Source organism: Mixophyes fleayi, chromosome 5 (assembly GCF_038048845.1).
Source record: "Mixophyes fleayi isolate aMixFle1 chromosome 5, aMixFle1.hap1, whole genome shotgun sequence".
Classification (NCBI taxonomy): domain Eukaryota; kingdom Metazoa; phylum Chordata; class Amphibia; order Anura; family Limnodynastidae; genus Mixophyes; species Mixophyes fleayi.
The window spans coordinates 156,790,952-156,863,040 of record NC_134406.1 but is presented as its reverse complement, the minus strand read 5'-3'; positions in this window follow the sequence as shown (position 1 = coordinate 156,863,040).

Here is a 72,089-nt window from a genome sequence, read left to right as displayed (position 1 = left end):
ATGGCGCTGAATTGCTGTTTGGAGAATTCTGGGGTACCTCTTTGGTAAGTTCGCTCTCAATTTAAAAACACATATGTATGGCACAAATATATGGGACTCTCACTGTTTAGAGTTAGGACCACCCTATTAGCAAAAGCGCCTTGGAGTGGCGGGTGGCTTTAACATACATTTGCAAATGTGTGCAACTAAGAATTTTGCATTTTTATCTTCAGTAAAAATGGCAGGTCTTTTGTTGGCTATAGCAGTGTGCTGGGGGATAAAATTGGTGCATTTATTCCTTTTAGGATAACCCCACCCTTTCAAGCACCTGCTATAGCCTATAATTTGATTGAGGAGCTTCCACTTCTGTATTTCTCTGCATATTGTCACCTAAATGCCTCCCTTTGTTACATATGCCTCCCCCTAACGTCTCAAAGTAGGGGGACGCGGACTTCGTGAGGAGCGCATATTTTCATGACTATGCATCTGCATTTTTGTGCAGAATCCCAGGTCTATTTTTGACTGAGAACTTGAAAGATTGCAGTGCCAAGAACTAGCAGGTTACCTTGGCATTTACCTCCCAGCTGTTCTGCTTCCATCGCAATGGTGCATGATCTGTTATTAAGATGAACTCTCTGCCTAGGAGATAATAGCGCAGAGCTTCTGTAGCCCACTTTATGGCGAGACATTCTTTATCCACGGTGGCATATTTTTGCTCCCTCGGAAGTAACTTACAACTTAGGTACAGGACCAGGTTTTCTACTCTATCCTTCTATTGTGACAAGACTGCACCTAAGCCAACACCAGAGGCATCAATTTGAAGGAAGAACCTCCAGTAAAGTCTGGTGCATGTAGAACTGGAGAGGAGCAAAGAGCTAACCAAAGATCAGACCAGGCGGCTTCTGCAGTGTCAGACCAGGTTAATCTATCCGGACAACTTTTTTTTTAAGATGTCCGTAAGTGGAGCAGCTCTAGTGGCAAAGTGGCTTACAAACCGCCTGTAGTAACCTACTAAGCCTAGAAAGGATTTTAACTGCAATTTTTTTTCTGGTCTTGCCCAATTTTTGACTGCCTCCAATTTGTCTACCTGGGGTTTTTGCATGCCCTCGCCCAACAACGTACCCCAAATATTTGGCTTCTCTCATGGCTATGGCACATTTCTCTGGACTAGCTGTTGGTTTTGTAAACCTTAATGAAGCTAAGACTGCCTCGACTTTGGCTAGATGTGATCCCCAGTCTGGGGTATAAATCACAATATCGTCCAAATAAGCGGCTGCATAAGTTGTGTGAGGTTGTAGCAATTTATTCATGGTCCATTGGAAGGTGGCAGGGGCCCCATGCAACTGAAAGGGTATTACTTTATATTAAAAATGACCATCAGGGGTGGAAAATGCAATCTTTGGATTGGCCGTGGAAGTCAGGTGAACTTGCCAATAACCCTTTGTTAGATCAAGAGTTGTCAAATAGTTACTACCAGCAGGATTTTCTACCAGTTTATCCACACGTGGCTTTGGATAGGTATCTAACTGCCACACATTGTTTAGGCGCCTAAAGTCATTGCAGAATCTAATTGTCCCATTGGGTTTCGGGATAAGCACAATGGGACTCTTAAACTTACTAGTGGACTCTTCAATCACATCTAACTGGAGCATTTTCTTGATCTCCTTTCTCACGTCCACCTGTCTGGCATTGGTTATGCGATACAGCTTCTGTTTTACAATGACTCTTGGCGGAGTGACAATGTCGTGTTCGAAATAAGGTAGTGCGCCCAGGAATGGAAGAGAAGACATCCCTGTTCCGGCGAATCATTTCTTCAGTCTGTTGTCTCTGTTTAATAGACAAAGCTGGCTCTATAGGCACTTCAGACTTTCCTATGACAGTACTCACTACCGGAGGAGAGGTTTCCTCAACATGCCAAGATTTAAGGAGGTTTACATGGTATATCTGCTCCTCTCTTCTCCTACCTAACTGACAGACCCTGTTATTGACAGGACCAACAGCCTCTAGAACTTCATATGGACCCTGCCAAAGGGCAAAAAGTTTGTTTTCCTGGGTAGGAACCCAGACTAGAACCTTGTCCCCATGTTTGAAAGATCAAACAACCGCACTTTTGTCATAACTTTTCTTCTGTCGTTCCTTAGCTTCTTTTACATGTTGTTTGTACAATGGGCCCTATCTTTCCTAGCCTCTCATACATTTGAGACACAAATTGTACCAGATTTGGCTCCCTGGGACCTTGCTGCTCCCACCTTTCCTCTGACATATCCAAGATACCCCTGGGCTGTCTCCCAAACAAGGACTAGGGACTAAACCCTGTTGAAGCTTCAGGTACCTCACGGATGGCAAACATCAAATAGGGAATAAGAGTGTCCCAATCTTTATTCTCTTGAGCCACTGCTTTCCTGAGCATGTGCTTTAATGTGCAGTTAAAGCGTTCTACCAAGTCATCTGTTTGTGGATGGCACATGGAGGTGTGAATCGCCATCACCCCTAACAACCGGCACATGTCCTTCGTCAGTTTGGACATGAACGGGGTGCCCTGGTCTGTGAGAATTTCCTTGGGTATTTCCAAGCGTGTAAATATCAATAAAAGCTCTCTAGCTATGGTGCTGGACTTTATGTTCCCTAGAGGAATTCCCTCTGGATATCTGGTTGCATAGTCAAGCACCACTAGTATATATTGGTGCCCACGTGTGGATTTTTCCAGTGGCCCCACAAGGTCAATGGCTATCCATTCAATGGGAATTTGTACTATTGGAATTGGGATGAGAGGTGCCCTGTACATGGGTTTGGTACAGGTTCTCTGACAAATAAGACAGGACCGGCAATACTTTTTCACTGCCATGTGTACACTGGGCCAGTAAAACCTAAGCAGAACTCCTCTCCCAGGTGTACCCCACAGACATGTGTGTGCTGCTTTTAACACTAGGGGTAGATGGACCTGAGGAACCATAAATTGTTCTACTTTTTCACCCTGAACAATAGCAGCTCTATACAGAAAATTATTTTTGTCAATAAAATGGTATACCTGCTGCAGGTTGGGTGGCTTTCGCTACCCTATTCACCTCAGTCACACTTTTAAAGGCATGTTCCAAAGTGGCATCATTAAGTTGGTACCAAGCAAAGACCTGCAGAGGAAACACAATTGGTATTGCGGACCATTCCATATCCTCAATGACAGGTGAGGTGGGCTCATCACCATCCAATGCTAGTTTGGACTGTCCATGCTTCCCTGCAAGTGGATACTTTTGTGGAACTCCTGCTGTGACTCCCAGGAAGGCATTCTGGTTTGGTGTTTCCCCAAGATCGAGGTCCAGATGTTTAGGTTTCTTAGGCGGTGTCACGGGCACTAGGAGTCTTTACCCAGGTATCACCAGATGATAGACTTACCAGAGCAGTATAGGTGGTAATATGGTACTCTGGTAGCGGGGTGATCACGGAACAGGAGACAGCAGATGATAAGAGAATGCTCGAGGAAAGTCTATGACTAGCAGCACTGGTAATAGGTAGATAACTGTATTTAGAAACCACAAACGAACAACAGGAATCAGCAGGAGCTGAATACACGAGGAAACACAGGAACACCTTCAGAGGCTCATAGGGAATGAGACTCCAAGATCAGGCAACGAGGTATTGACCACAGGTGCTTTAAATAGGGAGTGTTGCCTGATCAGCCAATTAACTAAAAGGAACATGTACTGAAGGGTTGAAAAGGGCTGCACATGCGCAGACCCTCAGGATGGTGGACGGCCACGGTTCCTAAACACACGAGAAGTAGCACTCACAGTCCGGTGAGTGACAGTACTCACCCTTTTAAAGGTGGGCACAGAACACCTGGAACCGGGTTTGTCCGGAAACTTTAAATAAAACTTCTTAAGAAGAGCTGGAGCGTTGAGATCTTCAGCCTTGATCCATGAACGCTCCTCAGGACCAAAGCCCTTCCAATGAACGAGGAAACGGAGACCTCCTCGCGAAATGTTTGCGTCCAATATATGAGTAATCTCAAAGTCTTCCTCTTGATGAATTTGAACTGGCCGAGGTGCTGAAGGAGGGACCGAGAAACGGTTGATGATGAGAGGTTTGAGTAAGGACACATGGAAGGTGTTGGAAATACGAAGATTCTTAGGCAGTAGAAGTTTGTAAGAAACTGGATTTATCACTTGAATGATCCTATATGGACCAATAAAACGAGGAGCGAATTTCATAGATGGGACCTTCAAACGAATATTTTTGGTAGATAACCAGACACGATCTCCAATTTTCAGTGGTGGAATAGCCCGTCTCTGTTTATCTGCAAAAGACTTATATCTGGCAGATGTCTTCTTTAAACAGGTTTTGACCTGAGACCAAATATTTTTGAAAGTTTGACAAACAGTCTCTACAGCAGGAACTTAGATGGGAGGGAGGGCAGGAAATTCCGGAAAAGACGGATGGTGACCGTAAACCACAAAGAATGGAGTTTTGTAAGATGACTCATGGTACATGTTGTTATGAGTGAATTCAGCCCAAGGAAGCAATTCTACCCAGTTGTCTTGATTGGCTGATGAGAACATCCTTATAAATGTCTCAAGATCTTGATTAACCCTTTCAGTTTGTCCGTTTGATTGAGGATGGTAGGAAGATGAGAGTGATAATCGTATGCCCAAGGTCTTACAAAGGGCCCGCCAGAATCTGGAAACAAATTGTACTCCTCTATCTGACACGATCTCGGACGGACATCCATGGATACGAAAGATTTCTTTGATGAAATATTCAGCCAGAGTAGAAGAAGAAGGCAAACCAGCCAAGGGAACGAAATGAGCCATCTTCGAAAATCTGTCCACCACTACCCAAATAGTATTGCAGTTTTTACTAGGCGGAAGATCAGTAACAAAGTCCATACTAATATGGGTCCATGGCTTGGACGGAATGGGTAATGGTTGAAGCAAACCCACTGGAGTTCTGTGGGGGGTCTTGAACTGAGAACACAATTCACATGCAGCTACAAACTCTTTGACATCTCTCCTCATAGAAGGCCACCAGTAACTTCGAGAGAGGATCTCAAAGGTCTTGCGTTCACCAGAGTGTCCAGAAAAACGAGAAGAGTGAAACCACGAAAGGATTTTTTTCCTAAGAGCAGGAGGCACGAGGGTTTTCCCAAATATTAGCACCTTAGTGGAGGAAGCAGCCAGAGAAACACATTTGGGATCTAATATAGAGTGGTTGGGGACCTCTTCAACGTCTGAGGACGTTACAAAGGCTCGAGATAGAGAGTCTGCTTTTTTATTCTTTGCAGCTGGTTTGAAGGTTATGATTAACTCAAAACGAGAAAAGAAAAGAGACCATCTTGCTTGACGAGGATTCAAACATTGAGCAGACTGTAGATATGACAAATTCTTATGATCCGTGAAAATTATCACAGGATGACGAGCTCCCTCCAACAAGTATCTCCACTCCTCTAATGCTACTTTAATAGCCAGCAACTCCTTGTCCCCGATGGTGTAATTCTTCTCCGCAGGCAGAAGACCCCGAGAGTAAAAGGCACAAGGATGGAATTTTTGTTGCTCCGATCTTTGGGAGAGAATGGCTCCTAAACCAACATTAGAGGCATCTACCTCTAGGAAGAAGGGAACGCTTAACATCAGGCTGTCGAAGAATGGGAGCAGAGGAGAAGGACTCTTTAAGAAACTGAAAGGCTTGAAGAGCCTCAGATGACCATTGCTTAGTATTGGCCCTTTTACGAGTCAGGGCCACAATAGGGGATGCAATCGAAGAGAAATCTTGAATGAAGCGTCTATAGTTATTGGCAAAACCTAAAAAACGCTGAATGGCACGAAGAGTAGTTGGCTGAGGCCAATGTAACACAGCATTCACCTTTTCTGGATCCATTTGCAGACCAACTCCGGAGACAATATAACCCAAAAATGGAATCTGGGGCAACTCGAATGAACATTTTTCTAGTTTGCAGAATAATGAATTCCTCCGGAGTCTGGAAAGAACTTCTGCCACATGTTGGTGATGAGAAGGCAGGTCCTGTGAAAAGATCAATATGTCATCCAGATAAACGACGTCACATACATATAACAGGTCCCGGAAGATCTCATTAATGAAGCCCTGGAAAACAGCGGGGGCATTACATAACCCGAAAGGCATTACTAAGTATTCATAATGCCCATCCCTGGTGTTGAAAGCTGTCTTCCATTCGTCACCGGACCTGATTCTAATTAAATTGTAGGCACCACGAAGATCCAACTTGGTAAAGATCCGAGCTCCCTTAATCCGATCAAATAACTCAGTAATCAGAGGAATGGGATACCGATTTTTGATAGCAATGGCGTTAAGACCACGAAAGTCTATGCAGGGGCGTAGTGATCCATCCTTCTTTTTTACAAAAAAGAACCCGGCTCCAGCGGGAGAAGTAGAAGGTCGAATAAATCCTCGCTGGAGAAGCAGTCAGACAGGAGTGCAGAGATACCTGAAGGGCAGGAGGCCGGCTGGATCCAAAGTCCCTGGATGGGTGAAGCGGTGGTCTAGCAGGTGCAGAGCACAGGTAGGTAGACCAGCAGGGAACACAGGAAGGCGTGGAGAGCGGATCAGCAGTAGATGGATGAGTAGCGCTGAGATGTAACAGCAGCGGGTCTCTGCGGGAACACGGAGGTAGCCAATAGCAACCAGCAGGTGCAGTAACGATGGGACACCGGAGCAGAGTTGAACTGGAACAGTTGGTCACGGAGAGTAGCGGGTAGCAATAGTGGCAGCAGACTCAAGGAAACACGGGAGAGTTGACAAGGGCTGAAGACTGAAGCGCACAGGGGCAGCGGATAGGAATCAGCCAAACAGTCACGATGAAACACAGACGGGTTGCAGGTTGAAGACTGTAGTGCACGGAGGCCGCGGATAGGAATCAGCTAGCAGTCACGATGATGAAACACAGACGAGTTGCAGGTTGAAGACTGGAGTGCACGGAGGCAGCGGATAGGAATCAGCCAAACAGTCACGATGATGAAACACAGACGAGTTGCAGGTTGAAGCCTGTAGTGCACGGAGGCAGCGGATAGGAATCAGCTGGCAGTCACAATCATGAACAGGTGAGTGGATGTGAATGAAAGACAGTAGTGCATGGAGGCAGCGGATAGGCATCAGCTAACAGTCCCAATGATGCATGGTAGAGTTGAAGTGATTAGAAGACTGTAGTGCACGGAGGCAGCGGATAGGGATCAGCTCACAGTCACGATGAAACAGTAGATGGTAGAAGTGGTATGGGAACCACAGTAGTAGAAGTGGTTTGGAAACCACAGAGGTAGAAGTGGTTTGGAAACCACAGGAATCAGCTGGGCTGAATAAACGAGGAAACACAGGAACACCTTCAGAGACTCATGGGGAATGAGACTCCAAGATCAGGCAACGTGGTGTTGACCACAGGTGCTTAATATAGGGAGGTTGCCTGATCTGCCAATTTAGTTAAAGGAACATACACTGGAGGTATGGAAAGGGCTGCGCATGCGCAGTCCCTCAGGATGGAGGACGGCCACGGTTCCTAAATGTCCGGGAAGAAGCACTCACAGTCCGGTGAGTGACAGTACCCCCCCTTTTAAAGGTGGGCACAGAACGCCTGGAACCGGGCTTGTCCGGATTTTTGGCATAAAACTTCTTCAGAAGGGCAGGAGCATTAAGATCTTCAGCTTTGATCCATGAACGCTCTTCAGGACCAAAGCCCTTCCAATGAACGAGGAAACGGAGGACTCCTCGCGAAATTTTTGCATCCAATACCTCAGTAATCTCGAAATCCTCCTCCTGATGAACTTGAACTGGCTGCGGTGCTGAGGGAGGAGTCGAAAAACGGTTGATGATGAGAGGTTTAAGCAAGGACACATGGAAGGCATTGGAGATCCGAAGATTCTTAGGAAGAAGAAGTTTAACACATACTGGATTGACAACTTGAATGATCCTATATGGACCAATAAAACGAGGGGCAAATTTCATAGATGGAACCTTCAAACGAATATTTTTGGTAGATAACCAGACACGATCTCCAATTTTTAGTGGTGGAATAGCCCGCCTCTTCTTATCTGCGAAAGACTTATATTTGTTAGATGTCTTCTTTAAACAGGTTTTGACCTGAGACCAGATATTTTTGAAGGTCTGACAAGCAGTCTCCACAGCAGGAACTTGGGTGGGCGGGAGGGCAGGAAATTACGGAAAAGACGGATGGTGACCGTAGACCACAAAGAATGGAGTTTTGGATGATGACTCATGGTACATGTTGTTATGGGCGAATTCAGCCCAAGGGAGCAATTCTACCCAGTTGTCTTGGTTGGCTGAAGAGAACATCCTAATAAAGGTCTCAAGATCTTGATTGACTCGTTCCGTTTGTCCGTTAGATTGCGGATGGTAAGAAGATGAGAGTGCTAATCGTATGCCCAAGGTTTTACAAAGGGCCCGCCAGAATCTGGAAACGAATTGTACTCCTCTATCCGACACAATCTCAGACGGACATCCATGGATGCGGAAGATTTCTTTAATGAAATGTTCAGCCAGAGTAGACGAGGAAGGTAAACCGGACAGAGGGACGAAATGGGCCATCTTCGAAAATCTGTCTACCACTACCCAAATAGTATTGTGATTCTTACTTGGTGGCAAATCAGTAACGAAATCCATACTAATATGGGTCCAAGGCTTGGACGGAATGGGTAGTGGTCGCAGCAACCCTGCTGGAGTTCTGCGGGAGGATTTGAACTGAGAACATAAATCACAGGAAGCAATAAACTCTTTGACGTCTCTCCTCATTGAAGGCCACCAGTAACTTCGAGAGAGAATCTCAAAGGTCTTGTGTTCACCGGCGTGTCCAGAAAAACGAGAGGCATGGAACCACGAAAGGATTTTCCTCCTCAGAGTAGGAGGCACAAGGGTCTTCCCAAATGGTAGCATTTTGGTGGATGAAGCAGCCAGAGAAATACATTTGGGGTCTAGAATAGCATGGTTGGGAACCTCTTCTACATCAGAGGACGTCACAAAAGCTCGAGATAGAGCGTCAGCTTTCTTGTTCTTAGCGGCTGGTTTGAAGGTTATAATTAATTCAAAACGGGAAAAGAAAAGAGACCATCTTGCTTGACGAGGGTTCAAGCATTGAGCAGATTGCAAATATGACAAGTTCTTATGATCCGTGAAGATCGTCACCGGATGGCGAGCTCCTTCCAACAAGTATCTCCATTCCTCTAATGCAGCTTTGATGGCCAGCAACTCCTTGTCCCCGATAGTATAATTTTTCTCTGCGGGCAGAAGACCCCGAGAGTAGAAGGCACAAGGATGTAATTTTTGTTGCTCCGAGCGTTGGGAGAGAATAGCTCCTAAGCCCACATTAGAGGCATCTACTTCTAGGAAGAAGGGGAGTGTCACATCAGGCTGTCGCAGAATGGGAGCAGACGAGAAGGACTCTTTGAGGATTTGAAAGGCTTGGAGAGCCTCAGATGACCATTGCTTAGTATTAGCCCCTTTCCGAGTTAGGGCCACAATGGGAGATGCAATGGATGAAAAGTCTTGAATGAAGCGTCTATAGTAATTGGCAAAACCTAAAAAACGCTGGATGGCACGAAGAGTAGTTGGCTGAGGCCAATGTAGTACAGCATTTACTTTGTCTGGATCCATCTTCAGGCCAACTCCGGAAACTATATACCCCAAGAATGGAATCTGGGGTAACTCGAATGAACATTTCTCCAATTTACAGAACAACGAGTTTTTCCGTAGTCTGGAGAGGACCTCTGCCACATGTTGGTGATGAGAAGGCAGGTCCTGTGAGAAGATCAATATGTCGTCCAAGTAGACAACGACACATACATATAATAAGTCCCGAAAGATCTCATTGATGAAACCCTGGAAAACCGCGGGGGCATTACACAGCCCGAAGGGCATTACTAAATATTCGTAATGCCCATCTCTGGTGTTAAACGCGGTCTTCCATTCGTCACCGGAACGGATTCTAATTAAATTGTAGGCACCACGAAGATCCAACTTAGTAAATATCCGAGCTCCCTTGATGCGATCAAATAGCTCAGTGATCAGCGGAATGGGATACCGATTCTTGATAGTAATGGCATTGAGTCCACGAAAATCTATACAAGGGCGTAATGATCCATCCTTCTTTTTGACGAAGAAGAACCCAGCTCCAGCGGGAGAGGTGGAAGGTCGAATGAACCCACGCTGGAGATTCTCCTGTATGTACTCAGATGTGGCTTGAGTTTCAGGTAACGAGAGAGGATAGACCCGACCCCTGGGAGGAGTCTTGCCAGGTAGAAGGTCGATCGGACAATCCCAAGAACGATGAGGAGGGAGACGTTCAGACTGAGCTTTATCAAACACATCGGCATATGAAGCATACTGAGGAGGGAGTCCCGGGGAGGAAGATGAGATGGAAGATTGCTGTACTTTAAGAGGAATAACTTGAGAGAGGCAACGATGGTGACATTCAGACCCCCAAGACGTAACTTGAGGGGTGCGCCAGTCAATCTGGGGAGAGTGACACTGAAGCCATGGAAGGCCTAAGACAATCGGACTTGTCGTAACTGGAAGAATTAAAAACGAAATTTCTTCATGGTGTAGTACACCAATCTGAAGGGTTACTGGAGACGTACTCTGGGTGATGAGACCATTGATGAGGCGTGATCCATCTATAGCCGTCACAGTAATGGGTGTTTTTAAAGTGATCACTGGTAGGGACCATTGATTCACTAGTGATTTAGAAATGAAATTTCCTGCTGCTCCGGAATCAATCAATGCCTGTGACTCAAAGGATTTGGTAGCAAAGGAAATCGTAACATCGAAAGCGCAGACTTTAGATTTCATAGACAATGGAGAGGACTCCAGGGACCCTAACTTCACCTCTCCAGAACTAGTTAGGGCCTGGCATTTCCCGATCTCTTAGGGCAAGAGCTGAGCATATGCGTGGAATCAGCACAATAGATACAGAGTCTATTCTTTACTCTTCGTTTCCTCTCCTCTGAAGATAATTTGGAACGTCCTATCTCCATGGGAATCGCAGAGGATGGAGCTGGACGAAATTGAGGGTTAGAACGAAGAGGTGCTTTGACAGCCGTTGTTTTCTCAGACTCTCTTTCACGAAATCTCATATCTACACGATGGCAAAGAGAGATCAAATCTTCTAGTGACGAAGGAAGTTCTTGGGTAGTCAGTACATCCTTAATTTTATCGGAAAGCCCCTGCCAGAAGGCGGCAACTAATGCTTCAGAGTTCCACTGAAGTTCAGAGGCTAAGATCCTAAATTGAATGACATACTGTCCTACTGTATGGGAGCCTTGTCGCAAACGAAGAATGCTGGAAGCAGCGGAGGTCACACGACCTGGTTCATCGAACACACTTCGGAACGTGGAAATGAATTTGGCACTATCTTGTAGAATTGGATCGTTTCTCTCCCACAGAGGGGAGGCCCAAGCCAGGGCTTGTCCAGAAAACAATGAGATAAGATAGGCCACTCTGGAACGATGGGTAGAAAAATTTTGAGGTTGAAGTTCAAAATGGACTGAACATTGGTTAAGGAAACCTCTACAAGTTTTGGGGTCCCCGTCATATTTTGACGGAGTAGGCAGGTGTAGCGTAGGAACTGTAGACACCTGGGATGGCACTGGGGAAACGGAGGAAAGCACAGGAGCTTCAACATTAGCTGTAACAGTCTGTCCAGATGTTCCTTGGGAGGTTAAAGATTGGTAACATTGAAGTAACAGCTGTTGGCGAGCATCCTGTTGCTCCACACGGTTGACCAGATGCTGCAGCATCTCCTTGGCTGTAGGTTCCGTATCTGGGTCTGTCATGGCCTGATCTTACTGTCACGGGCACTAGGAGTCTTTACCCAGGGATCACCAGGTGATAGGCTTACCAGAGCAGTATAGGTGGTAATATGGTACTCTGGTAGCAGGGTGATCACGGAACAGGAAATAGCAGATGATGAGATGCTCAGGAAAGTCTATGACTAGCAGCACTGGCAATATGGAAGTAGTAATACACGAGGAACTGTATGGACAAAGGACACGTGAAGGTAGTCAGTGGTCTGCGGTAGCAAATTGTACCACTGCTATAGTGAGGAGGAATGTCCAACAGAAACGAGGGGGTGATGAGAGTCAGCGGTCTGCGGATAGCAAGTTGTACCGCTGTCTGAGTGAAGGAATGGAATCCAAGTGGAGGTATCCGGGGAGTCAGTGGTCTGCGTTAGCAAGTTGTACCACTGCTATGTGAGAGGATACTGGAACGGGTGAAACTGTAAACGGGAGTCAGTGGTCTGCCACTAGCAAGTTGTACCACTGAATATATATGTGAGGAGGTGCACGGGGAGAGACTGTAACACAATATATACACGGGCACCTTGACTTTGATCCACAGTAATATGCACAATATAAATGTATAAATGACTGAACAACTCTGCCAATATAGAAAGTCTCTTGCAGTAATCCAGCATGAGATAACACAGTCAATGATGGCAATAGGGTCAGCAGATAGTACACTCCAGAGGAGAACCAACACAGTCAATGATGGCAATAGACTCAGCGGATAGTACACTCCAGAGGAGAACCAACACAGTCCAGCAAGGTATGCAATACACAGCACAGTCAATGGGAAGTATGCATACCGTGGTTCAGGAGAAGCAGTCAGACAGGAGTGCAGAGATACCTGAAGGGCAGGAGGCCGGCTGGATCCAAAGTCCCTGGATGGGTGAAGCGGTGGTCTAGCAGGTGCAGAGCACAGGTAGGTAGACCAGCAGGGAACACAGGAAGGCGTGGAGAGCGGATCAGCAGTAGATGGATGAGTAGCGCTGAGATGTAACAGCAGCGGGTCTCTGCGGGAACACGGAGGTAGCCAATAGCAACCAGCAGGTGCAGTAACGATGGGACACCGGAGCAGAGTTGAACTGGAACAGTTGGTCACGGAGAGTAGCGGGTAGCAATAGTGGCAGCAGACTCAAGGAAACACGGGAGAGTTGACAAGGGCTGAAGACTGAAGCGCACAGGGGCAGCGGATAGGAATCAGCCAAACAGTCACGATGAAACACAGACGGGTTGCAGGTTGAAGACTGTAGTGCACGGAGGCCGCGGATAGGAATCAGCTAGCAGTCACGATGATGAAACACAGACGAGTTGCAGGTTGAAGACTGGAGTGCACGGAGGCAGCGGATAGGAATCAGCCAAACAGTCACGATGATGAAACACAGACGAGTTGCAGGTTGAAGCCTGTAGTGCACGGAGGCAGCGGATAGGAATCAGCTGGCAGTCACAATCATGAACAGGTGAGTGGATGTGAATGAAAGACTGTAGTGCACGGAGGCAGCGGATAGGCATCAGCTAACAGTCCCAATGATGCATGGTAGAGTTGAAGTGATTAGAAGACTGTAGTGCACGGAGGCAGCGGATAGGGATCAGCTCACAGTCACGATGAAACAGTAGATGGTAGAAGTGGTATGGGAACCACAGTAGTAGAAGTGGTTTGGAAACCACAGAGGTAGAAGTGGTTTGGAAACCACAGGAATCAGCTGGGCTGAATAAACGAGGAAACACAGGAACACCTTCAGAGACTCATGGGGAATGAGACTCCAAGATCAGGCAACGTGGTGTTGACCACAGGTGCTTAATATAGGGAGGTTGCCTGATCTGCCAATTTAGTTAAAGGAACATACACTGGAGGTATGGAAAGGGCTGCGCATGCGCAGTCCCTCAGGATGGAGGACGGCCACGGTTCCTAAATGTCCGGGAAGAAGCACTCACAGTCCGGTGAGTGACACGGAGGATGCTGGATGCAGCGGAGATGACACGACCTGGTTCATCGAATACACTTCGGAACATGGAAATAAATTTGGCACTATCCTGTAATAATGGATCGTTTCTTTCCCACAGAGGGGAAGCCCATGCGAGAGCTTGTCCAGAAAACAATGAAATAAGATAGGCCACTCTGGAACGATGAGTAGAGAAATTTTGAGGTTGGAGCTCAAAATGAACTGAGCATTGATTGAGAAAACCCCTACATGTTTTGGGGTCTCCATCATACTTTGACGGAGTAGGCAGGTGAAGCGTAGAAGCCGTAGATACCTGGGATGGCACTGGGGAAACGGAGGAAAGCACAGGAGCATCAACATTAGCTGTGATATTTGGCCCAGATGTTCCTTGGGAGGCTAACGCCTGGTAACATTGTAGTAACAGCTGTTGGCGGGCATCCTGTTGCTCCATACGGGTAACCAGATGCTGCAGCATCTCTTTAGCTGTAGGTTCCGAATCTGGGTCTGTCATGGCCTGATCTTACTGTCACGGGCACTAGGAGTCTTTACCCAGGTATCACCAGATGATAGACTTACCAGAGCAGTATAGGTGGTAATATGGTACTCTGGTAGCAGGGTGATCACGGAACAGGAGACAGCAGATGATAAGAGAATGCTCGAGGAAAGTCTATGACTAGCAGCACTGGTAATAGGTAGATAACTGTACACGAGGAACTGGATGGACAAGGAAACGTTAGGGTAGTCAGTGGTCTGCGTATAGCAAGTTGTACCACTGCTATAGTGAGGAGGAATGTCCAGAAGTAACGAGGAGGTGATGAGAGTCAGCGGTCTGCGTATAGCAAGTTGTACCGCTGTCTGGGTGAAGGAATGGAATCCAGGTGAAGGTATCCGGGGAGTCAGTGGTCTGCGTTAGCAAGTTGTACCACTGCTATGTGAAAGGATACTGGAAACTGGTGACTCAGAAAACAGGGAACAGTGGTCTGCCTCTAGCAAGTTGTACCACTGAAATATATAAGTGAGGAGGAGCACGGGGAGATAAATGCAATGAAGAGTATACACGGGCACACTGAACTTGATCCCACGATGATATGCACACAATAATAATAACTGAGCAGCACTGCACCAATATACAAAGTCACGAGAACTATCCAGGCTAAACGGTAACACAGTCAAATGATAGCAATAGTCTCAGAGGATAGGAAACTCCGGAGGAGAACAACTCAGTCCAGCTAGATATGCAATACACCAGCACAGTCAATGAGAAGTATGCATACCGTGGTTCAGGAGGGCAGGCTGTCAGAGAGAGGTGCAGGGATACCTGAACGGCTGGAGGCCGGCAGGATGCGAAGTCCCAGGAGGGTGGAAGCGGTAACCAAGTAGGTGCAGCGCACGGTAGGTAGACCAGCAAGGATGTAAACAATACTCAGGAAGCAGTAGTATATAGAACTGGACACCTGGAGAACACGGGAGAGTTGAGGCGGTCTAGCTGAGATGAAAGCAGCGGAGCGTTGATCCGATGCAGACAGGCGAGTTGACACAAGCAGGAACGCTGTAGAAGCACGGAGACAGCGGATCGGCTGGCTGCAGACACGATGAGTACTGGAGGGTTGCGATGAGCAGAACACTGCAGATACACGGAGGCAGCGGATAGGAATCAGCTGGTGCAGTCACGATGAAACACGGGAGAGTTGAGGTGAGCAGGATACTGTAGAAGCATGGATGCAGCGGATAGGAATCAGCTGGTGCAGTCACGATGAAACACGGGAGAGTTGAAGTGGTTTGGAGACTGTAGAAGCACGGAGGCAGCGGATAGGAATTAGCTGGTGCAGTCACGATGAAACACGGGAGAGTTGAAGTGGTTTGGAGACTGTAGAAGCACGGAGGCAGCGGATAGGAATCAGCTGGTGCAGTCACGATGAAACACAGGAGAGTGGAAGTGGTTTGGAAACTGTAGAAGCACGGAGGCAGCGGATAGGAATCAGCTGGTGCAGTCACAATGAAACACGAGAGTTGAAGTGGTTTGGAAACCACAAACGAACAACAGGAATCAGCAGGAGCTGAATACACGAGGAAACACAGGAACACCTTCAGAGGCTCATAGGGAATGAGACTCCAAGATCAGGCAACGAGGTATTGACCACAGGTGCTTTAAATAGGGAGTGTTGCCTGATCAGCCAATTAACTAAAAGGAACATGTACTGAAGGGTTGAAAAGGGCTGCACATGCGCAGACCCTCAGGATGGTGGACGGCCACGGTTCCTAAACACACGAGAAGTAGCACTCACAGTCTGGTGAGTGACAGGCGGTTCCTTTACGACCGGGCTTCCGACCGTTGCATCAGTTGCCGGCATGTCCGGCCGGACCCGCTCACCAAGGACCTCAATATAAAGTAGGAAGTCTCACCACAAAATGACTGGATATGGGAGTTTAGGTGCTATGGCAGCTACCTCCATAACTGTTTGGTCTTTGAGTGTGACTGGTAGAAGTGTTCTTTCATACTCCTCCGTCGTACCATGTACGCAAAGAACCTTCACCAAGGGCAACCAATTAGTTATGGTCTCGGGTAAGGCAGAGCTGGAAACCAATGAAAGTTCACTCCCCGAGTCAACCAAGGCCAGAACAAGGTTTTGGTTGATTAGCACCGTCATCTGGAACAAACAAGGACATCCTGACGTGGGACTCATGGCAAAACAGCTTGGAAAAGCAGGCCCAATATGTGCTACGGAACAGTCCATGTGCTCTGGTAGTTTAGGACAATCTGCCTTGAAGTGGCCTGGCTCACCACATTTGAAGCACGTCTTTGTTACTGGCCCTCTGTCCATAGCAGTTTTGCCATTGGGCCCTGTAGCAAGGATTGTCAAACCTGGCTTTTGGCGAGGCATTGGCTTTGGCATGAATGAATGTTCTTTAGTCATTTGCTGTAGTGCACAAAACCTCTCTACCACTGTGGAAAACTCTTCATAAGTTTGTGGGTCTGATTGCAACACACACCTTAGCAAATCGCGGTTCAGCCCCCAGATGCAATTATCTATCGCCAGAACTTCAATAATCCGAGAAGGTGAATTCTCCTCAGGCTGCAGCCATATCTTTAAAATAGTAATAAATGACCACTAATATGGCGCTCTATAATCCTAAATGCAGCCAAAATCCCAATCACAGGGTATACAATCTGAAAATAATAATAGTCACAAAAAATTAAGACATTCAGCGCATAAAGGTTCCCATAGGTAACAATTAATATAGAAACAGTCCGTAATCAAAGTTCCATTCTTATAACAAATATAGAGTGATTATTTCCGTGACATGGATATTGTCTTTTCAAAGTGATAAACCCTTCCTGTCACCTTCCGTGGAAAATAGTACAAATGGATTCCTACCAGAGATCCTGATAATGTCAGCATATAGGATATCAAACAAGCTCCTCTCGATGTCAAAGCTCTCAGAGATGTTTGCACAGAAATTCTGATAATATGGACATATAGGATATCAAACAGACTCCTCTCAATATCACGGCTCTCTGAGTTATTTCCACCTTATTGTTTTCCTCTCCAACAACGATGTTAATAAAGAAGAGAAGCAGACAAACTATGGTGTAATAACGTTTAAAAAACTTATAAATTTTATTTCAAATTTCACATATAGAAAAACTTTCTCTTTTACATAAAAAGAATAGAGTGTGATTACTCATACCGGAAATCAAGTATTCAAAGCATTCTGTACAAAGACCAGATGTTATAATCCCGGGAAAATCTTTCTGTTCATATGCCTTCAGACAGATGACAAGTATAACGCTCACCACACTCCCAAACACCAGTCTTATCACTCCAACGCGTTTCGACCATCTGAAGGTCTTTGTCAAGGAGATAAGACTGGCTCCAAATCCCCAGCTATTTATACCGGATATAGCCAATCCGCAACGATATTGTAAAAAATCTTTTATAAATTAAATCTGATTATATTTCATATATTTAATTTAATATTACTGCAGGCAGGCTCAAAAAACAGGCGATGGTTCCCCAGTTTCATCTAACCTTAGTCACAACAAAGGACTTTTCACTGAGTGGTAGATGGATGAATTGCTTGAGCTACAACAAGAACGCCTGCAGACTAGCCTTCAGCACACGACTAAAGGACTTCTGGGACATTCCTGCCCATACCCTCACTGTCATCTGGTCATCCAGTCATGCAAAAATGCAATACCACCAACCACAGTGGTATTGCTGTCAAGATGTTGTACATTGGCTCTAGGTCACTCTGCACAATGCGCAGGGTGCCCATGATGACATGACATGCTATATGTGAGAGAGAAAGATGAAAGGGGACAGAATTTGCATTATTTCATTGCTTGTTAACTTATGTTCAGCTGTTTGGACAAGAAACTTTGCAAACATACTTACACCTGCAAGTAGGCTTGTTAGACACATTATGTAACTGTAAAACAAAATCAAAACATTCAAAAATAAAGTAACACAATGATATAAGTGCTTTGGGAACACTTGGAGGAACTGTAAGAGGTAAAATCAACAACAAAAAACAAAACACGAAACAAATTTGGAGCTACTATTAAACAGACACATAACAGGTGCATAACTTTGACATAAAACAAATGAAAAAAAACCAATGTGGCACATTAACATGGTAAAAATATGAGTAAACATTTAAACAAAAAAAATGAACATACAAAACAAAAACATAGTGGTGGAAGAAAATAAATGCCTAGCTAATTCAATGTAGCTTCCTTAATTTCTGACAAATACATTTTGATGAAATGGCCCCATATTAAGCATCCTCCAATGGCTCTTAATATAGTGGTGTTTAAAGGGAGGGGTGTATGCAGGTATAGGGAGCAAAGTTAATGATTCCATTAGATAAAGAAATTAAACCAGCAAACAATACAAATGTTATTAGTCAAAGCTAGATATGAGTGGGCACAAGTGGTACATAATATAAAATATGCACTTGCATGACAAATTTACCAACTGGGTAAGTCCTTCCAGATAAGCATATAAAGATAGATATAAATATAGATAAACAGGTAGGCTGGGCTCCTGGTTTGAGTACCTAGTCAAGATCATCTGACAGCAATTGTACAGCATATCTACATTTGATTCACCTGGAACATATCTTATTGTAATTATTTGTGGCATTCCTAGACTTATAAGTGTATCTTTCATGCCCTATGTCACGATCAGCACTCACCTGAGCCTGTGCCACAGCAAGGTTTTTTTTTATGAAAAGCTGGCACTCTTATTTAGGATGCCGTAGGTTCTCCCATATAAATAATCTATTACACTTTACTTTAATCAGAGATAAAATAAACCTCCTGTTTTGAACTATGTAGTGTGTTGACCATGAATTCATAAGAACACAGAGATTTGAATTTATTAAGTGGAATTTAATATGGAAAATACATCCACAATGCTTAAGATAAAATAATTAAATTAAATGCAATTAGATAATGCAATATTTTCTTGTAAAATAAAAAGGATAGGCACAGAATTGATAACTCAGGAATGATCAAATTTTCAGTTGCTGGGAGAAGGAAAAAATGGGACACTTTTCAATATCAGACTGACTCCCCAAAAAGTGAACAACACCTGACAGTTACACTACTTTTTTTAAACCATGCAGGCAGAGCCTACAGGCCCCCCTTCCTGTGATATCAGAACTAAAAGCCTGTGTTGATGTAAATTAGGGTTTTACGACTCTTGTTGCAAAGACCTCTTTTAGTCAGGATTTATTTATCCTAACTTTTCATCAGAATGGCTTACAAATATGATTTTACCTCCACACAACAGGTCATAAGTTTTCCTTTGTCTGCATACCACACATGCCTCTGGTAAGTATGATATTGGAGAATATATGATAGGACATTTTCCTGTGACCCTATTAAACTTGAATTTGTCATTAACATATAACCCTGTCTCCACAGTCAACATGTCTGAGTTTGAGGCATATCACTGTCTTTCCCCAGTGTTCTCTCCAGCACCTATTTCCCGGGTACTCCACCGGGCTATTTTTATCTTCACCTGGCTCTTGGAGCCTAACAGAGTCCGATTATAATAGAATAAACCATTATTTCTCCTGTTTTAGCAGGCACTATGTGAGAACTACAGCCAGAAGTGTGTGTTAGACCACCGACCACCAGTCTGATCAGTCCTGGCAGGTGTGGGCAAAAACATTTTTCATTATTATTGCAAAGTATTATGCTGCCTTCAACCGGGTGCTTCTTAATGCCACCCGGGATGGAAAGAATGTATGTGGAGAACACTGCTTCCCTTTTGTAACCTGCCATAAATAGATACAAGGTGCTAGTCCATAACCATTGATCTGGGGTTCACTTATCCTTAAGCACCATCTGAGTAAAACAGGGGAGTTTAACATAATCAAGTACATTGATTAAAACAGCTCCTCGGAGCCATGTCACGTTATTAGTAGGAACTAATTCACAAACACATATTTGCAGTTTTATACCTAGAAAATAACTTGCACATGACACCCTACAACATCATTTACCAGGGCAAATCAAGTGTTAAAGCTTAGGTATTCAGTAGAGATACAGATTCTTGGAATTACGACCAAACCAATAAGTTAATTGCATATTGCACTGAGGTTTTATTTAATAGTAAGTCTAGTTCAATTCCAAATATATATGTTTTAGGAAACAAAAGAGGAACATCTGTACCTGTTATTTGATTACTCTCTACCAACACAACCCAAAAGAGTTGTACCCCAACACATGCTCATCTCCATCAGGAACTAGAATCTAAACTCTCTTCACTGGAGGTCCACAATAAGTCCTGCCCCTCCCCTGGCCTGTAAAGTGAGTTGACTCAATATAGAAAGCAACTTCAGAAACTTTTTCTGCCCTTCACTCAGGCTGCTTTGTCCTGACTCCATTACAAATGCTACACTACTGCCAGCAAGACAGGGCGGATGCTGGCTAGGAAACTCAGTGGACAACAGGGCAGGAATCAGATTCGTCACATGTCATCATCATCATCATCATGTCCAATGCAGATGGTTTAAAAACTTTGAACCATTGAGATATTGCAAACCTGTTTTCTAAGTACTATATGGGCCTTTACAATCTCAAATATGATATAGATACCCCGCAACCTTGACATTCTACATTCATGACTTTTTCTATCTACTCCATCTTCCTTCCCTAAATAATTAAGCTTTGCAAAGCCCTGAACACCTCTTGGACAGCTTTAGAAATTATATTATTATTATTATTATTATTATTATTATTATTATTATTATTAATGTAATATTGATTGTGTCACATTTCTGTGCTAATAGCTGGAATTAGTAATGACAGCTATAGAGCCTGGAGAATGATAAAAACCAAAAGTTTTATTGAGCAAACACAATACAAAAAAATACAGGAAAGGTACAGACCAGGTATAGCTGAGTATGAACAATGGATATCCGGGTGTGGCTGGAAACAGGTAAGAAGGAGAAAATACAGCAGGTTCCGGTGAACTAGCTGAGTGAGATGAATAGTCAGGAACAGTGGTGACAGCTAGCAGCTTGCATTAAGTTCAAGGGGAACAAGAATAGTAATAACAATGACTAACAAGGTGAACTGTGGGAGGCAGGCATAAATAGGCAGAGACACAGTTGCAGCAATTAACAAATGCAGAGCTCCTGCTAGTGAGAGAAAAAGTCAAAAGTGCAATAGCAACACCTCTGGTGAGCTAAAGGTGCTGCAAGGCTGATACAATAATAACAGAGTCCAATAAAGTCCAGCAGAAAGGAGCTGCAGTGGCAAAGCAGTATCTGGGGTGATACTATGGTGCAGACGGAGGCAGATCCGGACAGATTGTCAAACAGGTATTGTGCATAACATTTATTTAAGGATTACTGAGCAAAATAATGTGACACGTGTTGAAAACCACAATTTAACTGAAAATTACTTTCACTATAAGAATAGAACACATGGAAATTATATTTTATTAAGATTTTAAAAATGTTTTATAACATTTCCATTACATGTATATTATAAAATTATATCTTTCTTATTAATGTTATGCTTGTGAAGCATGTAATGTGCTTTTCAGTATTTTCCTCTCTGTTGCACTAAATAACGTTGTGAACCTTCAAAATGAACCTATCCAAATACAATCCAATACATTTGTTTACACCCTAAATATTATAACAGCACATATTTAAATGATACTTTTTTCGGGCTATAAATCGGTTCAAAATAACCATTCTTAAATCAATTACATATAATTTATAAATAAATATTTATTGAATACAATAAGAGTACTTAAAAATGAACTAAATTTTTAAACATTTCATACAAGTCACATTATAAATATATGGTATTTCGTTTCACCATATGTTAACTGGACAAAGAGAGGCCAATGAACGAAAAACAATTAAAAAATTCTTAATTTTTTTTTTAAATACATGTTATTAATAACATCTTATCTTGAACAGTGTTACAAAAATTCTTGAAAGGTACATTAGTGACACAGTATACACACACATAAATAAAAGGAAGTATAACACTCTCTCACAGTGCTTTTTCAATAGGAATTTAACTGTGTACTAATCTAGCACCATAAAGATTTTGTTTATAACAATTCAAACAGAGGGGGAGTATAAAACAGTGGAGAAAAAGGGGAATGGTACAGGGTTAAAGGGGGAGATAAGAAAGAGTTGGGCGGGACTGAGGTAAGGGGTAGGGAGTTCACACGTTAAATAGGAAGAAGTAGTCTAATCTGGTAGTTCCAACAAAGGTCCGGTTCCTGTTAACATTGGAGCAGAGGTTGGTTGTGGTATGAGACCCATGGAGACCAAACTTTATAGTATTACACAGAGGAACCCCTCAGTACACTGGTGATGTGCTCTATCTGGCAAGTGTGCCAACCCAACCACAGGCCATTTGAAGTTTTGGGGGTGTAAGATTTTTCCAGGAGCCAGCTATTTGACAGGTTAGCATGCTAATTATATGTTGGAGAAACTTGTGGGTATGCGTGGGGAGATCTATGAGAGGTAGGGGCAGTAGTATGTGCTTATGGTCGAAAGTAGCGCTTGTTTGTGTATATAATGTGTAGTCTATAGGGGACGTAGTTCCATCTATGGAGTAAATTGTTAGCATTTTCCTGAATGCATTCATTTATAGAACAATGTGCTGTCCACTCGTAAATGTCCGACCACTCTTCATGATCTAGTGATGTTCCCAAGTCCGTCTCCCACTATGTCTGGAATCGGTCCTTTACATCTGTGATGATGGGGAGTAAGACATTGTATAGCGTGGAGATGAGACCTTTTGAGGATGGTCCGGAAATACATAAATTCTCAAACACAGTGGGTGACCTAGATGATAGCTGGGCTTTGACCTATTGGTGGCAATGTCTAATCTGTAAATATTGATGGAACTGTCCCATCGTAAACCCACACCAGTCCACCAAGTCCGAAAACTGAGGAAATGTTGGAATCCTGGTAATATGGTTTAGCAGTAATAATTTGCCCTCACCTGCTGACTTTGTGTACATGGAGCGTGAGAGTCCGGGAGTGAAGGCTGGGTTGGACCAGAGGGGTATCAGGATCAAGGGTGTGGGAGAGAGAGATACCATTCTATTACACCGGGACCAAGTTGAGAGGGAGAGGGCTATTACTGGTTGAGTTTGAACAGGTGGGCATTGTGCATTTAGAAGCCAAAGAACAGAGCAGATCAGCGAGCCACCTAGAAGATTTGTTTCTTTATCAATCCAGACGCTGGTTTCTGGTGGGAAATGCCATTGCACACATTGGGCTAGACGTGCCGCATAATAATAAATGCGGAGGTTGGGGATGTCGAGGCCACCTCCCATAAGGGAGCGTTGCAACATGCGATCAGAGATCTTGGGTCTCTTGTTTGACCAGATGAATTGCATTATAGAGTTTTCTAACATTTTTAAGGTTGAGGGGAGAACTCTTAATAGGAAGAGTGTGAAAAAGTTATAGCAGCCTAGGAAGCAAATTCATTTTCGCTGATGTAATTCGCCCCACCCAGGATATCATGAGCTTGTCCCAGGATATCATGTCTTTTTTAATACAAGCTATGAGTGGGGGATAGTTAGCTCGATTGAGATTTTCCACTTTTCTGGTGAGTGCTATACCCAGGTATCTGATGTGGTCGGAATTCCAGAGAAAAGGAAAGTTCAACTCTAGGAGCTGTTTTAGCTTAGGTGGGATATTGAGATCCAGGATATCTGTCTTAGCTGTGTTGATTTTAAAATTTGATACTATTGAGAAGGTGTAGAGTTCTTGAAATAAGTTGGGTAGCGAAGTTAGAGGGTTGGCGTTGGTAAGAAGTATATCGTCCGCATAAAGTGCAATCTTATGGGTGCTAGAGGGCACTGGTGATATTAGGGTTCAGGTGTATTTTCATGGCTAGGGGTTCTATAACTAATGCAAATAAGATGGGGGTATGGGGACAGCCCTGTTGGGTCCAGTTTCAGGTAGGAAAGAAAGAAGAGGAACACCCATTCACCTATACATAAGCAGTAGGGTTAATGTATAATGGTGAAACCCCCTTGAGAAAGCAGACTTTGAAACTGTAGACTGTAAGAGTTTTCATCATGAAAGGCCAGCCAACACTGTCAAACAACAATGCTTACATTTTAATTCTAGCAATGTTAAAGTTGTGCATAAATTATTTTGCTTTCTTAATTCCTATTGGACAATGTTTTCCATAAATGTCCTAGCACAACATAGCTCAATGGTTATTATTTTTTGGTGAAATCTAGGAGAAATGCAAAAAGTAATTGTAACTGTTTTGAGCCATTGAATGAACACACGTTCATGTCTGTTTGGTCCAAAGTTTTAATTAAATCTAAAATTGGTCATTTATGAATATAGAATTTGGGTAAATCCATTTTCTTTTAATTTTATAAAAAACAACTTTAATTTGAAAATTATGGCTCAATCATCTTTTTTTAATATAGCAGAATAAAACAGCATGGAGAAAGATGTTATTGGAATTACACCAGAGAGAAATGTTTGGGAATGTAGATGCTATGCCATTGCGGAAGGATTGGCCCATGGCTGAGAGCTGCTATCCCACGGTAAGCATAATTATCCAGCGAGAGCAGAAGAAACGAAGGTGGCTTTTGCAAGTGCACGGATCAGAGAACTTGCTAGTAATACCACGGAGACACCAGCACAAATCATTCAGCAGGTTACGAGTGAGATGCCTTCTACTAGTACAAATTATATGCCTAATGGTGATGCTCTTAGACAATCCATGAAAAGGGTGAGCCTAGCAGATTTGCCACCACAGCCCACATCCCTAAACAAAATCCATGTGCCAGAAAATTTAAGAGAAATTTTTAGAAATAAATTTCTGAACAGAGGTTGCACATTTGGCAGTGACAGACTTTTTTTTATTTGCAACTATTGAAGATTTAACAAAACTGCAGGACGCACCATATTGGGTTATGGATTGCACTTAGAAAACCTGTCCAACATTTTTCAGTTAAATATACATCATCCATGCTGTGATTGGAACCAATGAGAATACCAGACATTTTTTTCCATTGGTGTATGACTTACTTGCAAGCAAAAGCCAGGAGAGTTATGCAAGTTTTTTGCAAGACTTACAGGAGTATGCATTGGGATATGGTCTGGAGCTTGCTCCACATTACACCCTGACTAATTTTGAAATTGCTACCATTAATGCCATCCAAATAGAATTTGCAGGCAGCTTTCATAAATGCAGTTTGATTCACTTTGGACTGAACCTTTATAAAAATGAGAGATGAACATTTGCAAGCACTTGCATTTCTTCCTGCATGTTAAATTCCAGCCACTTTTCAAGAACTGAAAAACCATTTACCGTCAAATGCAGAACAAGTAGCAACATTTTTTGAAGAAAAGTATTTGCTTGGAAGACATTGTGAAAGAACACATAGCCACTCTGTGAGAATAGCCCCATTGTTTTCACCCACCATTTGGACTGTTAATGAGAACAATACTTTCAGAATACCAGGAACACAAAATAAATAGGAAGGGTGGCACAGGAGGTGGAACAGTATTCTTGGTGAAAAGAAATTAGGAGTATACAACTTAATTGTGTATTTCATTAAAGAGCAGACTTACCTGAAGCCACAACTTCAAGGGATAAAGAGCACATGTTAAAAATCATGAAGGAAGCAAGAAAAGACGGGGAGGTGGATGTCATTGTCCACCTAGGGATAAGTGTTCTGGCTAATGCTGAACCGATGGCCGTAAAAGATTAACTTAGAAAATTAGGGACTGCTCTAAAGCAAGTAGCATGCACTGTAACTTTTTCAGCAGTTAAAGGCCCAACCAATTGCATCAGAAATTTCAATGTGTGACTAAGGAAATGGGGTAATGAGATTTGGATTAATAGATCATAATAATGTCATCTGGCAAGACAGGGGCTTATACAAAAGTGACGGCCTGCACATATCTTAAAGGAAAACCTGAATACTAAGTGAGTAGTTTGGAAGCTTCATAAGGAATTATTTAAACTAGCAGAGGGGAGCAGGAAAATAGGAATAAAGCAATCTGTTCCCCCAACAAAAAAGTATTGTTTCTGCAGGCTAATAGAACAGGAAACATATCCATAGAAGCAGAGGACAATGCAGATCAAAACAAGATAAACATTGACAGAGTTATGGACATTGCTAGCAATAGGAGAGGCACAAACAAAATTCTTAGAGCTAAGTGTGCAAATGCTAGGAGCTTAGGAAATAAAACCACAGAACTAAGTGCAATAATGACAAGGGATGATCTGGATATTGTGGCTATTACGGAGTCATGGTGCAATACAAATCAAGACTGGGAAATCGCTATACCAGGATATACTTTATTTAGGAAGGACAGAGTGGAAAGAATCTGAGGAGTAGTAGTAATGTATGTGAAAAAAACATATACACTATTTAATACAAAGTATTGAAGAAAAAACTGAGGCTCTTTGGGTGACCATAGAAATGGGGGACCAAGGATATTCTTCATGCTGGGGTGATCTAAAGACCACCAGGTTAGGGAGAAGAGTAGGGACATTCTAAATTCCTTGCAGGGAGCACCCCTCTAGCAAATGGTGAGGGAGCCCACTCACAAAGACACAATATTAGACTTAATTCTTACAAATGGTGATAGAATATTTGATCAAAATTGGGAAAGAACCTAAGATTCAGTGATCATCAAACAGTATGGTTTAGTATAAAGACCGAGACCGACTCATACTAGTAAAAAACAAAGGTTAGATTTTAGGAACTTGAAAGGAGTGCAGGAGAGGTAGGAAAAATAAAGGTGTGCAATATTAAAAGCAGCAGACATTTGTATCAAAATGGGTTAAGTAAAGCACAAGGAAAAGGAAGGTAGTGTGGTTTGCAAAAGAAGTCGCAAGTACTGTGAAAGCAAAAAAGTTGGCCTTTAGGAAATATAATCAGACTCAGAATAATGAAGACAAAGAGGTATAAACAGAGTGAGAGTTTGCTCAGTATTCACTGCGGAAAGAGAGGTGAAAGGACCAAAGTTATGTTGCAAGTGTATTCATAAACATGAGGTAGATACAAGTACATTTACAGAGGAGAAGGTCCTAACAGAGTTCTCAAAGCTAACTGGATAGATCAATGGGGCCAGATGGGATACATCCAAGGATACTAAAAGATCTTACAGGGGTGCTGGTAAAACCATTAACAAAATTATTTCAGTAGGACTGAAATAGAGCAAATATAATCCCACTGCACAAAAGTGAAAGCAAGGAAGAGGCAAGCAACCGATCAGTGAGCCTTAAATCAGTAGTAACAAAATTTATGTAAACATTCTTTAAATAAAGAGTTGTAGAATATCTAAAAATCCAATAAGTTACAAGATCCTAAATGGCATGGATTTGCTGGGGGGGGGGTCATATCTTATTGACTGTTTTGAACGGGTGACTAAAGTCATGGATCAATGGGGACCATAGAAGTAGCTTATCTAGATTTAAGTAAGGCTTTTGAAACTGTCCCACATAGCAGACTATTAAATAAATTCAAAAACTTGGGATTGGATTTTAAGATGGTTGGCTGGATAAGATCTTGGTAGCAGGAGAGAAAATGGAGAGTTGCAGTTAATGGAGTGCATTCACATGAGGGAAAGGTTACCAGTGGAGTACTCCAACTCCAAAACATACTAGTAGGTTAATTGGCTGCTATTAAATTGTCCATAGTCTCTCTCAGTCTGTGTGTGTATGTTGAGGTATTTAGATTATAAGCTCCAATGGAGCAAGGACTGATGTGAATGAGTTCTCTGTGCAGCGCTGCAGAATTAGTGGCGCTATATAAATAAATAGATGATGATGATCTGTACTTGGACCAGTGCTTTTTAATATCTTTTTTGGTGACATTTCAAATGGTATTGAAGGGAAAGTTTGCCTTTTTGCAAATGACACAAAGATATGCAACAGGGTAGACACAACAGAAGGGGTAAAACAAATGACTGATGATCTACGTAGACTAAAAGAAAGGTCTAGAGTGTGGCAACTATAGTTTAATGCTAAAAAATGCTAAATAATGCATTTTGGTCTCAAAAACCCAAAGGCTAAATATAGTATTAACAGCACTATAATGCTATAACTACTGAGGAAAGGGTTTTAGCAGTTACTATTTCAGGTGTCTTAAAGGCAGGAAAGCAATATAACAAAGCAATTAAAAAGGCAAATCAGATGCTTGGTTACATATGGAGAAGAATCAATGGCAGAATGAAAAGAAAAATAATGCTACTGTATAGGTCGTTGGTATGGCCTCATCTAGAATACTGTGTCCAGTTCTTGAGGCCATATTTCCAGAAGGATGAAAATACATTAGAGACTCTACAAAGAAAACCAACTAAAATGGTGCATGGTCTGCAGCACAAAACTTACCTGGAAAGACTAATTGATCTTTATATGTATAGTTTGGAGAGAAACTTTCTTCAAAGGAAGAAAAGTATGAGAACGAAGACACAGGGCCTGTTTAACCAATAGGCTGATCAGGCTGCAGCCTAGGGAGCTGAAGTCCGGGGGCGCAGCGTCGCCGAGATGTCTTTTTTTTCTTCTTACTTATTAAGTGACTAAAGGAGCAGTCCTGACTGTCACTATTACATGTCAGGCAGCCTGGCATCAAATCCGACTGCTGCTAGCTGCCTGTCAGTGTGCCTGTGGGGGCTTCTTACTCTGGTCACATGAGATCAGGCCTTGGGATTGACATATAGCTAGCATTACAAATAACTAAGGATCAAATGCGGTTTGAGGTTACCATAGGTTAAAATATGGGCAGACTAGATTGGTCAAGTGGTTCCTATTTGCCGTCAAATTCTATATATGTTTTTACAAGAGCCCAAATCAAAAAAGTGACAAGAAACATTTCAAAGACATTGCCACACACAGATCAAAAAGCAAGAGAACGTGCCTTTCAGACTTGTCTAAGTCAGAGAGAAACTATTGATCTCATGACTTTTTCGTGAGGAATATAATATAATTTGAATGTTTCTAGTTAAATATTGGGAGATTAACTAAGTATTCTAATCAAGATCAATTCAAGTTTATGGATAGTTAATCGTTCCTCATATATCAGAAATTTGAAAGTAATTTTGGTGATGAAACTTCCCTCCCTTAAAGTGAAGGTAAATGTGTACTTTTAAAAATGGCTGCAGTTGGGCAATGCTGACGACTGTACTACAATGTAAAATCCCAATGTAATTTCGTAATTGTGCTATTTTTCCTGTAGTAAACCATGTCAGTGTGTAGCATGGTGAAAAGGGATGGAAGGCATGCTGTGCTGCATCATGGCTGCTTGAAAAAGCAGGAGTTCTCTACCTGGAAGTACGGTGATGAAGCTTCCATCCCTTGAAGTCAAGGTAAGTGTGTACTTTTAAAAATATCTGTTTTCAAAATAGGAAACCATGACAAAATGTATTGTGGGATGAAGAGGAGTTCATACATACTGCGGATGGTAAATATTTACATACATATTTATTTAGGGTATTATTCTAATCAACTTTTATTTATTTTATTCTTACAGATCACAATAAGAGATGTCACGAAAGCCAGATAATGGGAATGGTCTTAATCTCTGCTGGAGTGACAACTTGCCCCCAGAGAGGTACGGAGTCTAATGAAGAAGAGGTATTTACCAGGGACTCCCGCAAGGGAATATGGTCTTAGCTGCTCTCAACCGCAGGTCGCAGTCCTCTAGGGGGTGCAGAGCAGATAATGTGCTGAACCACCAAGTAGCTGTAAGGCAGAGTAGTTGTAGCAGCGATGAGATGAATCGCAGAGAGAAGGAGCACTGAAAGCCGCCACACAGGTGTTTATAACTCTGGAACAGAACTGATTATGAGTGATACTCTGCAGTGAAGCCTTAAGTCTTGACTATGAGATAAGCTGAACAGGTAATGCTAAGAAGCGATGAGCTGCACAGGAAATGCTGAGAAGCGATGAGCTGATCAAGTAATGCTGAGAAGCGATGAGCTGTACAGCTAATGCTGAGAAGCGATGAGCTGCACAGGTAATGCTGAGAAGCAGTTAGCTGCACAGCAGGGGAGGGCTGGCAGACTTTAGCCCGGGTAACAAGCACACAGCACTGGCCCATAAGTAGCGGCCCATCCTTAAAGGGTGGATTTTGGTACAATATATATTTATCTATATACAAAGAGGTTATTTGTGTTGCTTAATCCATATATAGATTTTTATGCCCAGGCTCAGAGCTGGATTAAGGCTCTGGGGGGCCTGGGCATGGAACGGAAGTGTATGAACAGGAATCAAAGGAGATGCTTCCTATCAGGTAGAAAGACCTGATGATCTGACACCCATTAAATGGAGGAGGGCACTTATAAAGGGAACTGGCTGAAAATGATCCAATCAGAGGTTTTAAAGGGTCATGGGGTAGCACATGCGCAGACCACTTGGCTAGATGGCGTTCGTTGATAGAGGAACTCCAGGCGGAACAGCAGATAGCGGAAACTAAGGGAAAGCAATAAACACAAAGAACAGCACGGAACTAAACTGGTGAGATGCGTGATAGTACCCTCCCTTTAAAAAGGTGGGCACTGGACACCTAAGGTGTTGGCTTCCTGGGATTTTTCTTATGAAACTTTTTTTATCAGAGCAGAAGCATGAACATCGGAGGTGTCGATCCAAGAACGCTCCTAAAGATTGTATCGCTTCCATTTCACTAGATATTTAACTTTGCCTTGTGAGATCCTAGATTTCAATATCTGAGAAATCTCGAATTCGTCTGAGTGCTGTAAAACCGGAGTATCAGAAGTCGTAGAACTAGAGGAAAACCGATTACTAATAAGAGATTTGATGAGAGAGAGGTGAAACGTATTAGCAATTTGAAGTGAATCTAGTAATTTTAGTCTGACTGACACAGGGTTAATCACTCGGAGGATTTTTTATGGACCAATATAACAGGGTGCATATTTCATGTATAAGACTCGAAGACGAATGTTCTTGGCTGATAGCCAAAATTTGTCTCCCACTTTTAGTGGGGGCACTGCTCGACGTCTTTTATCTGCAAACCATTTATATCAATGAGATGCTGTCACTCACCGGACCGTGAGTGCCTCTGCGCTGATGTGTGGTTCTCTAGCCTTCCTGCCGGCGCCTGTCCTGAGCCGCGGCCGTCCGGCTTGATGGACTGCGCATTGCGCAGCACCCAGGAACTCTTATGACCTTTGTTTTTAATCTAATTGGAGGATCAGGCACCTCTCCCTATTTAAGGCACCTGTGCTCATTACATTGTTGCCTGATCTTGAGTCTCATTCCCTGTGAGTCTCTGAAGGTGTCTCCTGTGTCCTGCTCGTGTTTTCAGTTTCCTGCTGATTACCTGCTCTACTCATCGGTGGTTCCCATACCCGCTACTGACTACTGTGTCCTGCTCGTGTCTTCAGCTTCCTGCTGATTATCTGCTCTACTCATCGGTGGATCTCATACCCGCTACTGACTCTTGAATCCTGCTCGTGTCCTCAGCTGTCTGTTGGATTACCTGCTCTGCTCACCTGCGGTTCCCATACCCGCTTCAGCCGTTCAGCGCTCCTGCTGTGCCTGCATATCCTCGTGGACAAGCTTCTCTACTCATCAACGGTATGCTTACTTGCTATTGACTTTCAACTGTTACCTTGCATATCCGCTTAGGACAAGCTTCTCTACTCAGCAGCGGTATCCATACCCGCTATAGACTATTAGCTGATCCGCTGTATGTCCACTTTGTACAAGCCTCTCTACTCAGCAGCGGTACATACCGCCATAGACTATTAGCGATAACGCTGCATATATGTTTGGAGCAAGTTCCTCTGTGCTCTCATTGTATTCATACAATTATTGACTCTATTCATACCTCCACTAGTCCTCACCTCCTCGCAGTGGTACAACTTGCTGTACGCAGACCACTGACGCCTCCTCTACCTACCTGCACCTGGACAAGTCTTCTCATCACAGCAGTGGTACAACTTGCTGAACGCAGCCACTGACTTCCCGCTACCCTACCTGCACCTGGACAAGTCTTCTCATCACAGCAGTGGTACAACTTGCTGAACGCAGACCACTGACTTCCCGCTACCTACCTGCACCTGGACAAGTCTTCCCTTCACAGCAGTGGTACAACTTGTTGAACGCAGACCACTGACTCTCCCATTACCTTCCTTCACCTGCTCACGTCCACCCGGCTCTCTGTGGTTGAAACCTGCTTTCCACTATAGCTGCAAGTCGCTGACTTATCTATCAGTATAGCTGCAAGTCGCTGACTCATCTACCAGTATAGCTGCAAGTCACTGACTGCCATTAATTCCATTGGCATCCTCTCTCCATCTGCTGTTATATACGTTCCACTATTCACCGTGCTGCCAGAGGACCGCTGTGCAAACTCCGCCCCTCTGGTAAGCATAGTCACCTGGTGAATCCTGGGCAGAACTCCTAGTGCTCGTGACAGTAAGATCAGGCCATGACAGACCCAGGATCGGAACCAACAGCTAAAGAGATGCTGCAGTACCTGGTTACTCGGATTGAACAACAAGATGTTCGACAGCAACAGTTGTTTCAATGTTGTCAGGCTCTAGCTTCCCGAGGAATCCCTGAGCAAAATGTAGCAGCTACTGTTGACCCTCCAGTACCTCCTTCCTCTCCCCCAATGCCATCCCAGGTGTCTACTGCTTCCACGCTACACCTCCCTACTCCTTCTAAGTATGATGGAGACCCCAAAACCTGTAGGGGTTTTCTTAACCAATGTTCCATTCATTTTGAACTCCAACCACATAACTTTTCTACTCATCGTTCCAAAGTGGCCTATCTCATCTCTTTGTTTTCCGGACAGGCTCTCGCATGGGCCTCCCCTCTGTGGGAAAGAAATGACCCCTTATTGGAGAATAGTGCCATGTTTATTTCTACGTTTCGAAGAATTTTTGACGAACCCGGTCGTGTTATCTCTGCGGCTTCTAGTATTCTCCAGCTACGCCAAGCATCTTGGTCTCTACCTCAGTACGTCATCCAATTTCGGATTCTTGCCTCCGAGCTCCAATGGAACACTGAGGCGCTGATAGCTGCCTTCTGGCAGGGGCTTGCCGACAAGATTAAAGACACACTGACCTCACAAGAGTTACCTTCCTCCCCAGACGATTTGATTTCTCTATGCCATCGTGTAGACATGAGGTTTCGTGTGAGAGATTCTGAAAGAGTAGTTTCCTCCAAAGCGCCTGTTCGCTCAGTATCCTAAGTTCGCCATCTTCCACCTCCAGTAGAACCCATGGAGGTAGGACGCTCTAAACTAACATCTGAACAGAGGGAGCGACGAGTGAAGAATAGACTCTGTATCTATTGCGCTGACTCTACTCACATGCTGAACTCATGCCCTAGAAGGTCGGGAAATGCCAGGCCCTAACCATTTCTGGAGAGGTAAGGTTAGGGTCCCTGGAGTCCTCTCCACATTCTATGGATGCTAAAATCTGTGCTTTTGATGTTACCGTTTCCTTTGCCACCAAATCGTTTTTGTCTCAAGCACTTCTGGATTCTGGAGCTGCCGGAAACTTTATATCTAGTTCTCTAGTGAATCAATGGTCCCTACCAGTGATTCCTTTAAAAGCACCTGTAGCGGTCACCGCTATCGATGGTTAATGCATAATTAATGGACTCATCACTCAATGTACGGCTCCATTGACCTTTCAAATTGGAGTCTTACACCAAGAGAAAATTTCCTTGTTGGTCCTTCCTGTTACCACCAGCCTCATCATACTTGGCCTTCCATGGCTTCAACTTCATTCACCTCAGATTGACTGGAACACTCCTCAAGTCACTTCCTGGGGTCCGGATTGTCATCATAGATGTTTGTCTCAAGTCGTTCCATTAAAAATAAATCAGCCTTCCATTACACCCTGCCCACCGGGTCTTCCTCCACAGTATGCTTCCTTCGCGGATGTGTTTGATAAGATCCAGTCTGAACGCCTTCCTCCTCATCGGGCGTGGGATTGTCCGATTGACTTACAACCTGGCAAGAACCCTCCTAGGGGTCGTGTGTATCCACTCTCGCTACCAGAAACCCAAGCAACTTCTGGGTATATCAAGGAGAACCTCCAGCGAGGATTTATCCGACCTTCCACTTCTCCCGCTGGAGCGGGGTTCTTTTTTGTGAAGAAGAAGGATGGATCATTACGACCCTGTATAGATTATCGTGGTCTCAATGCCATTACTATCAAAAATCGGTACCCTATTCCACTAATTACCGAGCTCTTTGATCGCATTGAGGGAGCCCGGATTTTCACCAAACTTGATCTCCGAGGCGCCTATAATTTAATCCGGATCAAGCCTGGAGACGAATGGAAGACAGTATTTAACACCAGGGATGGCCACTATGAATATCTAGTTATGCCCTTCGGGTTGTGTAACGCCCCCGCTGTCTTCCAAGGTTTCGTGAATGAGATCTTCTGGGACTTGTTGTATGTCTGTGTCATCATCTACCTGGACGACATATTAATCTTTTCTCAGGATCTGCCCACTCATCATCAACATGTGGCAGAGGTCCTCTCCAGACGCCGGAGAAACTCTTTATTTTGCAAGTTAGAAAAATGTTCCCTTGAGCTATCCCAGATTCCATTCTTAGGATATATTGTGTCCGGAGTTGGTCTAAAGATGCATCCTGAAAAGGTGAACGCTGTACTACGTTGGCCCCAGCCAACTACTCTCAGAGCAATCCAACGCTTTTTAGGTTTTGCAAACTACTACAGACGTTTCATTCAAGGTTTTTCCTCCATCGCTTCTCCCATAGTGGCTCTGACCCGGAAGGGAGCTAACACTAAACAATGGTCCTCCGAGGCCCTTCAAGCTTTCCAGTTCCTCAAGAAGTCCTTATCCTCCGCTCCTGTTCTTCGACAGCCTGACGTGACCCTTCCTTTCTTTTTGGAAGTAGACACCTCTAATGTTGGCCTAGGGGCCATATTATCTCAAAAATTGGAGCAACAAAAATTCCATCCTTGTGCCTTCTACTCTCGAGGTCTTTTACCTGCGGAGAGAAATTACACTATCGGGGACAAGGAGTTGTTGGCCATAAAAGCAGCATTAGAGGAGTGGAGATATCTGCTGGAGGGAGCTCGTCATCCTGTTACTTTTTTTACGGATCACAAAAATCTGTTATATTTTCAGTCAGCCCAATGTTTGAATCCTCGTCAGGCAAGATGGTCACTTTTCTTTTCCCGGTTTGAGCTTATCATAACCTTCAAACCAGCTTCCAAGAATTGAAAAGCAGACGCCTTATCTCAGGCGTTTATGGCGTCCTCTGACGCTGAAGATTGTCCTAATCATCCCATATTGGATTCCAAATGTGTGATTCTGGCCACTTCCTCCACCAAGGTGCTACCATTTGGGAGAACCCTTGTGCCTCCATCTCTACGTAAAAAAATATTATCGTGGTATCATTCTTCATGCTTTTCTGGACATTCGGGTGAACGCAACACATTAGAAGTCCTTTCTCGAAGCTACTGGTGGCCCTCTATGAGGAGAGATGTCAAAGAATTTGTGGCCGCGTGTGAGGTGTGTTCCCAGTTTAAAAACCCCCGCAGAATACCGGCGGGATTACTTCAACCACTACCCATTACTTCCAAACCTTGGACCCATATTAGTATGGACTTTATCACCGATCTTCCTCCTAGTAGAAAGTGCAATACCATCTGGGTAGTGGTGGATAGATTTTCGAAAATGGCACATTTTGTTCCTTTGACTGGTTTACCTTCCTCGTCTACTCTGGCTAACCATTTTATCAAGGAGATCTTCCGAATTCATGGATGTCCATCTGAGATTGTTTCGGATAGAGGAGTACTGTTCGTCTCCAGATTCTGGCGAGCCCTTTGCAAGACCTTGGGTATCCGATTGTCATTATCATCCTCCTACCATCCTCAATCAAATGGACAGACTGAGTGAGTCAACCAAGATCTTGAGACTTTCATAAGGATGTTCTCCTCAGCCAACCAAGACAACTGGGTAGATTTACTTCCATGGGCTCAATTCGCCCATAACAATATGTATCACGAGTCATCTTCAAAAAGTCCATTCTTTGTGGTATACGGTCACCATCCGTCTTTCCCAGAATTTCCTGCCCTCCCTCCCAACCAAGTTCCTGCAGTGGAGAGTGTATGTCAGAATTTCAAAAATATCTGGTCTCAAGTTAATTCCTGCCTGAAGAAGACACCTGCCAGATACAAATGTTTTGCTGATAATAGAGGCGAGCTATTCCTCCACTGAAAATCGGAGACCGCGTATGGCTTTCTACCAAAAATATTCGCCTGAAGGTTCCGTCCATGAAGTTCGCTCCCCGTTTCATTGGTCCATACAAGATCACTCAGGTGATAAATCCGGTGTGCTTCAAACTACTATTACCTAAGAACCTTCGTATCTCCAACGCCTTCCATGTGTCATTACTCAAGCCTCTTATAATCAACCGTTTCTCTGTTCCTCCTTCAGCTCCCCGGCCAGTAGAAGTTCATCAAGAGGAAGAGTTTGAAATTACTCATATTTTAGATGCTAAAATTTCGCGAGGAGTTCTTCGCTTTCTTGTGCATTGGAAGGGCTTTGGTCCAGAGGAGCGTTCTTGGATCAGCGCAGATGATCTCAACGCTCCAGCTCTTCTAAAAAGATTTTATTCCAAGTATCCGGGCAAACCCGGCTCCAAGTGCTCTGTGCCCACCTTTAAAAGGGGGGGTACTGTCACTCACCGGACCGTGAGTGCCTCTGCGCTGGTGCGTGGTTCTCTAGCCTTCCTGCCGGCGCCTGTCCTGAGCCGCGGCCGTCCGCCATCTTGATGGACTGCGCATGCGCAGCACCCAGGAACTCTTATGACCTTTGCTTTTAATCTAATTGAAGGATCAGGAACCTCTCCCTATTTAAGGCACCTGTGCTCATTACATCATTGCCTGATCTTGAGTCTCATTCCCTATGAGTCTCTGAAGGTGTCTCCTGTGTCCTGTTTGTGTTTTCAGTTTCCTGCTGATTACCTGCTCTACTCATCGGTGGTTCCCATACCCGCTACTGGCTCCTGTGTCCTGCTCGTGTCTTCAGCTTCCTGCTGATTATCTGCTCTACTCATCGGTGGATCTCATACCCGCTACTGACTTCTGTATCCTGCTCGTGTCCTCAGCTGTCTGCTGGATTACCTGCTCCGCTCATCAGCGGTTCTCATACCCGCTACTGACTCTTGAATCCTGCTCGTGTCCTCAGCTGTCTGTTGGATTACCTGCTCTCCTCACCTGCGGTTCCCAAACCCGCTTCAGCCGTTCAGCGCTCCTGCTGTGCCTGCATATCCTCGTGGACAAGCTTCTCTACTCATCAGCGGTATGCTTACTTGCTATTGACTTTCAACTGTTACCTTGCATATCCGCTTAGGACAAGCTTCTCTACTCAGCAGCGGTATCCATACCCGCTATAGACTATTAGCTGATCAGCTGTATGTCCGCTTTGTACAAGCCTCTCTACTCAGCAGCGGTACATACCGCCATAGACTATTAGCGATAACGCTGCATATCTGTTTGGAGCAAGTTCCTCTGTGCTCTCATTGTATTCATACAATTATTGACTCTATTAATACCTCCACTAGTCCTCACCCCCTTTGCAGTGGTACAACTTGCTGTCCACAGACCACTGACGCCTCCTCTACCCTACCTGCACCTGGACAAGTCTTCTCATCACAGCAGTGGTACAACTTGCTGAACGCAGACCACTGACTTCCCGCTACCTACCTGCACCTGGACAAGTCTTCCCTTCACAGCAGTGGTACAACTTGCTGAACGCAGACCACTGACTCTCCCATTACCTTCCTTCACCTGCTCACGTCCACCCGGCTCTCCGTGGTTGAAACCTGCCTTTCACTACAGCTGCAGGTTGCTGACTTATCTATCAGTATAGCTGCAAGTCGCTGACTCATCTACCAGTATAGCTGCAAGTCACTGACTACCATCAATTCCATTGGCATCCTCTCTCCATCTGCTATTATATATGTTCCACTATTCACCCTGCTGCCAGAGGACCGCTGTGCAAACTCCGTCCCTCTGGTAAGCATAGTCACCTGGTGAATCCTGGGCAGAACTCCTAGTGCCCGTGACAGATGCCTTCCTAAGACACTTCACAGTCTGATCCCATATTGACAAAAAACCCTGTGAAATTCATTGGCTGCCGGAACTTGAGTTGGGGAAATGATCTTGAAGCTGGGTAGGTTAGGATGCAACCCATACATAATAGAAAATGGGGTAGATAACGTAGATACATGATAAAGATTGTTATGGGCGAACTCTGTCCATGGTAGAAGATCCACCCCATTGTCTTGAGAAGCAGAAGAGTATAACTGAATAAAAGTCTCTACATCCTGATTTACCCTCTCGGTTTGACCATTGGACTGTGGATGATAGGATGAGGAAAAGTTCAACTGAATATCCAGAAGTTTGCACAATGATCTCCAGAATTTCACAGTGGATTGAACTCCCAGAACGGAGGGCTTTCATGCAGAAGGAATATCTCTTTGATAAATAACTGAGCAAGAAGCGGAGCTGAAGGCAGACCAGTCAGAGGAATAAAATGTGCCATTTTTGAAAAGCAATCAACGACCACTCAGACGGTATTGAATTTCTTGCATGGCGGAAGGTCTATCACAAAATCCATGGAGATGTGTGTCCAAGGTTTGGAAGGAATTGGAAGTGGCATTAGAGAATGAACTGGAGACTGATGAGGAGTTTTATGTTGCGCACAGATTTGACAGGCTGCCACCAATTGTTTAACATCTGATCTAAGAGTAGGCCACCAATAGGTTCAAGAGACTAGTTCAAAAACTTTGATCGCGCCAACGTGCACCGTGAACCGTGAGCAGTGATACCAGCCTAGAAGTTTTTTACACTGGTTTGGAGGAACAAAGCTTTCCTCGGAGGGGGTCTCGGAAAGGAAGACACCGATGTGGCTTGCAAATCTTTTGGTTCCAGGACGGAACGGTTAGTGTTATCGGACAGTCCTGGTTCACACAAAGCGGCTCTGGACAAAAGAGTCTGCCTTCTTATTTCTTAATCCTTGTCAAAATGTAACATGTAAGTTAAAACATGAAAAGAAAAGAGACCAGCGAGTCTGTGTGGGATTCATGCATTGACCTGTCTGAAGGTAAAGTATATTTTTGTGGTCGGTGAAAACTGTAACAGGGAACAATGCTCCATCCAACATATATCTCCATTCCGATAAAGCTAGCCTCATCGGTAAAAGCTCCTTATCCCCAATTGTATAATTCTTCTCGGCTGCTAGAAATTTACGAGAGAAAAAGGGAAATGGGTGAAGTTGTTTTTCTGGAGGAACTCTCTGGGATAATACTGTGCCAAATCCAACCGCCGAGGCATCCACTTCAACAAAGAATGGAAAAGAGGTGTTGGGTTGTCTTAACACCGGATCCGTTGAGAAAGTCTCCTTAAGGGCATTGAAAGCAGATAATGCTGAAGTTGGCCATATCTTGGTACCTGTCCCTTTCTTAGTGAGGGCAACAATCGGAACCACAATCGAGGAATAGTTCTGAATGAACTGCCTGTAGTAGTTGGCAAATCCCAAGAAACGTTGGCTAGCTTTCAGACCGGAGGGAACAGGCCAGTTGATTATGGCTTTGACTTTCTTGGAGTCCATGTATAATCCTTGTCACGACATAATGTAACCCAAGAAGTTAGTTTCTGATGTTTCGAAAACATATTCCTCAAGCTTACAAAAGAGCTGGATAGCTCTGAGCCTGGACAGTACCCTGCCATCTAAATAGATGACAACTGAAGAACACAGAAGGAGTCTAAAAATTTAGTTCACAAAACTTTGGAACATAACTAGCCCATTGCTGAGACCAAACGGCATAGCCAGGTATTCATAGTGGCCGTCTCTAGTATTAGATGTTGTTTTCCACTCATCTCCGTCACAAATCCAGCTTGGTGAATATGTTGAATATCTTTGCCCCCTTAATTCGGTCGAATAATTTGGGAAAAAATGGAATGGAATACCGATTTTTTTTAAGGTGATAGCGTTGAGACCTCTGTAGTCAATACAATGACGAAATGTCCCTTCTTTTTTTAAAAAAAATTAAAAATCCTGCACCCGCTGGAGAAGAAGATGGTCGAATAAAGCCTCAAGAGAGGTTTTCGTTAACATAATCTGACATGGCTTGCGCTTCAGGAACAGATAAAGGATAGGCACGACCCCTGAGTGGTATTTTGCCAGGAAGAATCTCAATAGCACAGTCCCAAATGCGATGAGGCAGTAGTAATTCAGATTTTCATTTATCAAATACAGCTGCAAATGATTGATACTGACATGGAAACAAAGTCTTGGCAGTCACGGAGAGAGCCGTCACACTGAGTAGAGTTTTTACTTGTAGCAGGTAGATAGAATGACAGGAAGGGCCCCAGAAGAGGTCCAATCGATTTGAGGAGAATGCAATTGTAACCATTGAAGGCCCAAAATGATGGGACTGATATTATACGCCAATACATGAAAATAAATTTTTTCGAAATTTAATACTCCAATCTGCAAAGACAAAGGTACCGTTCGGCATAGAATCATCCCTTTGGGAATCGGGCTACCATCAATAGCGGTAGGGAATACAGGTGTAGCTAATGGACAGGTGAGCAGAGATAAAGATTTGACTACCAAGGAGGAAATAAATTTCCCAGCTGCCCCAGAATCCAGTAATGCCGATAAAAGTTTGGAACCAGATGGTCCTAGGAGAATAATAGGAATGGCACGAATAGAGGAAGAACTGATACTCAAAGAGGATTTAAACGTTCCTAACCTGACTCCCCGATCACAAGTTAGGGTTTGGCATTTCCCTGCAGTTTGGAACAGGAAGCAAAAACATTCCCGGGTTCACCACAGTAAATACATCATTTTTTAGAGATTCTTCTCTGTCTCTCCTTTGGGGACAGCTTGGCTCGATCCAATTGCATTGGCCCGTCAGAGGAACTTGGAGACAGGGGACTAGAAGAAGGTTTGTTGACAGCCCATCATGGAGTTTCCCTTTCAGATGCTCTTTCCCATCAACGGATATCCACCTTGTGACATAATGAGATAAGAGCGTCAAGTGTAGAGGGTAACTCGATACATCTTTGATTCGTTCAGCGAGGCCATGCCAAAAGGTGGCTACTAAGGCCTCATTTTTCCATTAAAGTTCCGATGACAGAGTTCTGAATTGGATCACATATTGGGTGAGGGTTTTGGAACCCTGACGCAGTCTGAGAAGACTAGAGGAGGCCTAAGAGACAGGGCCTTGTTCATCAAATATTTTTCTAAATGCAGATGTGAAGTCAGCAACATCTTGCATAAGGGAATCATTCCTCTCCAAAAGGGAAGAAACCCAAGCAAGAGCTTGTCCTGACAAAAGGGATATAATATAAGCGACTTTAGAGCAGTCTGTGGAAAAGTTCTGAGGAAGTAGCTCGAATTGGATTGAGCATTGATTCAAGAATCCCCAACAATCTTTGGGTTCACCATCAAATTTTTGGGGAGTAGGCAACCACAGGCATGTGGAAGAACTGATAGAAACCGTGGGCTTAACCTCGGCTGACATATCAGTCCGCAAGACTGGTAATGAGTCCAGATATGAAGCTAAAGCTTGAAGACATTGGAGAGTTTCTATTTGAGTGGCATCCTGGTGTTCGATACGACCCACCAAATGTTGCAACAAGTCTTTGGCCAATGGTTCTCGATCAGGATCCATTCCTAATGGTCAGATCATATTGTCATTAAAGCCAGATAATGAGAATGGTCTTGATCTCTGCTCGAGTGACAGCTTACCCCCAGAGAGTTGTGGAGTCTAACGGAGGAGAGGTATTCACCAGGGATTCCCGCACTGTTCTGCAGTGAAGCCACAGACTTTGAGATAATCTGAACAGGTAATGCAGAGAAGCGATAAGCTGCACAGCTAATGCTGAGAAGCGGTGATCTGCACAATGATGGAACTTTTATTAACAAGTTTAGTTTGGAAATAAACAATATTTTTAAAATTGATTCTTAAAATTCTTGACTATTACATGTAATATTCTTAATTTAGACTAAGAATAGTTTAGACTATTTTAGATATAATTGTCAGTCACTGGCGAAAAAAAGTGATACTGAATGTAAAATATTTATATATATATATATATAATGTCAGAAAATTACAAGGTTGTCAGTGGACTGCAGGGTAGTGTACTTTCTATTAAAATGGGAAATGACTGATAACTGTACACCTGCTGTTGAAGTGGAGAAAGTTGTTTGTGTCTCAAAACCCTACTCTAATAAAAGTCAAAGAAAGTGTGAAAATTATTATTAAGAATTCAGTAGAACTTTGTAATAGGTTGTTGTATCCTTACTTGGCAATAAACCAGGGGTTTGAAAATATGTATTTGATTGTTGATCATCCTGCTCTGAGTATCATTGCCATGTTTCCAAATATCATATAAAAATTTGTTGACAACTACCCCAGTTTCTCCACTATCCGTTGTTCGTTTGGGTTGGAAAGGATCTGTAACCAATACCCTTGTTCCCAGTTTATAACATGAGGCTAAAACATTTTTGGACAGAAATAGAGAAGCATTTAGGGTTACAAATGATCCACCCGTGGGTTGAAACAGGGGAGGGGGATATGTGACAGAGTCACTATTTTGAATGGCAGGTATTCATGTCCCAAGATGTCTGACTAGCATGCAAAAGGCCCCGTCCAGGTCTTCTGGTCTACAGAATCACAGCAGACTGATTAGGAGCTGCACTTGACATGTGCCTGTTGAAAGGTTGCAGCTCTGCTTTAATGACTCTCTCAAACCTGGGGAGGAGACCAGATGGGTCCCGAGAGACTCTGCTGTGGTGAGCAATGATATGTTTGGCGTGCGTCTGGACATAAGATCTAACACTTGAGAGAGGGTGTCGTTAAAATGTATTAATTAAGCTGAATACACACTGAAGAATTTTCCGACTGTCATTATTATTGTTATTATTATTAATTTTTATTTATAAGGCGCCACTAGGTATCCGTAGCGCCGTACAGGGACAGACAGAAACACGATACAGGGAGAGACAGCACGGAACAGTTAACAAGAAGCACAGTAACTCGGAAGCTCAATGTACAGCTAGATGAGAGGTGAGAGCCCCCAGCGGTGTAGCTAGAGGGGCAGAAGGGCAGGAGGACCTCACGGAGGAGACAAGGAGCTGCAGAGCAGAGTTAAGGTGGTGGAGAACAGGAGGAGAGGAGGCCCTGCTCAAAGGAGCGTACAATCTAAGTGGAGGGTAGGACGGACAGAGACACAAGGGTAGGAAGAGGAAAGGGGTAGAACGCAGAGAGGGAGAGGGGGGAGAGGAGAATGACGAGGAGGGAGGCAGGAGGAGGGCAGGATAGGGAGGGCGGGAAGTGGGAGGTTGGAAGGAGGTCGGTTAGGAGGGGGACTGGAAGGCTTTGAGGAAGAGGTGGGTTTTTAAGGTCCGTTTGAAGCTGGACAAGTTGGGGGATGTTCTGATGGAGCGGGGGAGCTGGTTCCAGTGGAGGGGGGCAGCGCGGGAGAAGTCTTGGATGCGAGCATGGGAGGAGGTAACCAGGGGGGAGGAGAGGCGACGGTCATTAGCCGAACGCAGAGGGCGGGATGGAGCGTGGATGGAAATGAGGTTGGAGATGTAGGGAGCAGTGGAGTTGCAGAGGGCCTTGAAAGTAAGTGTGAGGAGCTTGAACACTATTCTGTAGGGGAAGGGGAGCCAGTGAAGGGATTGGTATAGGGGGAAGACAGAAGAGGAGCGGCGAGAAAGGAAAATGAGCCGAGCGGCTGCATTGAGTACAGAGCGAAGGGGAGCGAGATGAGTGCGGGGGAGGCCGGTAAGGAGGAGGTTGCAGTAGTCCCAGTGGGAGATGATAAGAGCGTGGACAAGAGCCTTAGTGGCATCTTGGGAGAGGAAGGGCCGAATGTGTGCGACTGTCATGTTATTTTAAACAATTGTACCTATGACTGAAGGTCCGATCAGTCTGGCGATTCTTCTATACACACTGACACGATTTACCTTCAGATCTGTGCTTTTTATCTGGTCCTTCATCTGGTCATCTAGTTTTCAGAGAATGACAGCACAATATTCATTCATTCATTCATTCTTGTCACATTGTCACACTGATTAAAACTGCTTTGTTATAGCTATTCACATATTCTAACGAATTTCATTAGTTTCTGTGACTCTGAAACAAAACATTTTGTGTCAGAACGAACAAATGAATTATTCCTTTTACAGCACTGTCTACATTTATTCACTGGGACATTCATCACTAGCATCAGCTGAATACTAGCTGCGGCTTTTAACCTGAAACCTCTGGATTTGTGTGAAGTGCAACCGTCCACCCAAGAAGACGGCATCCCCAATATGATTTTATCACCATATATATATATATATATATATATATATATATATATATATATATATGTATATAAAGAGAGAGAGAGAGAGAGATTTAACTTTAGCTCAGTGAAGAATATACCTGTGCAGGCGGTAATTAATATCAAACAAAGTCTGTTTAATTTATTTTTATTGACATTGACAATAATTAATAGCTTACAACACTTGTGATAAAGAAAAAAACATTTTACAAAAATACAATATAAAAAGATTTTGCAATACTATAAGATTGAAGAACAGGAAAATACTCAATTACTATATACAAAAATATTCACTTGATTGATATTCTAAGCTATAAATGTGAATAAATTATTACAATATGCAAATAATACATTTTGGGTGCTTAGCTTACAAACCTATATTTTTTTATTAACACGTCTGCGATTTTGAATACTGAGTATATGTAATGAACACTTCAGGTACATATCATTAAACAAAATCATATAATAGCACAGATCCCTGACGAAGTCCGCCCGGACGAAACACGTTGGATTTAAACACTTCACCAGACCTGTCTACACTCGGAAAAGCTCCACAAAGCATCAAGCTCCCCGACGAAAGACAAATCACACCAAAATCAAGAACAGCACGAGCGGATGAACCCAGCTCTGCAGTAGAACGCAGAGGCGCCTGTGCGCTCCAAACCCAAAAACCGTAAGTGAGGCTTTTGGAACGCATATTTGCGTTCCAAGGACACAGGAAGGAAGCCGCTGGGCCGCAGCCACCCCGACCGCTCGTCCAACGCTACGGTTTAACATCCATATCATCGGCCAACCCGCCCACTCACGGTAAAGTACCAAGGAATACACACTAACTGCCCTTTTTAGAGCAATAAGCAAATAATGCTGTAACATCCTGTCAAGATCCACCCACCTACACTTGTAAAGCCCATACACCACACTTTACTCCACAATCTATCCCTAAACTCCCCACAGGTATCCATTAATAATTCTCCTTAAGAGTCAGCCCATCAAACCCACATTACCCACACCATCAATTATCAAATCCCTACACCGTATCCCTTAAAGGGAACCCAACCAAATTTATACTTTAAAGTGTTTAAAGCTTGCACCGTCACCCTATAGCCATACATATCATTATATTTATATAGAAAAAGCAAGCATATATACCAATTAGCAGTTCTACTGCAAAGCTTAAACCAAAAGCTTCGAACAGGGCAATTTAATCCCCTTGCCCGCCTCATCCCCAAGAGTTTCTACTCTGAGAACCCCTAGAATCACCACAGTATACACGGCACTAGAGCTATAAACAAGGCAAAGGAGCTATAGACCAATACTGCAAAAGGAGCTATAAACATTTCCCACTCCAGAAGAGCCACCGGGCCGGCCGCTATCGTGTATACTGTCTCGCCTGTTCTCTCTCTCTCTCTCCCCCCTCCCCATATTATCTCCTCACAGGTCGCGCCACGGAAGAAACAAGGAAATAGCAGAGATTTAGCTCTAGCCTTTTTAATTACAGACATTCTAAATATACACCTGTGGAACTTTTGATAAGTAACATATCAAAATATCACTACTTACAGAGATGACACTTTACTTTGTACATTTATGTACACATTTATTTTTTCCCCATTGTATCATGGTCAACAAATAATCCTGCTAGACATTTGTTATGTCACCATTTTTTTCATTGTTGACAAATAATCTCTATGGACATTTAATATGTTACCATTTTATCATTGTTGACACTGTATACATGTAGCTTTATTGCACGTCAACATATTTCTCGCCGATTTTTTATCATGCCGACGATATAGCTGCATTCATATCATCCATTTCGGCACTATCGTGCTGCCATTTCTACTGTCAGAGTTTTGACTTTAAATTCATTCCCAACTCTAATATACCGACAGAATAAAGTGTTGTGAGCATTTAAAGTACAATGCTGCAAGTCATAGAATGCCACCAACTTTATCAATTAACCATACAATAAATAAGTAGTACATTTTTTTGAAAATTACATACATGTGTGGCTCCACTCTGCACCAAAAAACAGAACACAATGTAAATACAGAGACTAATTTTGTGTTTTATTATGCATTTTTTATCAGTAAAGAAAGAAAACCTGTCAGGCTGTCTCACAAGTGTGTCTTGTGATAGGATATTCTAGTGGTTTGCTGTATGGGGTATAGGAGACGTTGGTGTGGGGATAATGCTGGAACAAATGTCTAGCTGAGGTAGATCTGTAAAATTTGTTGTTAAACAAATACACTGTATGTGAAGTATATTATCTCTGTCACTTTCTAACATGAATGAGATGTTTTTTGCTATGGCCACCATAGCATACCTCCCAACATTTAGAATCCCGAAACCAGGACAAAATAAGCTCTGCCCCCATTCCACCCAAACTGCGCCCACTAATAGTCAGATTTTGGTAAAATTCCATCCACTTTCCTGTTAAGTCCCGCCCCTTTTACGGTCTGAAAATTGGGAAGTCCTTCCCAAATCAGGACCACTGTGAGGTATGATCATAGTGAAAGGTTTAATTAGGTTTAATAACTAGTGTTATCTAGTGTTATCTAGTGTTATCTTTTATAAAAGTGTAGCAAAAAATATTTTTTTATTATTATTGCTGTACCGTATTAGCCAGAAGAATCTATGCAAAGACAAAAGTATTATAGCAGTAATACCTTTATTGGCTAACCAAAAAAAATTATTATGTTTGCTAGCTTTCAGAGCACAGAGGCCCCTTCTGCTCTTAAATGTTGTACCTCTTTCTCAGTCATTCATTTATAGACTTGCCTTATGAAGGGGCCTCTGTGCTCTGAAAGCTAGCAAACATAATACATTTTTTTGGTTAGCCAATAAAGGTATCACTGCTATAATACTTTTGTCTTTTTTGACACTACAGTATTTAACATCACAATAGTTTATAGAACAATTCACACTACTCCTGCATTCTAACAATACATTTTGCATGAAACTATATTTGTATTATAGTAAATAAGTGTGGATTAAATGGGGTGGAAATCCCTGACTGAATTGCAGTTTTTATTGAGATCACATGATGCTCACATCCAATCCTGTGAATCCTTCTTCAGCTAAGTACACCTACTATTGCCATGCCTTTTGTCAAGTCGTGAAGATTTGCAATTCGGCTGGGAGTAGCCATTACCTTTATGTTATTATGCATAGAGTGAATGTCTAGCCACACTGTTTAATTTAGCTATCTTAACAGCATGACATATTCCATTTATAATAAAGAATAAAAAAATATAAAGAGAGCAAGAACAAACAAAACCCTGTGGTAGTGTTTGTTTGTCTGAAGTGCATATGTTTTAATAAGTACTGTATACTGGAGGTTATGGTTGCACTGTGTAGCTGTGTAATGTCTTTTTTAAAGACTGTTTTCACTTTGTTTAAGAAAAATGAAAATGCCACTACATTTAGTAATTTGTTAAAAAGAAACTAATTTACTTTAACAATATTGTTTAATATACAATTTGTATTGTTGCTGATGTAAGTGATTCATCAAAATGAAAGTGATAATTACTTATTAATGTACTAGACTATAAGGCCAGCCTATGTAGGTTATCTTCATACATGCAATTTAATTCTTCATTAACCTTCACATTATTATTTCTACTTCATCAAGTTCAACAAAACATTAATTTAAAAAAATATATTAATTTATATCAACATTCAAAAAAGAGCCGCTCGCCTTTAATGCACTGTATTTTTATGTTTCCGAAAAATATACAATCATGAAAACAAGCAAGCATTAATAGTGCAACACAATAAGACAAATAGAATTCTATGCAAATATTAAAATGTAAAATGACGTACTGTACTTTGTGGGGATCAATAAATTTCAATGCTAAAGGAAGCTCTGTAAAAAAAATTCTGCAGTGAAAATAATAGAAAACTACTATAAAAGAAAATTATACTTGAGCTATGCACAACTGAAATAATAAGGCTCCATTGTAAAAAAATGTTTTTTGAAATATTATTTTTTTTTATAAGAATTATATAAGTAAAAACTAACAACAAATGTATTTTATATGTTTTATTGTTCTCAAAATGGGGCTCATTTGCATTTGTACCCCAAATGTAAGTAGGAAAATACAGAAACAGGAAAAATGCATTTACAGGGGCGTGGTTTGGCTGCCATACTTTTTGGCCACGTTTGTTTTCAGCTTTGGGTGTACCTACTCTTTTAAGCTTCTTTTTGGGGCTCCATCTGATCAGTACCATGCACAGTCTACCCTCCTGGTCCCCAGAAATGAGCAGCTCCATCCGAGCTGCTGGGGACCAAAATTATTTCTGCAGATCATCCAAAGGAAATGCATACTGGGCTGTGCTTGAAGCCGTAGGCTTGATTACCGGCCTCCGGTCCCCGGAATTGCACTAGCCAATGAAAACAACTAGCTGGGAGCCCTACTGTGTGGCTTCCCCCGCCACAGTCCAGCCACCCACTGAAATGCTCCTCACTAGTGGACCATCCATCGTGTATCTAGCAGGCCTTTGAGGTCAAACGTCCACCCAGTAGTCATCTGAGATTTTGCAGACTACGAAGGACATTTCTTTTTCCTATTTCTTATTGTACAAGTGGTCTGTGACAACATCTAGTGGCCATCCGAGATATATTGCAGAAAACCAGTAACATTTTTTTTTCCTACTCCTGATTGTACAAGCACTTTGTGTCATCATCCCATGTTTATTCAGGGCATAAGCTGCCCTGGACCTCTTTGTTATGTCTGGACCTGTAAATCTTTCTCCCTCTACTTATTGGCCACAGCCATGACTCCGTGGCTAGCCAATGGATAACTGATTACCTTATCTCTATACAAGTGGCACCACCTGACATTGCTATGGTCTGGGCACTTTCCTTGTTGCAAAGTTTCTCAGATGATTTTGATTCTTCTCCAATCAGGGCCACCATGTCACCCAAGAAAGTCAAATCCACCAAGTCACCCCAACCTATGAACTTTTTTGGAGGGGGCCCCGTGGCTTTCACCTCCTCTCAAGCTCATGCTCATGTGGCCTCCAATTCCTAGGAAACAGCCTTCTCAAATCTACCTGCCTCCAGCACAACCTGCTCAAGACATATTCCAAGGGGGATCCTCCAATGGTCACCATTGTCGGCCTTATTACTCTCAAATCTATACAATCTCTCCTGACTGCTTTGTAATCTGACATCACATCTGATTTCTGGGAGACTATCAAAGAAATTAATTCTATCCTGGTGGAAAGAGGAGCTAGAAAAGACCATCTCGAGACCAAGAAGGTGGAGCTGGTCTCCTCTCATAATGATTTCAGTGGTGCCCATGACCTGTTACAGGAAGAGGTTTCAACTGATAGGAACAAGCTTATGGTTCTGGAGGATCAGTTCTGCAACAAAAACATCAAGATCTGTGATATTTAGGACTCTATTTCTTGTTTGTAACTTTGTACCTCATGCCTCAGAGAGAGAGGTATGGTACTAATTACCAATTATAGGATGCCCTGTTCTCTTTCACTAATAGTAATGTCCTGAATAAGGCTGTTTACAATGCTGTTTCTTTTCAGGAAGTTTGGTTTTATTGTTACTGCTTGTATGTTATATTGCTTCATTTATTTGTTACATTTTGGTATTCCCTTCTGATTACCCAGGCCCATACCCCCACATTTGTTCCACCTTTCTGCCACTTTTTTCTTCCCCTGTCGTGTGGCCCCTTTAAGCACTATGGAGTGGTTATCTTGTTTAAGGTGGAGTCCCCTTTCAAATTGGAAAAGAAGGTAGCTGATAAAAATGGCCACTATCTTATTCTGGTAGGATCCCTGGGGAAGCAGACTATCAATCTGTTTTCTCTATATACCCCTAATTCCAGGCAGATCCCTTTTCTGAGACGTACTTTCCAAGTTGTCCAGCAGATCAGGAAAGTAGTGGTCTTTTACATGGAAGACTTTAATGTAGCCTCTGACCCTAGATTTTATAGGTCTACCCTGCCTGATGCCCAGCTGCTTGCTGAATTTTATCTGTACGATGTTTGGAGAGCAAAACACCCAGGATAACGGGACTATACACTCTTTTCTCCTGTGCATAACTCCTCTTCCTGTATAGATCTCCTCCTTTCTGATAATTGGTCTCTTCAGCGGGCCACTTATGTTGGTCGGACCACACTCCATTAACCTGGAGCTTGGGGGCCATGGCTATGGATTCCCCCTCGCCCTTGAAGAATGTTGGATGACATTTGTAAACTGGTGATGTGAGAAGACCAATACACCGGTCAGAAGACCAATACCCCAGTTACTTCTGAATACACCCAATGGTGCACTTTAAAGGCGGTCATGAGGGAAGAGGCTATACAAGCTGTGGCTGGAATCAAACACACCCAATTGGAGGTGCTCAAATCTTCTGATGCTAGATTGTGGCTCTGGAGCAACAGCACAAGCTTAACCCCTCTGACTCAACCTTTAAAGTGTCCTTGTCTGACCTCCGCAAAAAATTAATTCCATTGCATTGCTGCAGGTCAATAATGCTGTTAAAAAATAACCTTGAGGCACTGGATATGGCAATAGTTAAAAGACACCCAGTGCAAGAGGTCTGGAATCCTCAAAATATCCAAATGTAACAAAATAAATATATGCACTGGTAGTCAAATAACTGCAAAAAGACCGCGGACTGCGAATCTAATATACAATTTATTATATTGAATTAAAAAATAAACACATCACTTATCTATATTTGATATAAAAATCACATAAAAAAAATAAAACTATTATGATAAAACATACGTAAATCAAATGAGAAAATAACCACTCTGTTTAAGAATGTAGAAAACGATTTGCATACAACACACATCAAATGGATACGAGAATATCTCTCTCTCTCTCTCTCTCTTGCTGGAATATATTCCATTTGTATTTTTGTTATCTCCAATTGTTATTAGCCATGGTCAAACGGATATACTAAATAAGAATCCACAAAACGTGTTAAATAGTCACACTGCATAAAGTATGAGGAGTGATGATAAAATGAATGAAGAGTGGTCAATGCTGATGAATATAAAGGTCCCCAGGTCCTGGTTCCTACCCAGCTTTGTGGGAATAGAACTGTAGTCTTACCGGACCTCTAGAAGATGGCATCTGCAATCTGACTCATCAGGCTGTAATAGCTGAGCCAGCTGGCTCCGTAGAGCTCATGGGAGCCGGTGATGCAGCAGAGAAAGAGCTGCCTTGTGAAAACAATAATCGCGTGGAAAAGTTCCTATAGCTGTGCAGTCTTACTGTGTGCACATAGCAGCTTGAGTAAAGGAGGAGATAAAGATTAAAAGAGTTCTTTGTGCAGAGTGGTAGATAATCTCAATAAAAGTGATTTAAAGGAGTCTGACGTGTTTCATTGCCTCAGGGCAATTTTTTCAAAGACATGGGAGCACCGTAGAACTCCTACGAACACTACCGAGCTAGTGGGAGCAAACTTGAATTAGTTTTTGTCCACCGGCATACTGCAGTGGGCTTACTCTCCCAAATAGGAATGATCTAGACCTTTTCTGAAAGATTGCAACAAACTAACTCCCTATTTCTTTTTGCTCCGCTATCTCCAAAATATGGGCTAAGTGGAATTCCGTTGAAAAAGCCGAAAATAGGTGGAACGTACCTTGGGGCTCTTTACGTCATTCGAAGTGTCAGTACCTATTAGGGAATCCCGGCAGCGGCTGTTTGACCGTGAGCACCCGCACTCTGCCACTTAGCCCATACTTTGGAGGTAGCTCTGCAAAGAGACATGTGGAGTTAATTTGTGGCAATCTTTCAGAACAGGTCTAGATCATTCCTATTTGGGAAAGTTAGCTTACTGCATGCCTAAAAATCGGCACTGACACTGGGATATATTGTGACCATTGTGAGTGGAATTTGTAATGATCCAGTAAAATCATTGATATGTTTATGAGCATTAGCTCACTAAAGGATCAATGAACTTGTGGAGGAGGCTCCACAAGTTCATTGGCATGAACATACACAAACATTTCATGCAGGTCTGTTGGAAATGTGCATGCTGTGCATGCTTATGAATCTCGTGACTGTAATCGTTGGTTGTGAACAGCTTAATGCTCTCTATACTGGCAACCACCTACCATTTATTTGATTGCAGGGCACTTTGTGAGATACTACTAACCCAGTATTTTTAATGATATCTCCAGCTAACCACTGGAATGATGTATATAATGGGACATGAACCATAGTGTCCACAACACTGTGTCTGAAGCACCTTTTGTAGTATCTCCCAATAAATGCGTGGGATCATTTTTATGGCTCTCATCATCCACATTCCAAGCCCTTGCAAATATAACCCTATATCAGTGTCTCATGCGGGTCATACAGTGGGTCCATAGAATGAAATAATGGGACTGGATTTTACAAGTAATTATACTACTGTAAGATTTACCTCTGCCTCTTTCTGGCCCAAATATATTAAGTCAGCTCTAACCTAATGGTACTTTTTAATTCTCTATATTGATAAAACCAAATAAAATATTGTCTATGCTCAATATATGACACACCCAGCACCATTTTTGTTATATGTTGTTTTATATTTCACCTTCTTATCTGCCTTAGAGGGCCTCCCAGTATTAATATTTTAACCTATGACAATAATAAAACAATAATAAAAGTTATATTTTATATTTGGATTGGAGTGCTCTGTTAATCTCCAATCTCTTTCTTTCTTTTCCAGTTATTATCATCGGTTTAAATATATTTAATTGCTAAACTTATGAGGACGGTCAATTTCCTTGTGTGAGATTTCCTGCTTTACTTACACACTATAATAATATACTATATGTGGCAATATTTGAATTAATTTGTCTCCCTTTAATAAGATTTAATGTATTTTGTGCTTGAAATTACTCGTAATATGTACTGATTTAAATTAAAGCCTACAGTTGAACTGCATTCTACAAATAAGTGCACATATAGATTTAATATTAACTCACTAGTTGGCCATACCTATAAATTATTCCCCACACTTAGGGCCTGATTCATTAGGGCACAAATCGCTGATTTTGTGCATATATTGTCTAATCATTAATGTGTAACAATGCTTCTTTATTTTAAAATGTTATGTGCCTGTTGAATAGATTTCCACATGCTTCATTGCATTGGCTTTGTTTATACCTTATTTTTTATAAGATGCTTGTATGTGTATGTTTTAAATCTCCAAAATGAAATGTTCTTTTTGCTTTGTCTCCCTCCCTGCTTCAAACAGATCAGCATATTTGAATTTGTTTTTGTCCAGGTGACTTCTTTATGTTCTGTTTTTTGACCGGTACTTTGTTTTTTGCCAGCTATATTTGCTTTGTTTCCTGTACTCCATACTCTTGTGAGTGTTTGTAGTTCCATTTCTGATAGTTGTTTGTAAGACACTTGTACAGTATGTGTATGTTTTAACTTTCCAAAATGGAAGGTTTTTTTTTCTCCCCCTTTCAAAAAGCCTCATGATGCCAGAAGTAGGTGTAAGTATGTTTTAACTCTTTAGTATACACATAAACTAGAAAAGTTGCAAGGCATAAGGTAATTTATTTATTTGCAACCTTCATCCATCTTTCTCGCATATAGCCAATCTGTGATGTGGAGGAAATACTGTATCAGCGGGAGGTGGCCACTCAAAATGAGGGTGACAGATGTTCACCCCGCCAAAACCAGCAATTGTCCAACGTGCCGGCCCTTGAAGCGTATCTTCAGGCCACGTGTCAGCCTGTTTGGGATGTCAGATGCTGAGCTGATCTGTTGCTATCCGCACACTCCTCATGACATCACATTGTGCAAAGTGACCTAGAGCCAATGCACCACCTCCTGACAACAGTACTGTCATTGACCAAACTGTTGGCTGTACTGCACTTTTGCAACACTAGTTTGCTCCAGACGACAGTGGGAGTCAGGGCAGGGATGTCCCAAACCACCTTTAGTCATGAACTGAAGGTTCTGCTGAGGGCATTCCTGTCATGGCTCAGGCAATTTATTCATCTACCACTTGATAAGGAGTTCCTTGTGCCCATAAAGCACCAGTTTGCCACCATAGCTGCCTTTCAGCACATCATGGGACAGTAGATGGGACACATGTAGCCCTGGTACCATTGGTTGGGAATGCTCCATTTATTAGAATAGAAAGAATTTCCACTTAATCAATGTACAGGCAATATGTGACCCCTCTCTCCTCATTCGTGACTTGTGCCCCATATCAGGGATGTGGGGCACATTAGAAGAAAGGCAAGGAGGTGCAAGGCCACATGAAGACGTGTAACTACTTGGTAATTTCAATTCCATTTGGTCATTATGTATTAATTCTCTTTTGGGGTCATTTAGACCCTCCTATACTCTATAGTCAGAAATGATTGCCGCCATTTTCTATGTCGGCAATCCCACTGTCTGTATTCTCTTATGTCGGCACTTCTTACATAGTGGTATTTCGGGTGTCGGGATTATATCTATGTTTGTGTTTATATCATTCGGTATTTGCTACATGTCACTATTTTATGTATCGCCATATTAGTGTCACCCTTACTGGTGTCGAAATTCTAGTCATTGGAATTTCGAACCCGACCTGTCATATGGTTATTTTTTGAAAAAAAATGGTTTTAAGTTAGATATACAATAACAAATTTTGTGCTAGTACATTTTAAGTATTAAAGTAATTCTATCGTTTTCAAATAAGCATTGCATAGGCGATTGTATTGTGTTTCCAACGCCCAAAGTGATTTATTTTAGCAGATGTTAATAGTTAACAGTTCAATACATTATTATATTATGATACAGTACAGTACAGCCAATACCAAAAGATACATACATACCGCTGCGCTACCACGGGCACCAGTGCACAGTAGTTCACCCTTGAACACTGTGGTCAGAGTACACTGAACACTGGGAGCGCAGCTATGATCATATATACATTCAGTGTTACAGAGAGAACAATGCAGATGACGTGGCTTGCTTCTATAGGTCCAGACTTCAGGAAGGTCCAGAAGGTTGCAGATCATAGGCTGGTTCAATCTAAGGAATCCAAAGGTGTGGGTCATCTCTCCAGGGGATGAGCTCTGTTCTTCCTGCCAAAACTCCAATTACAACCAGTCCATTAGCATTTTACAGTCAGCATCATATTAAAGGTTTTTTTCCCTAACAACAATAACTAGAGTATGCAATGTGCGATCTCTTCGCTGAATGCACCGGACAGCTGCTGATGTAAAGGGGATTAATATGATATCAGACATGACACATTTCCTTTAACCTGAACCTTTAATAACACTGAAGTGTACATATAATCATAATATATAAACTAATAATAAACTAAATACTATCTGCTCATAAATTACTGTATAACGGAACCAATATGAATATGAATTATATAAATAACTAAATGTTGTAATGCGAGTGTGTACGTGCGTATTTTACCGTGCGATAGCCATATGCCACGTGTAGCGTGGCATACTGAGTGCAATCGGCCAATAAAACAATATTAACCAATATACTTTCGTTCATCCAATTATACGACTTTGACATAAGCTACCCCCCCTTTCCCCCCAAAAAAGGAAGATGTACATTTGTAGCTGAAGATTTTTCCACAAGTAAGATATGAATTAAACAATGAGCCTTCATACAGTCTAAAAATACTTTTCAGCGTATAAACTTTTTAAAATCATTGCTAAAAATAGCATGACCTGTACTAGGGTTGTAGATACAAAAGTAAAGATTAAATCCAAGAATGTTTTACATGAATCAAAACAAATGCTTCTGAGCTCATGAAGTCACAAAATTGCAGGACTGAATAAGTGTTCAGCAGTGTTTATATAGGGCATGCAAGTGCATTTTACTGTGATTAAAGACAGGTGGATTAATTTGCAATTGACGGTATGCGATTTTCAAAGGGTCGGGACCGCCCTCTAATTGCTAGGATATGATAAATGACCAAAAATTATTGACAGGTAAGTTAGACATCTTACATATGGTATTGAAGGGATCCATGAGTGATGTGAGTATGCCCATACATGCACTGAGATCCAATCACAGAGCCATACATTGGAGAGTCATTCAATTGCAAACATGAGGGCTGCAACATTTGCAACATACAAGTTCCGCATCCTAACTTGGTTATGAATGATTTGTACCGGTCTAGGGGCAGTACATAATAAATGAGGATAGGCTGAGGGCTTATTTAACAGTTCACTGTGAAATAACACTGTGCTGGGACAGGAGGAGTTCTGTTGTGCAGCTCCAGCATCGCTGGAGCGATGAGCAGAGGTGGCAGCCACAGTTATTGGGGGAAACTCAGGGCTAAAATCCAAATTAGTGAGTTCTGTAGTAATCACAAATTTTAAATAGAGTTGATAGCTTAATCATTATATTAGTTTTATGCAATGCTCCAATTGGTAATAGGCTTAATTTGACAAAGTACAAGGCCTTACTGTAGACAAATAACATCTGTAATATCTCTGTCTCACCTGTCAACTATTCTGTCATCAGCCAGAGCCTGTAATAATTATCTTTCTGAATCATTTTGTAATTGACATAACCCAAGTCCATCCATTGGTCAAGTCCATCTGCAAGTGGTGTAGTGTTTTTTATTTTTTAAACCATAAAATTGTCTGTGTGTGGAATGCATATTTCACAATGTAACCTAACATTAGCTGGCTATCTCTATGTAAGTATGAAACAGGGATAACATTTTTAAATAAGCTTATGTGTCATATTTATTCCAACAGACCGTCTGATCCTACTACATCGCAGGGACCTGGAGCGGCAAGGAGGTGCTAGCAGGGAGGAGGATTGGGAGGAGGCCATGGAGGAGGAGCGGGAGGAATTCCCGGAGGAGGCCCAGGAGGAGGAGTGTGAGGATAATAACGAAAGCATCTCAGACTCATTTTGCCCAACTGGAGAAATACTTGTGTGTCTTTCATATTTGATCCGTTCTACAGTGGTCAAAATATTGGTTCTAGGCATTGTGCATTGAGCACTATGCTCATACTCATAAGTCTCAACATCACCAAGGTATGTCAAACTTCACTTCAAAATGGAAGAAAAGATAAACAGCGAAATGAGAACCAAACCTCAGACTGTCAGGATCGGGGCAAAACTACACATATACCAAAACCTTGTCCATTTAAAGTTGGCCAACTGTCTTGAGATGAAAAAGGTTATAAAAACTCTACTACTATATAAAATGCAAATGGGGTTCAGGAAGAAGACAAAGTTGTGGCTGCATAATTGATTGGGCACCTATTCTTCTGCCTAAAAATAGATATGACTTAAATTATCACCTTTCCATTTCTGTCTAATGCCCCTTAAAGCAGATTCAAATGGAGTAGGCTTGGTGTGACAGGATGGACCGCCTATGCCACCCTGTCTGTTGTTGCTGGGAACTGGCTGGGCTTACTTTGCCACCGTCCCCTTTCAGTATTCCGAATACGCCGCTCCTGCCACAATGGGAGGGGCCTGCTGCCACCACTGAGCTCCTTTATGGCACTGAGAACCGCGTTCCTTCTGGGTAACAGATGCTGCTAGCATACCTCGCTGCTGGTGTACCTGGGCTGGTACTCCTGACCTTTTACTATGGATCAGGGTTGCTGTGGATGGATCCCCCTGTCACACGGCGCTTATTCAGCTTGCATAAACAAAGACTAAGACACTCACTTGTGCCTCATTAGCAGACCTTAAACCCTTAGTCCTGATCTGCACATGTGCAGACTGAGAACCTGTCTGTTGCTGACAAGATTCCTATTGGTTCCTGGTTCTGGCTCTAAACTTAAAAAGGCACCTCCTCCGTATCCTCTGGGCTTGTTGATCAAGTTACCTGTCTGAGTAGGTTCCTACCTATTCTGTGAGCCGTCACCTGAATCGTCAGTGCCTCTGCTGTGTGTTGCTGTTCCACGGGCTATACTGCTCAAGCTGCACCTGTCTCCGCTGTGTTGCTGTTTCACTTGTTACACTACTAAAGCTGCACCTGTCTCCGCTGTGTTTTTGTTACACGGGCTATACTGCTCAAACTGTACTTGTCTCCACTGTGTTGCTGTTCCACGGGCTATACTGCTCAAGCTGCACCTGTCTCCGCTGTGTTGCTGTTCCACGGGTTACACTACTCAAGCTGCACCTGCCTCTGTTGTATTGCTGTTCCATGGGCTGGATCGCTTAAGCTACACTTATCTTCGTTGTGCTGCTACTACATGGGCTGTGCTGCTCAAGTTACATCTAACTCTACTGTGTTACCCCTCCAAGGACTGCACCAGTCAAGATCATCTACTCCGCATTTGTCTCGGTGGCTCAGTGGTATTACAGGTCGTATATTCGAAGCTGCTTGTTCTTATCTCATCCTGCTGGCTGAACTATTCCTATCTCATCTATGCATATAATGACATAATGGGGTATTCCACTTTGGCTGCATCTACTGTGATTACCTTGCTGGCTGGACTATTACTTGTACCACCTGGATCGTGCTGCCTCATTGTGGTCTTATATACCTGCTGCATTACCGTCCCCACTTTGTTGCTGGACTGTTCATGCTGTTGCTATATTTGAATACACTGATAATACTGCTATATTGTATTCACTCATACTACATTGCCGGTGGCACTGGTCACTCTGTTCCTATGTTCCATGTACCAATATACCAAGACTATTCTGCGATCAACAAATCATCATAAAATCGCTGATTGTACTTTTATCCTGCATCTGTTGTCTATTCGCTGTCTGGGTATAGAACTGCTATTACCAGTGTGCCTATCACTCCCCCAGGACTCTGCCCAACACCCTGGTAGGACCGCGACCTGTGGGCGAAAGCTGCTAAATCCAAGTCACCTTGCGGTGACTGCTGGTGAAAACCATTCGCCCGTTAGACTCCGTGCCCTGCTAGGGGTAACATCTGTTGGATGGATCCAAAAGTCCAGAATACCAAACCGTGTCAGTATCAATAGGCCACCATGGATTCAGCTGGGGAGCCTTCGGCTAAAGATAAGTTACAACATTTACTTACCCGGGTAGAACAACAAGATGCGGACCAACGATAACTATTACAGTGTTTCCAGACACTGGCCACAAGAATAGATGCTATCCAAACTGCTGCTTCTACTTCTCCTCCAGTTGTTCCTGCACCAGAACCCCCTGTTCCTGAGTTATCCATTAATTCTAATTCCTCCCTCCGGATTCCATCCCTTGCTAAATTTCATGGCGATCCTAAAGTCTGTAGAGGTTTCCTCAATCAGTGTTCGATCCAATTCGAATTACAACCTCATAATCCTAAGGCTTCGCCAGGGGTCACGTTCGGTGGCTCAATATGTTATTTTCTTCCGCACTTTGTGATCTGAATAGCATTGGAATAATGATGCCTTGGTGGCTACCTTTTGGCACGGCTTGTCAGATAAGATTAAGGACGCTCTTGCCTCCCAGGAACTACCCACTACTTTTGATGCTTTACTTTCTTTGTGTAACAGAGTGGTTCTACATTTCAGAGAAAGAGCTGCTGAAAAGGATAATCCTCGTCGTCCTTTACCTAGGACATTGGCTCGCTATCCTTCCCCAACTCTTGAGGAAGAACCAATGCAATTGGGACGGTCACGTTTGACTCCGGAGAAGCTCGACCGAAGATTTAAAAATAAGATGTGTATATACTGTGCTGACCCAGGGCATATACTTAACAAGTTTCCCAAGAAATCGGGAAATGCCAAAGCCTAATTAGTTCTGGGGAAGTCAAATTAGGCAATATTAAAGCTTCTTCCCAATCTACATTACCCACAGTATGTTTTTTTACAATTATATTATATGGCCCTTCAGGTCCTATTCACTCTTATGCCTTATTGGATTCAGGAGCTGCTGGGAATATTATTGCCTCTTCTCTCGTATCTCAGGGGTCCTTACCCGCACCCTTCCTAGAACATCTTGTATCTATTTCTGCAATTGATGGATCTCGTATCTCCAATGGTCTCATTAAGAAATGTACTCAGCCTATTCTTCTGCAAATAGGAGCATTACATAAGGAGTCGATATCCTTTCACGTCTTACCGTCTTCTACTAGTCCTGTCATTCTGGGATTGCCTTGGCTCCAACAACATTCTCCACTGATGGATTGGACCACTTCTCATGTTCTATGTTGGGGCTTAAATTGTTTTAAAAATTGTCTTTCACATGTTCATCCCCTGGCCTCTACTAGCATCTCGTCTGAACTTCAACCTAGATGCCTTCCAAGTCAGTATCTGTCTTTGACAAAGCCAGATCAGAATATCTTCCTCCTCACCGGGCATGGTATTGTCCTATTGATCTTCTACCTGACCAAATCCCTCCGTGAGGTCGTGTATATCCTTTATCACTGCCAGAGACTCAAGCCATGTCTGAGTATGTCCAAGAGAATCTTCAACATGGATTTATTAGACCTTTGTCCTCTCCTGCTGGGGCCGGTTTCTTTTTTGTTAAAAAGAAGGATGGGTCTCTTTGCCCATGTATTGACTACAGAGGTCTTAACGCTATTACAATTAAGAACCAGTATCCCTTTCCTCTCATCACTGAATTGTTCGACCGTATAAGGGGGCCAAGATTTATGCAAAGCTAGACCTAAGGGGAGCTTATAATCTCATCAGAATAAAAGCTGGTGATGAATGGAAAACTGCTTTTAACACTCGTGACGGCCACTATGAATACATAGTGATGCACTTCGGTTTATGTAATGCTTCTGCAGTGTTCCAAAGCTTTGTTAACAAGATTTTCAGAGACCTCCTCTATAATTGTGTCGTGGTATATCTGGATGACATCTTGATCTTCTCCCAGGACCTTCACTCACATCGTCTTCATGTGGCAGAAGTTCTCTCACGACTCCGTAAGAACCAACGTTTTTGCAAGTTAGAGAAATGCTTGTTTGAACAATCTCAAATGTCATTCCTTGGCTATATAGTCTCAGGCACAGGATTTGAGATGGATCCAGAGAAGGTACGAGCTATACTTAAATGGCCTCTCCCTTTGGGGTTGAAGCTTGCTCAATGCTTCCTAGGATTCTTTAATTATTACAGACGTTTTATTAAAGGATATTCCACCATTGTGGCATCCATTGTGTCTCTCACCCGGAAGGGTGCCAACCCTAAATCTTGGCCGCCAGAGGCGTTAAAGGCTTTCGATTTTCTCAAAGAAGCATTCTCTTCGGCACTAATTCTTCAACAACCTGATACGTCTCAGCCATTCTTTCTCGAAATTGATGCCTTGTCCTTTCTCAAAAGTCTCATCTTAATCAGTTCCATCCTTGTGCGTTTTTCTCCAGGAAGTTTTTGCCAGCAGAGAAGAATTACACCATTGGCGATAAATAGTTACTTGCCATTAAAATAGCTTTGGAAGAATGGCGTTATCTTCTAGAAGGAGCTTTATAACCTGTCACAATCTACACGGATCACATGAACCTTTTGTATTTACAATCTGCTCAATGCCTAAATCCTAGGCAAGCTAGGTGGTCTCTCTTCTTCTCTCGCTTTGACATTCAAATTACATTTAAACCTGGAGAGAAGAACAAAAGTGCAGATGCTCTATCCCGAGCCTTTTCCTGTGAAAATAAGACTGAAGAGGTAAAACCTTGTCCTATATTAGATCCCAAGTGTATATTAACATCTACTCTGTCTCCGGCCAATATACCACCACCAGGTAAGACTTTTGTGCCATCTGATTTATGAAAGAAGCTTCTAACATGGTTCCATTCTACTCATTTTTCTTGTCATACTGGTGTACGTAAGACCATTGATCTGGGTTCCCGCAATTATTGGTGGCCAAAACTTCATCATGATGTTAAAGACTTTGTTGCTTCTTGTGAGATCTGTAACCAACATAAGTCATCTCGTCAATCTCCTACTGGACAATTAATCCCGCTGCCATTCCGGACAAACCATGGACTTATCTGAGCATGGACTTTATTACCAACCTACCCCCTATTAAAAAGTATAACACCATCTGGGTAGTGGTAGATCGTTTTTTTTTTTTAAATGGCTCATTTCATTCACCTTATTGGACTTCCATCTTCATCTGTCCTTGCCATACACTTCATAAAAGAGATATTCCGGTTGCATGGCTGTCCCGCAGAGATCATCTCAGATCGTTGAGTTCAGTTTGTGTCCAAATTTTGGCGAGCCTTATGTAAAGTTCTTGGTATCCAGTTAAATTTTTCCTCATCCTACCATCCTCAGTCTAATGGACAAGCGGAATGTGTAAATCAAGACTTGGAAACATTCCTCAGAATGTTATCTAATGCCAATCAAGACAACTGGGTAGATCTTCTACCTTGGGCAGAATTTGTGCATAATAATGCTCTTCATGAGTCAACTTCTGCATCAACTTTTTCTACTGTGTATGGGACTCATCCATCATTTCCTAGCTTTACCTTCCTCCCGCCCACCCAGGTTCCTGCTGTTAATCTCGTTCAACAGAGATTCGTGTCAATCTGGAATCAAGTGAGGAGTTGTCTTAAGAAATCTTCCAAGCGTTACAAGTTTGCGGTGGATAGAAAACGTCGGGCCGCACATACTTTCAAGATTGGTGATAAAGTATGACTCTCTACAAACAATATCCGTCTCAAAACCCCTCGTATGAAGTTTGCTCCTCGCTTTATTGGACCTTATACTATTTCTAAAGTTATTAATCCAGCTTTTGTGAAATTATCGTTACCAGCTGCTCTTCGAATTTCCAATTCTTTTCATGTCTCTTTGTTGAAACCGCTGGTCATCAACCGCTTTTCCTCTACCCATACTTCCTCTACAGTACCTAAAGTTCATCTGGATCAAGAATTCGAGGTTAAACAAATACTAGATTCAAGAGTCTGTAAAGGAGGTTTGAAGTACTTAGTAGACTGGAAAGGGTTTGGTCCTGAGGAACGCTCCTGGATCCACGCTCCGGATGTCCATGCTCCAGTCCTGGTTAAGAACTTTCATAAAAAGTTTCCATTGAAGCCGAATCCTAAGTGTGCGGTGCCCACCTTTAAAATTGGGGGTACTGTCACACGGCGCTTATTTGGCTTCTATAAACAAAGACTAAGACACTCACCTGTGCCTCATTAGCAGACCTTAAACCCTTAGTCCTGATCTGCACATGTGCAGACTGAGAACTTGTTGCTGACAAGATTCCTATTGGTTCCTGGTTCTGGCTCTAAACTTGAAAAGGCACCTCCTCCCTATCCTCTGGGCCTGTTGATCAAGTTACCTGTCTGAGTAGGTTCCTACATCTTCTGTGAGCCTTCACCTGAATCGTCAGTGCCTCTGCTGTGTGTTGCTGTTCCACGGGCTATACTGCTCAAGCTGCACCTGTCTCCGCTGTGTTGCTGTTCCACGGGTTACACTACTCAAGCTGCACCTGCCTCTGTTTTATTGCTGTTCCACGGGCTGGATCGCTTAAGCTACACTTATCTTCATTGTGCTGCTACTACACGGGCTGTGCTGCTCAAGTTACAACTAATTCTACTGTGTTACCCCTCCAAGGACTGCACCACTCAAGATCATCTACTCCGCATTTGTCTCGGTGACTCAGTGGTGTTACAGGTCATATCTTCTAAACTGCATGTTCTTATCTCATCCTGCTGGCTGAACTATTCCTATCTCATCTATGCATATAATGGCATAACGGGGTATTCCACTTTGGCTGCATCTACTGTGATTACCTTGCTGGCTGGACTGTTACTTGTACCTCCTGTATCGTGCTGCCTCATTGTGGTCTCATATACCTGCTGCATTACCGCCCCCACTTTGTTGCTGGACTGTTCATGCTATTGCTATATTTGAATACACTGATTATACCGCTATACTGTATTCACTCATACTACATTGCCGGTAGCACTGGTCACTCTGTTCCTATGTTCCTAGTGCCAATATACCAAGACTATTCTGTGATCAACCAATCATCATTAAATCGCTGATTGTACTTTTATCCTGCATCTGTTGTCTATTCGCTGTCTGGGTATAGAACTGATATTACCAGTGTGCCTATCACTCCCCCAGGACTCTGCCCAACACCCTGGTAGGGACCGTGACCTGTGAGGCGAATGCCACTAAATCAAAGTTACCTTGCGGTGACTGGTGGTGAAAACCATTCGCCCGTTAGACTCCGCGCCCTGCTAGGGGTAACATCTGTTGGGTGGATCCAAGAGTCCAGAATACCAAACCGTGACACCCCCCCTGGCCTATCACACTAACCAGGGCTGCATGGGTAGCAGGCAGAGCGGTGGTACTGGAGAGCTGGGTCTAACCTCAGAATCAGCTGGAAAACAGATTAGAGTTTGGATCTAATCAATAGGTCATAGGATTTTCAGCATGGAAGATATTTTCAAGCAGGTCTATAAAGCAAGTAATGTTTATTGCTCAAGTGTCCTGACAAAGACAGTTCCACTGATTAGAGGCATCAGTGGTCAGGTCAGATGGAACATCAGAATCATACATTTCAGTGTAGAAGTCAGTGCATTTTATATAGATTTGGACACAGGCTATTTTTAGAATCAGGATGTAACCCTGTTTGCCAAAACATGGATTTACATGCACAGCAAAGCCACTAATATTTACACTTAGCTATGAATTTCTTAAAAACCTTGCCGTGATTTACTGGATCTTATTTCAGAGGCAGTAGACCCACTAGCAAGTCAAAAGGTCTGACTGGCATGAATACTTCAGACAGTCACCAAATACACATTCTGACAGAACAGCAATAAACCCAATACAAGCCACTTCCCCACATCACTATACACCAAAGGCTTGGTAAACAAAGGATCATTGCATCAGATATATACATCAGACATAATGCATTTTCTCTAGAGAGGCTAAATAAAAAAAAAACACATTTTCTACACTGATCTCAGAAAATGGGATTTTTACTCACCGTAAAATCCGTTTCTCTGACTCCATTGGGGGACACTGCGAGACATTGGGGTATAGTAGGTGGTCAGGAGTTCTTGTCACTTTAACTGTTAAATCCTTGGACTCCTCCCCTGATATGCCCCTCCTCTCCATAGAGATCCTCAGTTTTGACTAACAAAGAGTGACCCTAAGGAGGTATCATAACCTATACAGGTCTTAATAATAAAGAACCATAAACAAAATTTTCACACACAGAACTATATACAGAGCAAGGGAGGGTGCGCAGTGTCCCCCAATGGAGTCAGAGAAACGGATTTTACGGTGAGTAAAAATCCCATTTTCTCTTTCCTGCCATTGGGGGACACTGCGAGACACTGGGGATATACCAAAGTTTCCTCAAGGGTGGGAATGCTCTGGACCCGCTGCACGCATAATCCTGCGACCAAAGCTTGCATCAGCTGATGCAAAGCCTTGAAGTCTATAGAATTTAGTGAATGTGTGGACGGAAGACCAAGTCGCCGCTCTACACAACTGTTCTGCCGATGCGCCGTGCCTAGCTGCCCAGGAGGCACCTACTGCCCTAGTAGAATGTGCCCTTAAAGTCTGCGGAACGGCTAGAGAAGCTGAAACATAAGCCTCATGAATCGTGGACGTGATCCACCAAGCAATAGACTGCTTTGAAGCAGACCGGCCTCTTTTATTGGCATCGTATAAAACGAAAAGATCTCTGGTCTTTCTAACCTGCGCTGTACGATCTACATAAATTTGTAGAGCTCGCACCACATCCAAATACTGCGTAGACCCTTCTGAAGAGTCCCTTCCTGCTTTGAAAGCCGGGACAACAATTTCCTGATTCAGGTGGAATCTTGAAACCACCTTGGGAACAAAAGATGGCTTGGTCCTCAGGACTGCCCTGTCTGAGTGAAAAATCAGAAAAGGAGGGTCACAGCGAAGAGCCCCAAGCTCAGACACCCTGCGTGCTGAAGCTATGGCCAATAAAAATGCTGTCTTCCAGGTAAGATACCGTAAGTCCAAAGACTGTAAAGGCTCAAACGGATGTTTAGAAAGAGCCCGTAGAACCAAATTTAGGTCCCAGGGCTCAACAGGATGACAAAAAGGAGGTTGTATACGCAACAACCCCTGCAAAAAAGTCTTAATGTCTGGATATTCAGCGATCTTTTACTGAAAATAGACAGAAAGAGCGGATATTTGCCCCCTGAGGGAACTAAGCCGCAAACCTTTCTGAACTCCGTCCTGAAGAAAATCCAGGACACGGGAAATCCTGAATTTTGAAGAAGGAAACCCCCTGGACTCACACCACACAATATACGTCTTCCACACTCTATAATAAATAAAAGATGACGCGGGCTTCCTAGCCCTAATCATGGTGTTTATGACCTCTTGAGAGAACCCCTTAGCCTTGAGTATTAGGGTTTCAATAGCCAGGCCGTTAAATTCAGCTGATCCAAACCTTGGTAAAGGAATGGGCCTTGAACCAGAAGATCTGCTTGCATAGGAAGCCGAAATGGAGGAGCTCCTGCTAATAACAGCAGATCGGAGAACTTTCTCCCTCCTCACCTTCTTCAGCACCCGTGCAATCATTGGAATGGGCGGGAAGATGTACACCATACGGTACTGCCAAGGGGCTGACATGACATCTACTATCTCTGCCCCTGGGTCTCGTGCTCTTGCGCTGTAGCGCGGCACCTGATGGTTCAGCCTGGACGCCATCAGGTCTTTTCCGGACGACCCCACCGCTCCACCAGTAGGGAGAATACCTGACTGTTTAGAGCCCATTCCCCGGGATGAAGGGTGTGTCTGCTGAGGAAGTTTGCTTCCCAATTCTTCACCCCCGGAATGTGAAAGACTGAGATCCTGGAAACCTGATGTTCTGCCCACGCTAGTATGCGAGTGGCCTCTCGCATAGCAGCCGCGCTGCGAGTGCCGCCCTGATGATTTATGTACGCCACTGTGGTGACGTTGTCGGACTGGATCTGAAGAGGTCTTCCTCTTAGAAATTTTTGTGCTCCTACCAGAGTGTTGTACACTGCTCTGAGCTCCAGAATGTTTTTTGGAAGACGAGATTCCTGAGGGGACCAGAGACCCTGAAGCCTCAGGGTTCCTGTTACTGCACCCCATCCCAACAGACTGGCGTCTGTTGTGACTAGAATCCAAGACCATACCTGTAAGGATTGGCCCCTCTCCAAGTTTGACTGAGATGTCCACCAGAGCAGAGATAGCCTTGTGGCTGTGGACAGACAAACCATCTGTTTTTCTAAATTCGTCTGAGACCCTGACCACTTCTGCAGGATCTCTGCTTGAAGTGGACGGGAGTGAAATTGAGCAAAAGGAACTCCCTCGAATACCGAGACCATCGTCCCCAGGAGCTTCATGCAACAGAGAACCGAGACACTCCTCTTCCTCAGCATGGCTCTGGTCTTTGTCTGTAAAGCTAAGACCTTCTCTGCTGACAGATAAACTCTCAGAGACTGAGTATCGAAAAGCAGTCCCAGGAAGCGCATCTGCTGAGCTGGTACTAGCGATGACTTGGGAAAATTCAACACCCAACCGTGACTCTGTAGAAACTGCGTAACAGTCTGAATATGTTGGGATAGCAGGACCGCAGACGGTGCCTTCAGCAGAAGGTCATCTAGGTAGGGGACAATTGTTATGCCCTTCTGCCGCAATAGACTTGCCATGACTGCCATGATCTTGGTAAAGACTCTGGGAGCGGAAGCTAGGCCAAAGGGGAGAGCCCTGAACTGAAAGTGCGCCCTTCCTACTGCGAACCGAAGGAGACTTTGGTGTCCTTCCCAGATTGGGACATGTAGGTAGGCTTCCTTGATGTCTAATGATGCCAAAAACTCCCCTTTTTCTATCCCTGCTGTCACAGAGCGAAGGGATTCCATGCAAAATTTTTGAACCTTCACCTGCTTGTTTAGAGACCGAAGATTCAAGATGGGCTGGAAGGATGCGTCTGGTTTTGGCACCAGGAAGAGGTTTGAATAGAAACCTCGCCCCCTTTCTAGAGGAGGAACCTGAACTATTACTTGAGCAGCCAGGAGCTTCTGCATGGCTTCCTGAAGTGCCACACGTCTGCGGGGGCAAGAGGGGAGAGGAGTGACGAAGAACCTGTGAGGGGGGGAGTGGGCTAGGTCTATGATATAGCCCCGGGACACCACTCCTCGAACCCAGAGATTTCCACCACTGATCCCTGAATTGAAGAGGCCGTGCCCCCACCTGATTCGCCCCCTGAAGAACTAAGTCACGCGGAGGGCTTGTCCGCTGGAAGAGCAGAACCTCTCCTTGCCGTACCTCTACCTCCTCTGCCTCTAATGGCCGAAGATCTAGGTGCTGAGGAATGCCCTCTACTAAGGCCACCTCCCCCTCGGGGAAAAACTCAGAAAGGAACGAAATCTACCCTGACGGGGTCTGCTTGAAACCGTAGGTAGAGCAGTACTCTTACCTCCCGTGGTTTCCTGAATAACCCTTTCGAGCTCCACCCCGAATAGAGTTAGCCCATCAAAAGGTAAATTTTCTAAAGCTCTCTTAGAGTCTGCATCCACCGACCACGTTCGAAACCATAGGTTACGACGAGCTGCTATACTCCAGTGACCGAACTCTAGGTCAATTACAAAAAACTGAGGATCTCTATGGAGAGGAGGGGCATAGCAGGGGAGGAGTCCAAGGATTTAACAGTTAAAGTGACAAGAACTCCTGACCACCTACTATACCCCAATGTCTCGCAGTGTCCCCCAATGGTAGGAAAGAGAAATAACGATTTATTATCTCAAAATATACACAATATTAAAAATAAGTGAATTGGCAATTTATATAAATTAGCGCCCACGATATTTCCTTTAAATAAATTCACACCATAATTTATTTACATGTGATTCAGTAACAATAATCTGAAACAATTGCATGTATAATAGAGGTTCTACAATGTGGCAGACAGAGAGCTTTTTTATGCAACATGTGGGGCATTCATTTAAGGCAAATGTTAAGCTGCCATATTATTAAATTAGCAAGTAGTATTATATTATGGTACATCCATTACTACCTAAATGAAAATTTATTACACAGAACTTTGGTCTATAATTAAAAAGGTAGACAATATAAATGTAGAGTTGAAAACAAAGGGTAGTAAGAGTTAATGAGAGAGCTTGCAATCTATTTGGAAGCTGAAACAAGTGTAGTGAGTGTGGTATAGAGATGTTGCAGCATGAGATCTACAGGGATCACATTTGGTGAACACTTTTGGACTACTTGCTGTCATGACATCAGTTTGATAGAGAATCTGTAACATATATGGGTCTCATCATGTGAGGTATGTTTTATCATATGTTATTATAATGTAGGGACCTCACTATGTGGGATATGCTGTTACTTACATTATGTAAGGTTACTACTCCTCCATTACTATGTATTAATGTAACGTCACTGTCTAATGAATTTCTACTCTGCATTCCCATGACATTTGGTTCAGCTGACAAAATACCTGCCTCCATTGTGTAATGATGACGTGGTCATAGATCAGTAACTTCCACCCAACAGTAATATAAGCACTGAACTGAAGGGACGCGGAATAAACCTGGGACTTATCCAATGTGAGTTTCTCCCCCTGATTTTATAGCTGCCTGTAACTGTAACAGTAACACAATTATACTCATTATGTTTCTTACTGTATTAATTGTGATGATTGGTTGACAAAAATAGCACAGCAGTGTTAGGTGGAATAAGAATTTAATTCAGCAACTCAAGTGATATCTATTTCATAGACTGAATGGGTGTCTAAGAGGTCTATTTATTATATGCTGGAGATAGCCCCATTATGTGTTGCTGCAACTTGCAGTGATACATAATAAAATAGCGCCACTGTTCACCATGCTGGGGCTGCTCTGGGAGCACCTGCGAAGACCCCACTCCTCCACAAAGATTTCTTCCTACTCACCAGCAGTCAAATTCTACCAGCGAATGGAGGAAATGCTATGCTAGTGCGGCTAGCGGTTTCACCGGTGAGGGATTTAGCCGGAGAAAATTAAGCTGGCTCACATTGTAAAAGACGAATAACACCACCCCGAGATGGCATTGAAGCACTTTGCAGCTTAATAAATTGACTATAGAGGTCTATGCGGACAGAAGTAAGTGCCAGTATTTAGGTTAAGGCCATAACAATCTCTGATTTCTCCGACGTTAATCATTTGTTAAATAACAAAGTGGTGAAAGAGCCTTTTGCCAGCCTTTGAGCTAGCTTTTTTCGCTTCACCATTTGTTAAATAGACCTCTAAATCCGAAGAGAGCTGTAATCTCCACCATATAAAGCAGTAATGGACAAAATGATACGCTTCAAGGGTCGCATGGTACAGCCCATTAATCTTCCAAAGGTATGCAAATTATCATTAATCTAAGTAATGAATTAACAAAAATTTATAAAATTAGCAACTAAAAGTAGTCATTAAATTTTGGAAGATGTAATGCTGTACACACTAAATTCTTATTTTGAAATTATGCTTCAGGTGACCACCAAACAGGATGTGGAATAGTGCCACATCTAGATTCATAGACAGTATTCAGTATCTACGCTGGAGGTAAGGAACATTAAAGGATTTTGTTTGCCAAAGGCTATTCCGTATCTGATGTTTGTCTAAGATATCTAGGTCAGTAGACTATTTGGCCAGTAACTACACATAGTAAGATCATAACAAAAACCCAGTAAACTACTGTGCATTGTTAGTTGGATCAATTACTAAAACATAAGTCAAACTTGTACAAACCACCTCTTTCCTCAGCAGCTCTGTTCTGTAACATAAGAAACAGCACAGAAATACACTTAGGTGCAAAGTAAGGGTGGAAATTCAGACGTAAAGTATAAATTATATATTGTCCACTCCCTTATCAGGAGTGGAGGAGGTTTTGTGATCTGGTTTGGGATATGTGGTTTGCCAGCCAATTTGGTAAAGAGTTGATCTACTTGCAACAAAGTCTTAGCTTCAACCTAAACAGTATGCCTATATTTTATGCATGTGAAAATAAGTTTAGTGCCTGTAGAATGAAACAATGAATTCATGAAAAGCTATGAATCTACACTCATACTATTGGGGGAATTCAATTGGCCATGTTACTGTAAAAAGTAATGCGCACTATTATTGTTATTACGGTAATAGTGCGCAATAGTGCGCAAGCTTTTTGCTTGCAGTTCAGGGAAGCCAGGTTAAACTGGGCTAAACTTACTGTAATAACGGTAATAGGTTTAGCGTGGCGATACTCTGGGGGGAATTGAATTCCCCCTTATTAGCACTGTGGACATGTGACTATATGATTTGCTACAATTATTGAACACAGTGGTTAGATACTGGATATAAACAGATGTAACTCTGCTGCAAATATAAAAGACACAAAAGGGTGCATATAAAATCTGTGCATTATGTACATGCACTGTGCTACATTATATATGTTTAATTCACTTTTATTTTACAGCATTGTAATACAACAGTAAAAAGGTGACTATATTGTCATTACATGTTTCCTATGTAACATTTACTCAAAACAGCTGTTTCATTTTAACAGTATATGTATGACAATCAGCAACATTGATGTTTTAACAATTGAGAGTTTAAAGATGGAATAAAAAGTGACAATGACAGCAGGAGTCAGGGGAGGGCTGGCAGACTTTAGCCCGGGGGGGCAAGCACACAGCACTGGCC